The 60,948-nt window shown below is 49.0% G+C and overlaps 2 protein-coding genes across 2 annotated transcripts in view; both read right to left on the reverse strand.

The window, feature by feature from the left end:
* Positions 1-2,470, reverse strand: part of LOC144115705 (uncharacterized) — a 3,192-nt gene extending 722 nt beyond the window's left edge. Inside the window, exon 1 of the mRNA XM_077650179.1 lies at positions 2,150-2,470. Within this exon, the coding sequence (XP_077506305.1) occupies positions 2,150-2,470 (321 nt within the window). The remainder of the gene's footprint in view (positions 1-2,149) is intronic.
* Positions 2,471-53,901: 51,431 nt separating this feature from the next.
* Positions 53,902-57,966, reverse strand: LOC144115713 (uncharacterized). Its single transcript, XM_077650192.1, has 3 exons — positions 57,646-57,966; positions 54,858-55,067; positions 53,902-54,082 (listed from the first exon to the last, which is right to left on the reverse strand). The coding sequence occupies exons 1-3, from the start codon at positions 57,964-57,966 to the stop codon at positions 54,008-54,010; spliced, it is 606 nt and encodes a 201-aa protein (XP_077506318.1). The 3' UTR covers positions 53,902-54,007.
* Positions 57,967-60,948: the final 2,982 nt, after the last annotated feature.

A 60,948-nucleotide genomic window follows, 5' to 3' on the forward strand; every position in this document is an offset into this window, starting at 1 on the left:
AACGAGTGGTTCGGATGAATACGCATCGCTTGGCCCCCATCTCACTCTTCACATATCACATCTCATCTCACTCGCACTCTTGGCCCTCATCTGGTCCTGCAGTTGGCTCACCCAGAGGCGTGCTGCTCCATGGTTGTGAAAACACCAACAAACCGAATTCTCTCATTTCTACAATCATTGTGCTGAGCTGTGATTTCACAAGGCCTTTCCACCACGCACAGGCATGCATACCTTGAATCCGAGCGCAGTGCCATAAGAATCTACGTTGATTCAAAAGTGTGTCTACTGTCTAGGTTCTGCGCTATGCGCAGGCTCCCAAGCACTGAAGGGCCCCAGTTAGCCATCGCCACACGCCTAGTGGTTCACCGTTGCGGCGTACACTCAGTCTCCTCATGGAGAAGATCGGAGGGCCCAGAGAAATAGGGCTCTAATTTCAGAGATCAGATATTTATTGAGGTCGTCCCCATACGACACCTAATATTTACGAATCACCACGTCCTGGGACGAGATAGAAGAACATGTAGGCTTAGCTGCACACACAGGGTCGCACAGACAAATAGTGCTGTCAGCAAGGAGCTCCAGGGGTAAGGCAGTAATCTCTCGAGTAAGCCTGTGCGCATCCTGGAACGAGTTGATTCCTAAATATTAAATTTCGTTTGAGGATGACCTCAAGTAAGCGTCTTATGCCTCAAAATTCCAGCCATTCTTCTTTGCAGCCCTCCGCTCTTCTCCCTGCGGAGACTGAGTGCACGCCGCAACGGCGCACAAGTGTGCCCGTGGCGACGGCCCACCGGGGCCCTTCAGCTCGCGCAAAGCTGCAACCCACGGTGCTTGGCAGTCTACCCATAGCACAGAACCTAGGCAATAGACACACTTTTGGGGCAACGTAGAGTGTCGTGGCACTGCGCTCGGATTCAAGGCATGTCCTATGCGCCGTGGAAATGTCTTGTGAAATCACAACGCAGAAGAAAGATTGTGAAGATGGGAGAACTCGGCTTGCTGGTGTTTCCATAACCAAGGAGCAGCACGCCTCTGGTTTGAGCCAACTGACAGGACCAGATGTGGCCCAAAGAGTGCGAGTGAGATGAGATGTGATATGTGAATAGTGAGATGGCGGCCAAGCGATGCGTATTTCTCCAAACCATTCATTCCTTGCAGAAATACGAAGGTGTGCTGTAAGCTAAACAAAAGCGCACCGCGGAAACCACAGCATCTATTCGCATACAACGACAAGGCACACCACCCTAAATCTTAAGGGGAATCGTTTTACGTAAATACCAGCAGATTCAGGCTAAGGACTCGCAGCAGACGCTAGAGTGCCGTGTCTAATGCTTAGCTGCGCGGTGAGAAGCGGGGTGACGTGCTCAGAAGTGCGTGCAATCCTATGCCAGCATGATATTCGAGAAGTTCAAGTGAAATACTGAGGCATAGGCATGAGAGGTTGCTTTGAACGAACGTCGAAGGAGAATCAGATAAAATAATTAAAGTCATACTATAGTATGACTGCAGCATAGCACACATTACTCTACCTGTCGCTCGATGTGTTTGCATTGAAACTGCAGCATACCTGAAAATATTCGCTCTAAAAATTCAAGCGAGAGTGCACACCGAACTGTGCCGGGACGAAAACAGAGGGTCGGGTGCACGTAGTGTGATTCATGCTTACTGGCAATGAGTACGAATCGCAATCCACAAGATTTGGCCGGAGCTCCCTTCACAACGTAGAGCGAGCCCGGTGGTGTTTAAAGGTTGTGTACCGAGCTGCGGTTCCGAAAGGCGACGCGTTTGCAGCAATGCACTCTGAAGCACTTGGAAGTCCCGCAACGCGCAAACCGCAGAAAAGTCGCTTCCGGCGCGTTGCTAATTATACTGAGCGCAGCATATACATTCGCTTTGCACAAGAGCGGACGTACGGTATTATATAACCACTGGCTATACGTTGACGAATATTAAGCTTCGGCGCTGTATTTGTCCACGCCGACAATTTTTTTCTCAGTATTTCTAGCGGACAGCACCATGCAAGTAATTGACGCAAGAGATCTGCCGCGAGAATCTTCCCGAACCTTCTTGATCAAACTACTGCGAGCCGCAAGAAGGGCTGCGGTCTGTCCTTATCGTGGTCGTGGCGTACGCCCCTACTTTAAGTTACCTTGAAGATCTCGGCGTGGCTGGCCAAGTCGGTGCGTCCCATGAGGGCGCTCACGGAGGCGATGAGCTGGAAGCGGCAGTCGTCGCCGAACGGCCCCTCGTCGGAGCTCTGTGCCACCTCCTCCGGCTGGTGGGGACCCTGAACCTTGCCTGCGAAGCCAGCTGACTCCAACGGCGGCAGCGCCTGGATCTCCAAGGGTCTGAGCGAACGGAGGACACGCCGGCTGGAAAAGAACATCATTCCTGGAGGGCTGCGCATTCTGAAGTGCTCACGCGTCTGGATCTGCGCGAGCGCGCGGTGTCGCTGGGGCACGTCACGCATAGCGCGCCGCTGCTCTTCTTCGTCATCGTCCCCTGCCTCCCGCAGGTATCAGTCATAATTTGTGAGAGTGGGTAGTGTGAGCGCCCGAGCCGAGGCCACTGTCTATCTCGTATATATTTGGTTTAGGTGCTGTTCGGTGCCTTAGAGGCCAAACTTCTCTGATGCTTCCCTGCACACGTGCTACAGCGAAGAATTGGGATAGACTGACACCCTTTTAGTGTGTATAGACCTTGTGCCAATAAATACCTTTTTCCTCACATCGCATGCCCCATTGATGGCGACAGGCTACTTGCGCAACATCTAAAAGGTATTGCGCCTTAAGGAATGCCTGCATGCCGAGTCTTACTCAAGGTCCCGCATACGTTACAGGAGCTGAGAAGACACGAAAGAGCACAAATGTGTCGCCGCCTTAAGACTAGGAATGTCACTGTTGAATGCATCGTGTAGGTTGTGTATTGGGTAGTGCAGAGCACCTTTCGTTTCGTGGCTGCATGCTTAAGCAGTTCAGAGATGAAGCTTTTTCGTGGCTTGTGTGTTCCGCGAAAACGTCATGTGCGTACGCTGATCACTCGTTTCTACACAACCAGAATATGTGCTCAATTTGGCGCAGGAATTTGGCCTAAATTTTCGCGCTAGTTTGGCAGCAGTTTCTTGAATGTTTCTTGCCGAAAACAAAAGCGACGCCAACCGTGAATACGGACAGAGCACACTTTCTTTGAACGCAGCCGCCGCTTGCCCACAAGGCCCGCATCCTTAGACAGAAGACGTCATTTACGCGGAGCGAACGATCAAAAAGCACCGCCGCGCAAACAAGACTCCATGCATTAGCTGACCCCGTTGAATGGGTCTTTGGAATTTAACAGACCTTCAGATAATCGGTTACCAGGCCTCGGATGCCTAATGGCTTAAGAAAATAAAAGTTCTTTCTTGCCACATCTCGCCTCCTTTCCCTCCCAAAAGCAGCGACCCACTTCTATCAAGAACGTTTCATTAAGTACTGGAACCTGGTTTCAAAGCTCGTACCGGGGAAAAACGAAGAAGGGCTTGTTCTACATAAAAAGCTCACACGAGTGTCTTTCGAGATGAAATACGTGGAGCAGAGATTTTCGGCGGAAGTTATATGGAACGGAACAAGTCTATGTGGTACCCAGGTAAAGATGGTCACTAGGACGTTCTTGCGGGCTTGTTGGTTTATAGCTGCAGAAATGTTAAAACCGCGCAAAAGACGAGATAAAGCCTTGTAAAACTCTTTTTTCGAACTGTTCACTCTTCCAAGGATGGAACTGTTCATGAGTCATTGGCTGAGTTTGAACACTTTTTTTTTACTATGGTTTTCTGGTGCCTACACTCGCGCCCATTCTGCCTTCTATGCCACTTTTTCCATTTTTCCAATTCATGTCTTTAACTTCTTCATCGTCACCTTTACATTTGTTGACTGTTGGTTTTCAGCCTTTTGCTCTGGTTGTCGATTGCTTTGTTTTTAGCGTTCATGTTTTTATTCCCTCACTTTTCCCCCATACACCAGTTAAGTGTTGCATGACATATGCATTCATTCCACTTCGCTTTTACTCAGGTTAATTGTTGAATGACATATGCTTTCTTTTCTTCTTTGTCATGCTCACTTATTGTTGCTTTTCCTTAACTTTTGTTCTTTTTTTTTACACAGGTAGCTAGACGAGGCATGCATAAGGAGACGACGGGCTCATTAAGATTTCGAGCCACTGACACCAAGGAGACCTCTAAGATATGGTAATTTTTACTTTACGGTAGTGTTCCTTAGGTGAAGAACTTAACTGCGTCATCAATTCAGACGGCAGATAATTTTAAAATAAGCAGAATAAAAAGAAACATATGCCGTTGGGGAAGTGAACAAACAACCTCTGCCTTTGTGTACAGTGCTCTATCAAGTGAGCTATGGTTGATCTACTGCGTACGGAAGTACTCATCGTGTAGTTTCAAATTCAGAATGCTCACCCGCGCCACATATCACAATAACAGTGGACATGTGCTACATTGAGTGTGTGACGTAGAATGAGGTCAAGCGAGGATCTATACAGGTCCGGTGCCACTGTCAAACGTGGGCCCCCGCGTGCAGGGTTATCTCTTCTATTCTCAGTAAAATTATTTGCCTAAAATAAATACTCAACTTTCTCGTCCCAAAAACATCACTACAAAAAAAATTTCCTGATTTCTCCACTTGCTTCTACGGCTGTTAGCTTGTTTCGTATTTATAACCTAATCAACCCCTCATATCCTTATTCTTTGTCTGCTCAAAAAAGGAGGAGGCTCTCGGTTCAATAAGTAGTGATGCCATATAGGCAGCATTGGAGGGCTGTCGTAGAGCTGATGCTTTCCCTATTAGACCGCGCTCTACGTAACACTTGAGGTACAAGAGCGCAGAATACGTCCACAATTCTCACATCCAGTGGCGCAGGTGAACAATCTGAGCTTCAAGCTACGCGCAACCTGAAGGCTTTGGAAAGCAGGTGGCCACACAGCCACCGCCGTAGTTCACTTGGCTAGATTATTGCACGAGACATGCGGAAGACGTGCATTTTAGTCGCACCAGCGGTTGCCATCTATGGTTTCTGTAACAGACAGTGACGGGAAATGATTACAAAGCGCATACTGCCCCGTGCTCAGCACGAGTATGAAATAAAGTACATTCCCGTATGCTTTCTTCGATTTCAATGACTGTAGGCTCCTCTCCAGAATGTACGCTTGGCATTGGATAGCCTGAACATGAGGGACAATAAAGGTATTGCTGAACTGACATTCCCCTGAACTGTTAGTCAATTTTTCATATATTGTCGAATAAGTCTAAGAAACAAGATTCGAAAAACTGCAGTCAATCTATTCTGTAAGCAAGAGCAGGTGTGAGCATGTTATTCGGGGTGAGCAGCGAGTTCTCCTACCCTCGCTGCTTTCGCTGCCTGATGCGCCACAGCATTCGTCCCCCTTTTATTCCGTCTTTGTGCTGAGTTTGGTGGGCTTGGCAGTCAATACAGCCGTGCCCTTTCTGAGCTTCGGCGTCGAAACCACGTAGAATTACCCGTTTAGAAGACCCTTCCTACTGTCTACCCATGCGGCTTCATTCCAAGCCCGCAGCACAACCACTTACCAGTACGTGAATTAAACGCCGTAGAACTGACGCAAGACGAAAAGGATGTTCTGTGCCCTGCCCCTTTTTGTCAGTGCGGTAGTCGGCACCACCTGCAGTTGCACGCACCAACTACCAGCGCTCAGGCTATCGCTGCAAATTGAGTCACTTGCCTGCTGTTCACCAGCTACAGCACATGACAGAATTACGATTATTCACAAATCTTTATAAGTCACGTGAGTGCAGGCATTATTCCAACATGAAAGAAAAAATTGAAGAGCTAGGAAGATAGAAGGTCAAACACGATGACACAAACCTAGCTGCCACTCACTTCTTGCCCAGTAGTTTTCCGAGCGTTAAAGTACCAAGCGTGATCTAAGGGCAAACGAAACGTCGGAGGACAACTAAAATAATTGAAAATGGCTCTTTGTCCCATGCCCGAGCAGCACGAGGCACTGACCGCATACTGCTCGTGCATCGGGTGCTGCTTCCCGTGCTGCTTGCTGTGCTTCATGAAAAGGGTTGACAACACACTGCTAGAAGCAGCTGGCCGCTCCTTTCATGCATACGGCGCTAGCTAGCAGTGACTCTTCGAGGCCGAAGTCAGGTCGGACGCAGTTTTCGTCAAGCGCCGTCAATTTGTAACGGTGCACTCTTGAGCCAGACAGACAAAACAGCGACAATGCTGACAGGAAGCCATTCCCGAGACAAAGTGGGGGTGTTTCAATGTACCGAGTCTAGTGTCGAAAGCCACAAATCCACATTGCAGTGTACAACGAGGAGCTGCCGTGCTCAAAGCCACCTGGAGTGCCAAGATCAATGCAGAACACCATTGGTGTAGCTGAAGGGGCGGCTCTGCAGTGTGAAGAATCACGGCAGCGAAATTGGTCCTCTTGACGCCCGCTCACGTCCCGCTGAGGTTGGAGACAACATACGTATACCACGGTGAGACAGAACACCTCCCGGATATATGAGACACATCCGGTAGACTAGGGTAACTCGGATCGCAACCCTCTTAGCGTGCTTTCGTCCAAAATCCGGACCGGCAATCCACTGGATGCATACGTGGTGGGCAGCAGGACGAGCGAGGCCATCTCGGATGCCAGATGCTTGGCGGTCTGGCTCGTTGGGGCAGTATGGTCTGGCTATGTCCGTAATTTCTGGCCACGGGAAACACTGTGGGTGCAGTGAAGAAAACAGCGTCCATGGCCCCGGCCTAGTACAGGAATCGGCGCCTGGATGCGAGCTCTCGGAAAAGCAGGTCGATAATGCCGGCAGGAAGCGAGGTTGACGGCGCCAAATTTCGTAGCGACACACATAAAGTGAATGAAGTATTCAGCCAACGGGAAAATTCGGTCATTATGAGCGCCACAACCAACGTGTACACAACAGGCGGCAGCCAACACTGCCAGCAGTGTTGCCCATCACCAGCGACCCCTCCAAGCCGAAGGTATGGTAGACAAACTCGGCAGTTCGCCTAATACCCATCACGCCATCAGCTGGTTGAGGTCATTACAAATCAGTGACGGTCGCTGACGAGGCTCCATTCACTGACAGCGTTAGAGCCGCGAAGTCCCGGGTTATGGTCTGGGTCGGTGGAGGTCACGGCGCGGCCGTAAAGAACAGCCGGAACCGTGGGCTTGAGCGGCATACAGCGACTGTTCGAGCAGTCGCCTTCCAGCAGCAGGACCGGCCGTTTCCATTCGGCAGCATTCATGTTGGTGTGGGCTGCTGGCCAGTGGTCCATGAGTAGTGCGCTACCCTGCAATTACCAGATTAGCGACCTTCAAATGTGTATGGAATGTATGTGCTAGGTGGCGCTACGAATATGGGGCCCATAGAAAGGTCTTGCGAAATTAACACAAGGATCGTTCCTGCTGGCATAAAAGATAGTATGATGGATCAGCACTCCTTGGAACAAGTAGCACTCCTCGAACAGGTGGTAGTAGCTCGCGGTGTAAAAGATGTGGGCAATATGGATGGTCCAATCCTCGCACTGCTAGCGCCGCCAAAGAAAAAAACTATGTTTATTCAATAAAGAGGTACCTTTCGTTTATTCGTCTATCAAGCAGTGTCCCTAGACACACAATTGGCGGCTACAGGAAGAGGTAATATCTGCGAGGTAGGGAGTGATGTCCGCGTCCCGTGCGCTTCTGCCGATTTATAATTTCAATGGAATGCGAAGGCTGCAAATTATATGCGATCACCTGCTATAAAGTGAATCTCTAAAAGGTATTAACGACCATGGGGCTATTTGTGGCAGCGTGAAAATTTCGACAAGAAATCAGTTTCGCAGAGACAGCTTTAATAGATGACTACAGAAGTAGCGCAGAAAACAGGACGTACCAAAGAGAATAGAGAACACTACCGTTAGTGTTCCCTCTCCCCTTTCATGCATCCCGTTTATTTGGCTACTTCTCTAGTCATATATGCCAACAAGCCCAACTTCATGAGCTGACTGACAAGCTTTTAGATGTTCATTTTTTTATATTACTCTCAAAAAATAGTGACAGCGTTCGCAAAGCAACTATTGGTTATTTACCTGTAATATAGCCTGCTTCGCTATTAGGTTGTAGTCCCAGGCGATGCAGGGCACGACGCGACCGCAAGCAACAGCAACAGCAGGGGGCTCGCGCAGTGTACGGTGACTGCACGAACCGTCGCCTTGGAGCAGCACGGCCAGCCGTTTCCATTCGGTAGAGTTCATGTTGGCGTAGGCTGCTGGACAGTGGTCCATGAATAGTGCGCTACCCTCAAATGGTCAGATCGTGAGATGCAAATTCAAATGACCTGTATGCATCAATTGGCGCCAGGAACATGGGGGAACACGGCACAAATGTCCTGTGAAATTACACACTTGCAGTTGTCGACAATGACGTCTGGAAGCTAGAGCAGCGCTCCGTGTACTGCATAATTACTGGCGGCAACTGCCCACAATGTAAAAGAAGTGAGAATCTGCCTCTTGCGCAGTACTGTGCCTCACACTGCGAGCGCTGCTGACTCGAAGACCACGCAGATTAAATGAATCGGTCATCTATAGCTTAAATACTGGTAGCATTTTGATTAACACGTTCCTGTGATCTACGGCGGCTAGAGACTGCCTACACAAGGTACTGCGTCCTGTGACAGGCGGAGTGTCCGTTCATTGCCCGCACTCTCGCTACCCGACTGCGGTTACCTCTTGAGGTCACAACCTTACTCCTGCAGCGGTGCACTTTCCTTAAGCTTACCACACAGCTTGTCTCTCTGCAAGGAATGGGTGATTCTGATAAATACGCATCGCTTGGCCCCCATCTCACACTCTTTATATATCACATCTCATTTCACTCGCACTATTGGCCCTTCATCTGGTTGTGTCAGTTGGCTTACTCAGGGGCGTGCTGCTGCTGGGTTGTGAAAACACCAACAACTCGAGTTCTCCCATCTTTACAATCTTTATACTGAGCTGTGATTGCACAAAGCTTTTCTAAGGCGCTTAGCACATCCCCTGAATCCGAGTGCAGTGCCATGACACTCTACATTGCCCGAACAGTGTGTCTATTGTCTAGGTTCGGAGCTATGAGCAGGCTCCCAAGCGCCCCATGTTGAAGCTTCGCGCGAGCCGAAGGGCCCCGGTCAGCCATCGCCACACGCGCAATTGTGCGGCGTTGCGGCGTACACTCAGTCTCCGCATAGAGAAGTGCGGAGAGCCGCCGAGAATTATGGCTCTAATTTCAGGACTATGTCGTTCATTGATGTCGTCTTCATCCAATACTTAATATTTCCGAATCACCCCGTCCCGGGACGAGCCACAAGAGCACGACCTTTAGTGAAAACGGTTTTTCAACCGTCCCTGATTTATGAAGCACAGTTCAAACACTAAACCAGAGCTCAGTGAGATATCGTCTGGAAGCCGTCAATCGAGAGGTTATGAGAGCTTTCACTTGCCTTCCACGCATGACACCGATCGTGGCACTTCAAAAAAATGCTCAGCTGAATACCCTTGAAGGCTTGTGCAGCAGCGCCGTGATGCTCGTAGCCTTAAAGCCACCATTTTGCATTTTCCGCGATCACTCCGGACCTTTGCTTCATCGCACACCTTGCTGCTTGCCACCACCACCAGTTTTTCATGCATGGAACTTCGTGAACCTGAGAGACACCAAACGTACCGATCTATATCGCCGGACCTCACCTTATGCGGCATCATCCCTTCGCGAACGAATCGCGGAATAAGATAGTCACCTACCCCGCGGCTCTATTATTATATATGTTGATGCCAGTATCCAGAGGTGTGAAACAACGACTGCAGTTTACTGTCCCTGCAAGCCTACACTTAACAAGACGGCCAGGTTTCGATTCGCGGAACCCCCTTCTTCCTTCTGTGCTGAGCTGGTTGCTACACAAGACGCGCTTCGCTCTGTAGTCGCAGTTACCGTGCTCCCTACAGCCCACATTATCATCCGCACTGACGCCCTTCAAGCCTACTCAGACGCGCCAGCCCCAGCCCAGAAATCTGCCAGAATATACATCGCCTGGCGACTCGCATTCCGGAAGCCATTCGAATTGTGTGGGTTCCACGTGACTTGCTCAATTGGCAAAGCTCTGCAGATTCTGCAATCCGCGTGCCGACCCTACCCACTTCAATGCCTCAATTCCTCCGTATGGATGATGCTACCCTCTTTCTCACAAGAAAGGAGCACTTCAGGCGCCGCACACGTGCTTTCATCCCTCCATGTGCGATAACCCTTCCCCGCGGTCTTACCCGAGAAGAGGAGGTAGTGCTCCAGAGCATCCGGGTCGGGGTTACCCTCACTCCTGCTGTAACTACGACGTGGCCTCAATTTCGCCACTTATATCCCCGCCTAGGGTGTCCAGTCTGCAACTCGCAATACACTGAGGCTGGCATTTACATATGTTGTAGGTTTCCCCGGCGCTGAAACCAACCAGAATTCGTCACCTGGAAGCAGCGGGTCTCCAGCCAGACAACCCGTCCTCATATATTGCTTGGACGCAGAGGCCGCATCACCGCTCCCTCCTCGCCTTCACTAGATCGGCCAACCTTTTCTCCTCCATTCAATAGCCACCCACAAATTTCTTTAATTTCTTTTGTCTTCCCAACTCCCCTTATGCCCAGAGGCAATAAACAACGCTATAAAAAAACAGGCTTAGCTACACGCTCAGTGCGGCACAGAGAACTGGCGGTGTCAGCAACGACCTGCAGGAGTAAGGCTGTGATCTCTCGAGTAAGCCCGTGCGCATACTGGGACGGGGTGATTCCTGAATATTAAATGTCGTTAAGGACGACCTCAGTAGACGTCTTATTCCTGAAATTAGAGCAATGTTTCTTTGCAGCCCTCCGCTATTCTCCCTGCGGAGACTGAGTGCACGCCGCAATAGTGCACAATGTGCGCGTGGCGACGCCCGACCGGGGCCCTTCCGCTCGCACGAAGCTTCAACCCGTGGTGCTTGGCAGCCTGCGCATAGCACAGAACCTAGGCAATAGACACACTTTTGGGGCAACGTAGAGTGTCGTGGCACTGCGCACGGATTCAAGGTATGTCCTATGCGCCGTGGAAAGGCCTTGTGAAATCACAACGCAGCATAAAGATTATGAAGATGGGAGAACTCGGCTTGCTGGTTTTCCATAACTAAGGAGCAGGACGCCTCTGGTTGAGCAAACTAACAGCACCAAATGTGGGCCAACAGTGCAGGTGAGATGAGATGTGATACGTGAAGAGTGAGATGGGGGCCAAGCAATGCGTATTTATCCAAACTATTCATTCCTTGCAGAAAGACGAGGGGGTGCTGTAAACTCAACAAAAGCGCACCGCGGAAACCACAGAATCTATTCGCATACGACAGGGCACACCACCCTCATACTTTCAGGCGAATCGTTTTAAGCGAATACCAGCAGATTCAGCCTAAGGTCTGGCAGCATACGCGACTGTGCCGTGTCTAATGCCTCGCTGCGCGGTGAGCAGAGGGGTGACGTGCTTAGAAAGTGCGTGCAATCCTGCGCCTGCACAATCACCACGATATTTGAGAAATACAAGTGAAATACTGAGGCATAGACACGAGAGGCTGCTTTGAAGGAACGCCATAGGAGCTTCAGATAGAATAATTCGTCATACAATAGCAAGACTTCAGCATAGCGCACATTACTGTGCCTGTTGTGCGATGTGTTTGTATAGAAAATGCAGCATACCAGAAAATATACGCGCTAAAATATCCAATCGAAAGTGCGCACTGAACTGTTCCGGGACGAAAAGGGCGGAACGGGTATACGTAGTGTAACTCGTGCCTACTTGCAATAATTACGACTTGCAATCCACAAGACGTGGTCGGAGCTCCCTTCACAATGTAGTTCGATCTCGGTAGTGTTAAAAACTAGTGCACCAAGCTGCGATTCCGACATGCGACGCGTTTGCAGCAATGCACAGTGGTTCATTCAAGTCCCGTGACGCGCAAACCGAAGTAAAGGTCACTTTCGGCGTGTTTCTTGTTATACTGAGTGCGGCATACACATTCATATTGCACAATAGCCGGCGTATGGCATTATATGACTACCGGCTATACGTTCAAAAATATTAAGCTTTGACGTAGTATTTGTAACGGCCACAATTTTTTTCTCAGTAAATCTTGCGGAGAGCAGCATACAAGTAATTGACGCAAGAGATCTGCCGCGAGAATCTTCCCGAACCTTCTTGATCAAACTACTGCCAGCCGCAACAGAGGCTGCAGTCTCTGCTTATCGTGGGCCTGGCGTACGCCCCTACACTGCATTACCTTGATGCTCTCGGCGTGGCTGGCCAAGTCGGTGCGTGCGATGAGGGCTCTCGCGAGGGCGACGAGCTGGAAGCGGCGGTCGTCGCCGAACGGCCCCTCGTCGGAGCTCTGTGCCATGTCCTCCGGCTGGTGTGGACCCTGGTACTTGCCTGCGAAACCAGCTGACTCCAACGCTGGAAGCGCCTGGGTCTCCAAGGGTCTGAGCGAACGGAGGACACGCCTAATGGAAAAGAACATTCTTCCCGGAGGGCTGCGCATTCTGAAGTGCTCACGCGTCTGGATCTGCGCGAGCGCGCGGTGTCGCTGGGCCACGTCACGCTTATCCGGCCGCTGCTCTTCTTCGTCATCGTCCCCTACCTCCCGCAGGTATCGGTCATAATTTGTGAGAGCGGGTATTATGTGAGTGCCTGAGCCAGGGCCACTGTCTATCCGTGTTTATTTGGTTTAGATGCTTTTGTGTTCCTTAGACGCCAAACTTCTTTGATGCCTGCCCGCACACGCGCTAGTAAGGGAAATTGGCATAGACTGACACGCTTTCAGTGTGTTAGGACCTTGTGACAACAAACACCTTTTCACTCACATGGCATGCCCCATTGATCGCGGCAGCCTACTTGCACAATAGCAAAAAGGACTTGCGCCTTCAGGAATGCCTGTATGCCGTGTCTTAAGTTATCGGAGCCCAGAGAACACGAAAAACCTCATTTTTCTCTCCGCATGGCCACAAGACCTCTCACTAATGGATGCATCGTGCATGTTGCGTACTGGGAAGTGCAGAGCAACTTTCGCTTCGCGGCTGCATGTTTAAGCAGCGTAGAAATAAAGCTTTTTCGTGGCTTTCCTGTTCCGCGAAAACTTCATGTGCGTACACTGATCACTCGCTTCTACACAACAGGCCTTTGTGCTCAATTTGACGCAGGAATTTTTCCTAAATTTTCGCGATCATTTCGCCAGTAGTTTCTTGAAAGTTTCTTGGTGAAAAAAAATCTACGTCACTCGTGAATACCCGCGGAACACACTTTCGCAGAACACAGCCGTCGCTTCTCCGCAATGCCCGCATGATCAGGCAGAAAACGTCATTTACGCGGGGCGAACGATAAAAAAAAAAAACGCCGCGCAAATGGGCCTCCTTGCACTAGCTCCCCCGTTGAATAGGTGTTTGCAATTTAACTGACCTTCACATCATTGGTTCTCAGGCGTCGCGTGCCTAATGTCTTAAGAATAGAAAAAGGTATCCCTTGCCGCGTCTCGCATCCTTTCCGCCTCTAAAGTCGCAACCCAGTTATATGTAGAACGTTTCATGAAGTACTGGAACCGGGTTTCTAATACCTTACTGTTGAAAACAGAAGAACGGCGTGTTCCACATAAAAAAAGCTCACGCGAGTGCCTTTCCAGGTGAAATACGTCGAACGGAGACTTTAGCCGCAATTTATTTTGAACAAATTAGGTCGATGAGGTACCTAAGTTAAGACTGTTAATAGGACGTTCTTGCGGGCTAGTTGGTTCATACATGAGGTAAAATCTTGTGAAATGTTGTCTTTTTTCGAACTGTTCACTCTTCCAGGGATGAAACGGTTCCCGAGTGATTGGCTGAGTTTAAACACGTTTTTTTACCATGGTTAGTTGTTGCTTATACTCGCGCCCATTCTGCGCTTCCCTGCCAGTTTTTCCATTTTTGCAATTCACACCTTTAAATTCGTCATTGTCACCTTCACTTCACTTTGGTTGAGCGTTGGTTTTTAGCCGATTACTCTGGTTGTCCGTCGCTTTGTTTTTCGCGTTCATGTTTTTATTCCTCCACTTTACACTCTCACACCCGCAAATTGTTGATTTACATATGCATCTCTTCCACTTCGCTTTTACTCAGGTTAATTGTTGAATGACATTTGCATTCTTTGCTTCTTTCGCATGCTCACCTATTGTTGCCTTTTTCTTATTGTTTACCTTTTTAAATAGGCACAGTGTGCCTTTGACTGAAGTTCTTATGTTGTGTTTTTATATTGTTCTGTACTATACAGCAGTATTACACGCACTGTAAGTTGTGCTCTCACATCTTTTTTATCTGTACATGTGCGAATAACAAGGTGCCTCCGTGCTTCGATTTTCGCATGGTATAGACTGTGTTGCATTTTCATCAATAAACAGTTGACTGTCTGCGCCCGTGGTGTTTTGTGCATTCCTCGTTGCCTATGTCCTCCTCTTTTGCGCTGTTTTTACATTTCTTGAGTTAAGACTGTGTCACTGAGATTGTCGAAAGTATTCCGTCGCACATTATATTGTCACCGATAAACGGTCAAAGCACTCAAAACCAGGTTTAATTAGACGTGCTACGCGTCCAGGACAGCAGGGAGCTCGAGCGAGGAAGAAGACGAAAAACCTCTAGCCCCTCGACAGCGCAAGGCATGGCAAGTCCCATCTAAAACAGTTCGGCCGCGGCATGGCGCCACTGGATTGATTGGGACTCTGGCAATATCATATGCAAGAACTGCGTTATTGATGTTGAAATATACACTCATCAAAATTTGCAGAAATTATGCAGGAACACTTAGATAAGGTAGCGCACTGGTGTCGGTGGTTCAGCATGCGTTGCACCATAGACAACATGATAGAAATGTGATCATTCCAACTTCATATCGAACCGTCACGGCCAAAATAATGCACAGTGCGTTTCGGCGATCCAACACCACGCACTCAGTACCTGTAGAAAAAGAGGCGGTACTTAATTAGTATGCTGGAAAATACTGCAGGTGCGCTCGTGCATGAGCGGGAGAAAGCTAGTTCTTCAAGTGACGCATCAGAAGAGCTCGAACATCGCATCGTTCTCCGTATCATTCTCGCCTTGAGTGTGCATTTCAGAAAAGATAGGCATTAATATAAAATATTGAGGAGTACAACAGATTATGAAGCCGGCGTTTAGTTTTACCATTATGCTCCAAATGAAACACAGATATCGATTATACAATGTTCGTAGAAATATAATTTTTTATTTCCCAGGAAATTAAGGAAGCGCTTTCGTTTTTGCACACAAGATCAATGCTTGGTTTTGTGTCTGCAATTCGCGACCCTATCACGAATGATTTTTGAAAAGTTAGAGAAATTTCAAAATCTATTCAGCCATGTTCGTCGTTAACAACTACAATCCCTTTTCTAGTAGCACTGAAATAAAAAAATACATGCTAAGAGTGAGGGAGTTATTTTTTCATCGTATACATTGCAAGCAAACAGCCACCAGCCACCAACAAGCATCGGTATCTCTCGAGCCAAAACATTCGTCTGAACCGATTTCATTGCTCTTCAAAAAAGGAAAGACCATTTCTCAAGCATTTCTTCCCAGATAGGCTGAGCACCAGGGAAAAACTGGTTCCCACTGTATCACTGTTGAGTACCCGGCGGAATTGGGAATCGAATCCCGCAGCTCTCGCATACGAGGCAGGTGATCAAACCAATAGGCCAGTCGGATTTTCAAACACCATTATTATCGTACCTGGCTATCTCAGTAACTAGCTAGCTTCCGCGAAAAAGAATTCTCTTATTCTTCATTGTGTCTGTGATTGACTGAAGGTCTATCGCTTCATAGCTGTGCCGTTTCTTTTCATGATTTTTCTCGTCCTTGCGTAACGCAAGGTGGCGAAATGTTTCCTACTAATACTGTACTTTCCCTATTTACCATAATGCACTCAATGCGATGTACTATATTTAAAAAATGAAGTACCATAAAAGCGGTGATGACAGCACGTGGTCCGCCGTGCCCCCAAGATCAACAAGGACAGCCACACGTCGTCGGCCGCCCATTTTCTCCTTCCCCGCTGCTTATCCGGTAACTCCTTTATCCTGCTCTTCAACCCTACTCTCCATCTTGCTTCGTTAGTTAGCTCGAAGGCCATCGGTAGTTCGGAGAAGCCGGCAACACCGAAACAGCTCTGCGAATATTTCCGTGTAACGGAGCTTGGCTTTCGCGTGTCCGCGCATTCACTGCACCGTGGTGCATGTTCCTCGACCGCAGCGTTCCTTTAGAAGATCTGGAGAGATGGCTCGCTTTCTGACAACTCAGTCTGCGAACCGGAGGAGTAGAACCCAAAGGACGCGAGACGAAAACACTGTTACGCAGATTGTCGAGCGCTCGGTATAAGCTTCCAAGCGTGGTGCCTCCGTCTAACGCGCAGAATACCACTAGCGAGCATCGGCTGGAGGTTCAATTGCCCCGATTTTGATACCCGTTCGAAAGTGACTTCCTCCTTCGGTCTAACTGGCTGCGCGAGAGAGTTGACGGTGGTGAGTGTTGAGGCGTGGTTTTAAAATGCAATTGCTGCAGTGGTCGTGACACGCCGCAAGGACCCGGTTAGCACTCGATGCAGCAGCGTGCTCGCTCAGGACACGACAGACATTTGACAGTGCAACCTTCAAGCGGCAACCGTCTCTGGGAGAGTTGGTGCAAATCCAAATCAATGAGCTGGGATGTATACATTTGATACTAACAAAATATTGACGCGCGACTACGAGCCCTGGTCAACGAGAGAATGCTTCGGGAGGAATAGGAGGGCCCTTCGTGATTAAGAACAAAAGACAAAAGCATAGGAGCATGCGAATGGTACGTTTTCTAGACAGGATCGAATACAAATAGTTTAGCTAAAACCAAATTGAATATGAATATAATAGGGAGAGAACTGAATCGAATATTTTTGGGCACATTCGCTACTTAAGCGAATATTTAACGAGCAACCGTGCGAAACTAAGAAGCGCCACCGGCGACGCAGCGGTATGACGCTACTACTTATGCAGTTATCACTGCATGAGTAGTATGGAGCTATAACTGTTAAAGACGCAACACCGACCTCTATTCGGGATTCGCAACAACGCAGTTTATTAACTCTATCATCGTCAAGTTAACAAACAGCACAGGAAAAGTACCCCCTAGCTGTTGATGACGGAAGAGAATAAACTAACGCTATACCTAAGCAGGGTGCATGACATGGACGAGAGTTAGGTATCAGATAAGGCCTCCGAGATCGGCCGTCGAGCCTGGGTTTGCTGAACCTGTCTGGACCCTGCGCTGTCCAATCTCTGAGGCATGTGTAAGCATTACGAACGTCGCCACGTGAATGGAGCACGTCGCGGCGCTGAACCCTGCATCCCGCGCATACCTGCGGCAGCATGGCACGCGGCGAGTGTGGCCCCTGTTTCTGGAATAGTCGAGGAAGACAAATGGGCCTTATTCGAAATCCGGGGCAATTATTCTCTAGGTATTCGAAAGCTTAAGCACTTGTTCTATTCGCTTCGAATAATCTTCATGCTGCCCTTTTTCAGTCTTCCGAGGAATAGAAAAGGACATTCGATTGGCTGTTTCAAGTGTTCGAATATTCGCATTTACCTCGAAAGCCAGAAATTAATGAAATATGTAAAATATTCCCGTAAAACATTGCCGGATGCTCTCCGGGAACATTACGCGACACGAACCTGGGAAGGTGCTGGTAATTCGAGTCTGCATTCGCTCACAGAAACCGCTGGAAAACCACAGCTTCCACCGATGGCACCGCTTTTCTTAGGCTTATTTCTCTTTATCGAGACATCATATCACGACGTGAAGGGGAGCGTGTTCGATGAGTCATCAAATGCTGAAATATCAATTCACATCTAACGCTCTATTCTGCGTAGCTTTTCGGGTGACGCGAAATCATGAAAGATGATTCACTACAGAGAACTTGATCCGCGCCGCTATAATACAAATATTCAGGCGAAACGCACAAACGCCCGAGTGCTGTGCGATGTCAGTGCACGTTAAGGATCATCAGGTGGTCGAAATTATTCCGGAATCCTCCACTACGGCACCTCTCTTTTTTTTCTTCTTTTACTCCCACCTTGGCTCCTTCCCTTACGGCGCGGTTGAGGTGTGCGCCGATGTGTGAGACAGATACTGTGCCATTTCCTTTCCCCCCCAAAATATAATTCGTTTTTTGGGGGAAAGGAAATGGCGCAGTATCTATCTCACATATCGGCGGACACCTGAACCGCGCCGTAAGGGAAGGGATAAAGGAAAGAGTGAAAGAAGAGAGGAAGAAACATGTGCCGTAGTTGAGGGCTCCGGAATAATTTCGACCACCTGGGGACCTTTAACGTGCTCCGACATCGCACAGCACACGGGCGCCTTAGCGTTTTCCCTCCATAAAAACGTAGCCGCCGCGGTCGGGTTCGAACCCTGGAACTGCGGATCAGTAGCCGAGCGCGCTAACCACTGAGCCACCGCGGCGGGTGCCCCAAAAAGCCAATTTTCAATTTTTACTCCAAAGCCAATGTTCAATATTTACTCTAATACCATAATCTGCATCGTAGGTTGCGCCACCAGTGATCATTAAAATGGCATAACCGCGTTTCTCTTACACCACGATATATGATCACGTGATCATCTAATCTCCTACCGACACCAACCGTGTCCGCGCGCACTTACTGTTAACGGCCTAGAATATACGTGCTTTGTGTCTGGGTCTACCTCGATGGCGTTCATATTGGTGGACAAACTACTTGCTTGTAGGCAATCTGCTGCACCTTCTCTAGATATCAAGGTGTTGAAAAAGGAGACAGTAGATGAAAACGAATTCTCGCATATGAATGTGTAGATTATATGCTACCATATATTCGTTAACATTTCGATTCGCCGCATGTAATGGTGTCACTGGACGGTTCTTTTTTCCTTATTGCTGCACGCACCAGACTTTCGATACACCTTCTTTGGTTTCTTTTTTAATTTACATACCGAAACGCCCGCGCTATGCAGTGAGATTTTTCTTGCTTGAAACTGTCGCGTCAACATTCACATTACAATCGGCAGCTTCAAAACCCAGCTTGTAAAACGGGCGAAATCTGCGAGGCGTCGGACAAGGGCACATCAGCGGCACTAAATTGGGTCAGCCATTGCGTCCGTGCTCACAAGGTGTGGCAGGCACTGGCACTACAGAGGCAGTGCGATCTTCCTATGGAAAGCAGTACTTTTTTGAAACCGAATCAAAACACGAAGTGTCTAGCTTCGGTACCAGAACGAATGCGAATAGAATAAAGAAAGAACCGAATCTACTACGAATCGAACATTTGTATGATTATTCGCTACTTGTGTCAATATTCCTGCGAAGCAAATACTCCTGCGCGACTGCTAAAATACTGCGGGAACGCCATACTTCATGGACAAATCCAGCTTTCTTGAACGTCATTTTTAATTGTGAGGCAACTGCGAAATGCTGTAAGATACTGCTATGAACATATTTTGGGGGCGGTCTAATCTTTTGATACCTAGCAAGATCGAGCTTTTGAAGGTTTTCCTGCGCTTTTGGCAATGAATGGCAGAAAATTACAAGCGTCGAGAGGAGGAATATGAGGATATATTGGTACGGCCGTAGGCTTGGACTAAAAAGATGACGAGAAAGAGAGTGAAATAAGTTTCATTAGCACCAATCAAAAATGACAGAGTAGAAGGCATTGTCATCAACTCCCATTCATTGCCCTAACCGTCGGCCGGAATCCCTTTGTACTCAGCGGCGGTCACGGAGAGACCGATCACTTTGCGTTGCTCCTCTGCTTCGTGGTTGATTTACAAGGTCTCCCAGGATTATATTGCTTGTACGGTATGGAAGTAATGTGTTAGTGTCTGGGGGACGAAGAGGACAAAGTGTATTCAGGCGCTGGCCCTTATTGTATGGCTTTTTGGCTGTTTCAGGCTGTATACATCTCCAAATCTCCTTTGTAAATATATATTTCTACGCCTCACCATATTGACTGCTATGGTGGATGCTTATGATCTCCGAAAAATAGGCGTTCATAAATAACTTCCCGCTGAAGAAAGCACTTGTCCAGAATTTCTGGCTATATATTGCCATGTGGCGCTGAGGCATGAAGACGTTGACTGTGGTGGCACTCGGATTGAAGGACGTTAAAGTTTGCCGTCTCCACCACCGAAGGACGTGCTTCCGAGCCCTCTCGTGCCGGGTCCCTGCCTTGTCACCAACACCATGACAAATCTGGTGGAGGTGGGATCGATCTCATGTCCCGTACCCCAACGGTTAGCCGACGCTCCAGTCCTATACCCGTCAAGACTCCCGTCCACCGTGCTCGCCGCCGGATTCGTGGCTCACCACCCGAGCCTGCCCCATCGGGTATCTGCACAGAACAACTTGGCGCCGCCTCAATGCCTGGCGCAACCTCCCGAATGCCTGCCGCGACCACCCAATGCCTGGGGCGACCACAACCTTCTTCACGCCCCAGAACCCCCGCATGCCGAAGTCCTTCCACGGCGACATGTCTTTGAAGACGTGGAAGACTGGTTGCAGCACAACGAGCCAGTTGCTGTGTTAGACCATTGGGATGACGCCGCCCAGCTCAGGAACGTCTACTTCAGCTTAGACGACAGCACTCGGACATGGTTGGAGAACCGCGAAGACCAGTCGTCCTCTTGGAGTGAGTTCCGGCATCGTATCATAGAAACATACGGCAGCTCGGATTGTTGCGAACGGGAAGAATGCGCTCTGCAATCTCGCGTTCAGCTTCCAAATGAAAACGTTGCCGCGTATGTAGAGGACATGACGCGCCTCTTCAGGAGCGCGGACCCTGCAATGTCCGAGGACAAAAAGCTGCGCCATCTCATGCCTGGCGTCAAGCCTTCGTTCAGCTAACCTGACATTGAAGCCCCAAAAATGTTCTTCGGTTACCAGGAGCTGAAATTTCTCGGACATGTCGTCAGCGCCGCCGGCGGGAAGCCCGACCCCGACAAGCTTGCCGCGGTTGCGGAATTTCCACCCCCAGGTGAAAAGAAAGCTGTTCGGCGCTTTCTAGGGGTCTGCAGTCACTATTGGCGTTTTATCGAAAATTTCGCTGACCTCGCAGAACATCTGACTCGAATCACCCGCGACGCCACACCTTTTGTTTGGTCCCACGAACTAGACGTGGCTTTCGTCAAGCTCCGCCTGCGTCTTCGAACGCCGCCCGCTCTTGGCCATTTTGATGAGCGTGGTGACACTGAAATACACACCGATGCCAGCAAAATCGCCCTCGGCGCGCTTCTCGTGCAACGCCAGGATGGCGTTGAACGAGTCATGGCTTATGCAAGCCGCGCTCAGTCGCGCGCAGAGACTAACTATTCCACGACAGTAAAAGAATGCCTCGCCATTATTTGGGCCGCTGTGAAATTTCGCCCTTATCTTTACGGTCGCAATTTCAAAGTGGTCACTGACTACCACTCTAACCCGTCTGGACGGGTCCGTTACCCGTCTGGACACCTGGCGCGATGGAGCCTTCGCCTGCAGGACTTTGACATCACCATTGTCTATAAGTCCGGACATAAACATGAAGACGCCGACACCGTCTCTCGTGCACCTGTCGAACTGCACCTGTCAACCCAGACGCACGTCGATCCACCGTTACAACCCCTCGTCGATTATTTGGACGGTCAGCGAGCCCCTGTTCCTAAATGTTTTTCTCGACACCTGTCGTCATTTTTTCTGAAACGACGCGTGCTCTATAAGAAGAACCCTGGTTCTAGTCCGCGAGCGTACCTCCTCGTCGTGCCGACAACACATCAAGGGGAAATACTTTCTACGTGCCACGACGAACCAGCCTCGGGCCATTTGGGACACTCTCGCACGCTTTCCAGAATACTCCAGTTGTTCTACGGGCACAAGCTTGTCACTGTTGTCAAACGCTATGTGCAGAGCTGTTGGTAATGTCAGCGCCGTAAGGTCACGGCCGCTATGCCCGCGGAGCTCATCCACTATTGCACCCCCACGTGCCCCGTTCGATCAGGTCGGCATGGACCTTCTCGGCTCTTTTTCTTTGTCCTCGGGTGGGCCATCGGCCATACCATGCTGAATACGCCGGTTCTCGTCCTCGGGTGGCAACCGGTACATCATCATTGCAACAGGCTGCCTCAATCGATACGCCGAGGCCAAAGCCTTATCTCGTCGCACAGCGTCCGAGGTGGCGGATATCTTCATGAATGTGATCGTACTTCCGCAGGGCGCCCCGACCTACGTCATTACCGACCGAGGGACCTCCTTCACTTCCCAGATGATGGCCTAAATTTTTCAGCTACGCGGTACGACCCACCGTAAAACTACTGCTTTCCACCCGCAGGCAAATGGGCTGACAGAGCCGCTTAATAAGACAATGGCGGACATGCTGGCGATGTACGTCGATGTGCAACACAGGACTTGGGACATGATCATACCAACGTGACATTCGCCTATAACACAGCAGTTCAAGAGGCGACCCGTTTCACACCATTCCGCCTCCTCTACAGCAGGGAGGTTCAGACGATGCTTGAAGCAATGCTCCCTTGCGCAACCGATGACCAACTTTCTGCTGACGCTGAGGAGTTTGCCCACGAAGCCGAGCAGGCTCGTCAGCTAGCACGTATTCACATCACACAGCAACGAGATGAAGACTCGCGCCAATACGACATCCGGCACAGACAAGTCTTCTACAATCCCGGCGACAAGGCTTGGGTATGGATACCTGTTCGATGGCGAGGCTTCTCCGAAAAACTCATTTGCCGCTACTTCCGTCCTTATAAACTCTTGCGGCGCGTCAGCGACGTTAATTACAAGGTACTACCGGACGCGGCACTTCCCCAGCAGAGAACCCATCGACTACCCCGTTCAGAGATCGTCCAAGTTTTATGCATGAAGCCGTATTTTGCACGGAGACCCCCTAGATTCTTCGAACCTTCCTTGTGTGCTTGAGTGTGGTTGCGTGCGCTTGTGTTCGCGCGCTCTCCTGCGCGCGTTTTTTAAGAGGGGAGGAATGCCAGGTGGCGCTCAGGCAAAAAAGACGTAGACGCTGGCGGCGCCAGCATTGAAGAACGTTAAAATTCGCTGTCTACCCCACTGAAGGACGTGCTGCCGAGACCTCTCTTGCCGGGTCTCTGTCTTGTCACTTACACATTGACAATATAGTTACAGCTTTAGCTTTCGAAATGCTGCACAGACATGTTTTCTCTTTATCTGACGCACGCAGCACTGAGACAGTATTTTCACTCTGTGGCCGTCATTTTATGCGCCTCGGAAAACTGCCGGTTGCTACTGACGACGACGGCGAACAAACTAGCGTCACATCTAGGCCGAGGAGAGGGACGAGAGTTAGGAGCAGTGGCCACCGATATCAGGCACGAATGCTCGGTTTACTGAACCTGGCTGAACGCTGTCGAGTCGACCACTTTTGGAAGCCGTACGTTTTGGTCGCCATGCACGCCACCGCATGAATTGACGCGTCGCGGCGATGGATGCGCGGATCAATCCTGGCTTCATGCTGTGCAACGCCGGAGTGGGCCCTGTCTTTGAAACAGCTGCACAAGTAAACTGCAGCATGCCCGATTGTGTTCTTGTGTCTGTTTTTCTAGAACTGTCCGAAAATTTGAGATCGCATTCGATTCTTTTCGAATAATTTTAAAAGTGCACTATTTGATTCGTTCAACGAATCGAATAGATGAATATTAGATTGGATATCTGAAAATTTCAAATATTCGCACACACCTGCTCTTTAGAAAAGTCATTCCTGAAGGCGTCACCGACCAGTTTACATAGTTGAGTGTCTAACACCGGTCAGTTAAGAACGGAGTACATCCGGTACACAAAGGACGGGAGCACAACTCACTCGCACACACCAGTCAGAAGCAACGCAAGGCCCTGAGTAAAAAAGGCATGGATAAGGAGATGAGGAGCTCATTAAGATTCCAGGCCACTGAAACCAAGGAGGCCATAAAGGAATGTTAATTTCTACTTTAGGGGGTGTTGATTGGGCAAGTAAATTAACTGTGTAATCATTGCAGACGGCAGACAACGTTACATGAAGTAGAATGAAAAGCAACCACAAGCCGTTGGGAGGATTTCATCCCAAAGCCTCCGCCTCTGTGTACTGTGCTCTCCCAAGTGAGCTACGGTGACTGCCGGGCTATACCGCTTTCGGAGGTATTCATCGTGTAGTCTTCTGTCTAGAATGCTCACCAGCGCCAGGTCCGTCAATAACGGTGGACATGCGTTACACTGCGAGTGCCACGTAGAATGTGGTCAAGCGGGGACCCACACAGGTCGGGTGGCATTGTCAAACATGATCCCCCGGCCAGCAGGGTTCCCCCTTCTTCTATTGTCTGTAAAATATTTGTCTAAAATAAGTGCTCAAAAATCTTGTCCTATCAACGTCACTACAAAAAAAAAAGATTCCCACATGCCTCCATTCGCTTTTATGGATTCTAGATTGATTCGCATTTATAACCTAATCAACCCCTCATTTCCTTACCCTTGTCTGCTCAAAAGAAGGGGGCTCTCGGCTCAGTAAGTATTGATGCCATATAAGCAACAGTGATGGGATCTCGTACAGCTGACGTCTTCCCGAGTAGATCACACTCTACGTGGCACCTGAGCAGGAACGGACGAAATACGTCCACAATTCTCACCTGGAGCGGCGCTGCTGAACAATCTTAACTTCAAGCTACACGTAACATGAAGAATTTCGAAAGGAGGTGGCTACACATCCGCGAATTTTAGTAGCACTAGCGATTACCTTTTATGCTTTCTGTAACACACACCGACAAAGAATGATTACTCAGTGTATTCTGTCCTGTAGTCAACAAGAGTATAAAAAAAAAGTACGTTCCCGTATGCTTTTTTCAGTTTGAATGACTGTTGGCTCCTTTCGTGAATATACGTTCGAAATAGGATAGCCTGAACAAGAGGCACAATAAAGCTATAGCTGAACTCGATTCGGAAAGCTGCAGTCTTTCTTCTCTGTAGGCAAGTGCAAGCGTGATAACGTTATTCGTGCTGAGCAGCGCGTTCTCTTACCCTGGCTGCTTTCGCTGCCTGATGCGCCAACGCATTCACCTTTTCATCCGCTTTTGCGCAGAGTTTGGTGGGTTTGGTATGTCTTCTATATAGAAGTGCCCTTTTCATCTCCGGCGTAGAACCCACGTTGAATTTCCCGGTTAGAAGATCCTTCCTGGCTCTGCCCATAAGGCTCTATTCAAAGGGCGACGCACAACCACTTACGAGTACGTGAACTAAATGCGGTAGAACTAAGCTATGATGAAAATACGTGCCCTTCCCTTTTGTCATTGCGGTAGACAGCACCACTTGTAGTTGTTCGCATCAACTACCAGCGCGCAGGCAATCGCTGCGCAAATCGAGCCATTTGCCATCTGTTCACCAGCTACGGCACATGGCAGCATTAACATTATTCACAAATCTTTATAAGTCCCGTGAGTACAGGCATTATTGCAAGAGGACAGAAAAAGTGAGAGCGCAAGGAAGATCAAAGGACAAACACAATGGCAGAAACGAAACTGCAACTCAGTTCTTGCCCAGCAGTTTCGCGAGTGTAAAATTTCCAAGCGTGTTCTACGGGCAAGCTAAACGCCGAAGGACGAACGAAATAATTGAAAATGCCTCTTTGCCCCATGCTCGAGCAGCACGAGGCACTGACCACATACTTCTCGGGCATCGTTTGTTGCTCCCGGTGCTGCTCGCTGTGCTAAATGAGGGGGGTCGACAACGCACTCCTAGAAGCAGCTCCCGCATCACCTCACCGCCCCTTTCATGCATACGGCGCAAGCTACCAGTGGCTCTTAGAGGCCGAAGTCAAGGATGACGCAGTTTTCTTCAAGCGTCGTCAATATGTGACGGGCAGCAGGACGAGCGAGGCCATCTCGAGGGCCAGATGCTTAACGGTCTGGCTCACTGCGTATGGTCTGGCTCTGTCTGTAACTTCTGAACACCGAAAACACTGTGGGTGCACTGAAGGAAACAGCGTCCATGCCCCAGCCTAGAACCACAATCGCCGCCTGGATGCGAGCACTCGGAAAAGCAGGTCGAACATGCCGGAAGGAAGCGAGGTTGACGGCGTGGTGTTTCGTATCGACATAAAGAAGGCGAATGAAGCATTCCACCCGCCGGCTGATTCAGTAATTATGAGCACCACAACCGGCATGTACACAACAGGCGACAGCCAACACTGCCAACAGTGTTGCCCGTCCCCGGTGACCCCACCAAGCTGACGGTGTGTGGAAGGCAAGCTCGGCAGTTCGCCTACTACGCATCACGCCAGCAGCTGGTGGAGGTCATTACAAATCGGTGACGGTCCCAGACGAGGCTCCATTCACTGACGCCGCTTGTGCCGCGAATTGCCGGGTTATTGTCTGGCTCGGTGGAGGTCACGGCGCGGCCGTAAGGAACAGCTGGAACCGTGGGCTTGAGCGGCATACAGTGACTGTTCGAGCAGTCGCCTTCCAGCAGCAGGACCGGCCGTTTCCATTCGGCAGCATTCATGTTGGCGTAGGCTGCTGGCCAGTGGTCCATGAATAGTGCGCTACCCTGCAATTAGCAGATTGGCGAGCTTAAAATTTGGATGCAATGTATGCGCAAGTTAGCGCAACGAATACGGGGCGCACAGATAGGCCTTGCGAAATTAACGCAACGATCGTTCCTGCTGGTATAAAAGATGTTATGCTGGATTAGCAATCCTTGAACCAAGTACCGCTCCCCGAACAGGTGGTAGTAGCTCGCGGTGTAAAAGATGTAGGCATTATGAATGGTCCAATCCTCGCACTGCGAGCGCCGCTAAAGAAAAAAACTATGTTTATTCAATAAAGAGATAATTTTCGCTTTTTCGTCTATCACGCAGTGCCCCTAGACACACAGTTGGCGGCTGCAGGAAGAGGTAATGTCTGCCAGGTAGGGAGTGAATCTGCGTTTGGTGCGCTTCCGCCGATTTATAATTTCTATGGAACGCGAAGGCTACAAATTATAAACGATCACCGACTATAAAGTGTACCGCTAAAAGGCATTAACGAGCATGGGGCTGTTTGTGGCAGTGCGAAAATTTCGACAAGAAATTAGTTTCGCAGAGACAACTTTTAGAGATGACTGCAGAATTAGCGAAGAAAACAGGAAGTACTAAAGAGAAGAGACAACACGAGCGTTCGTGTTTTCGCTCCTCTTCAATGCGTCCCATTTTTTGAGCAAATTGTGTAGTCATAGATGATAACTAGCCGTACTTCATGGGCTGAGGAGTTCTTAGATGATCTTTTTTTTCTATTACTTTCAGAGAATGGTGACATCCTTTGGTTAGCAACTATTGGCTATTTACCTGTAATATAGCCTGTTTAGGTAGTAGGTTGTAGTCCCAGGCGGTGCAGGGCACGACGCGACCGCAAGCAACAGCAGGAGCAGGGGGCTCGCGCAGTGTACGGTGACCGCACGAACCGTCGCCTTCGAGCAGCACGGCCAGCCGTTTCCATTCGGTAGAGTTCATGTTGCCGTAGGCTGCTGGCCAGTGGTCCATGAATAGTGCGCTACCCTGCAATGACCAGATCGTGAGATGCAAATGCAGCTGACCTGTATGCACAATTTGGCGCCAGAAACATGGCGAAGACGGCAAAAATGTCCTGTGAAGTTACACACTGGCTGTTTGCGACAAAGATGTCTGAAAGCTAGAGCAGCGCTATGTGTACTGCATAATCACCGGCGGTAACTGCTTTCAATGTAAAAGAAGTGGAAATCTACCTCTTGCGCAGTACAGTGCTTCACTCTATAAGCGCTACTGAGAAGGACACAACGATTAAATGAATAGGTCATCTATACCTTAAATACTGATAGCATTTTGTTAAGAGGTTCCTGTGATCTACGGCGGCTAGAGACTGCCTACACAGGGTACTGCGTCCTGTGACAGGCGGAGCGTCCGTTCATTGCCCGCACTCTCGCGACCCGACTGTGGTTACCTCAAGAGGCCACAGCCTTACTACTGCAGCAGTGCGGTTTTCTTAAGCTTACCGCACAACTTTTCTCTCTACAAGAAACGAGTGGTTCGGTTAAATACGCATCGCTTGGCCCCCATCTCACTCTTCACATATCACATCTCATCTTACTTGCACTCTTGGCCCTCATCTGGTCCTGCAGTTGGCTCACCCAGAGGCGTGCTGCTCCTCGGTTGTGAAAACACCAACAAGCCGAATTCTCTCATTTTTACAATCATTGTGCTGAGCTGTGATTTCACAAGGCCTTTCCACCACGCTTAGACCATACCTTGAATGCGAGCGCAGTGCCATAACAATCTACGTTGCCTCAAAAGTGTGTCTACTGTCTAGGTTCTGCGCTATGCGCAGGCTTCCAAGCACCGAATGGCCCCAGTCAGCCATAGCCAAACGCCTAGTGGTTCACCGTTGCGGCGTACACTCAGTCTCCTCATGGAGAAGATCGGAGGGCCCAGAGAAATAGGGCTCTAATTTCAGAGATCAGATATTTATTGAGGTCGTCCCCATACGACACCTAATATTTACGAATCACCACGTCCTGGGACGAGATAGAAGAACATGTAGGCTTAGCTGCACACACAGGGTCGCACAGACAAATAGTGCTGTCAGCAAGGAGCTCCAGGGGTAAGGCAGTAATCTCTCGAGTAAGCCTGTGCGCATCCTGGAACGAGTTGATTCCTAAATATTAAATTTCGTTTGAGGATGACCTCAAGTAAGCGTCTTATCCCTCAAAATTCCAGCCATGTTTCTTTGCGGCCCTCCGCTCTTCTCCCTGCGGAGACTGAGTGCACGCCACAACGGCACACAAGTGTGCGCGTGGCGACGGCCCACCGGGGCCCTTCGGCTCGCGCAAAGCTTCAACCCGCGGTGCTTGGCAGTCTACCAATAGCGCAGAAGCTTGGCAATAGACACACTTTTGGGGCAACGTAGAGTGTCGTGGCACTGTGCAAGGATTCAAGGTATGTCCTATGCGCCGTGGAAAGGCCTTGTGAAATCACAACGCAGAAGAAAGATTGTGAAGATGGGAGAACTCGGCTTGCTGGTGTTTCCATAACCAAGGAGCAGCACGCCTCTGGTTAAGCCAACTGACAGGACCAGATGTGGTCCAAAGAGTGCGAGTGAGATGAGATGTGATATGTGAATAGTGAGATGGCGGCCAAGCGATGCGTATTTCTCCAAACCATTCATTCCTTGCAGAAATACGAAGGTGTGCTGTAAGCTCAACAAAAGCGCACCGCGGAAACCACAGCATCTATTCGCATACAACGACAAGGCACACCACCCTAAATCTTAAGGGGAATCGTTTTACGTAAATACCAGCAGATTCAGGCTAAGGACTGGCAGCAGACGCTAGAGTGCCGTGTCTAATGCTTAGCTGCGCGGTGAGAAGCGGGGTGACGTGCTTAGAAGTGCGTGCAATCCTATGCCAGCATGATATTCGAGAAGTTCAAGTGAAATACTGAGGCATAGGCATGAGAGGTTGCTTTGAACGAACGTCGAAGGAGAATCAGATAAAATAATTAAAGTCATACTATAGTATGACTGCAGCATAGCACACATTACTCTACCTGTCGCTCGATGTGTTTGCATTGAAACTGCAGCATACCTGAAAATATTCGCTCTAAAAATTCAAGCGAGAGTGCACACCGAACTGTGCCGGGACGAAAACAGAGGGTCGGGTGCACGTAGTGTGATTCATGCTTACTTGCAATGAGTACGAATCGCAATCCACAAGATTTGGCCGGAGCTCCCTTCACAACGTAGAGCGAGCCCGGTGGTGTTTAAAGGTTGTGTACCGAGCTGCGGTTCCGAAAGGCGACGCGTTTGCAGCAATGCACTCTGAAGCACTTGGAAGTCCCGCAACGCGCAAACCGCAGAAAAGTCGCTTCCGGCGCGTTGCTAATTATACTGAGCGCAGCATATACATTCGCTTTGCACAAGAGCCGACGTACGGTATTATATAACCACTGGCTATACGTTGACGAATATTAAGCTTCGGCGCTGTATTTGTCCACGCCGACAATTTTTTTCTCAGTATTTCTAGCGGACAGCACCATGCAAGTAATTGACGCAAGAGATCTGCCGCGAGAATCTTCCCGAACCTTCTTGATCAAACTACTGCGAGCCGCAAGAAGGGCTGCGGTCTGTCCTTATCGTGGTCGTGGCGTACGCCCCTACTTTAAGTTACCTTGAAGATCTCGGCGTGGCTGGCCAAGTCGGTGCGTCCCATGAGGGCGCTCACGGAGGCGATGAGCTGGAAGCGGCAGTCGTCGCCGAACGGCCCCTCGTCGGAGCTCTGTGCCACCTCCTCCGGCTGGTGGGGACCCTGAACCTTGCCTGCGAAGCCAGCTGACTCCAACGGCGGCAGCGCCTGGATCTCCAAGGGTCTGAGCGAACGGAGGACACGCCGGCTGGAAAAGAACATCATTCCTGGAGGGCTGCGCATTCTGAAGTGCTCACGCGTCTGGATCTGCGCGAGCGCGCGGTGTCGCTGGGGCACGTCACGCATAGCGCGCCGCTGCTCTTCTTCGTCATCGTCCCCTGCCTCCCGCAGGTATCAGTCATAATTTGTGAGAGTGGGTAGTGTGAGCGCCCGAGCCGAGGCCACTGTCTATCTCGTATATATTTGGTTTAGGTGCTGTTCGGTGCCTTAGAGGCCAAACTTCTCTGATGCTTCCCTGCACACGTGCTACAGCGAAGAATTGGGATAGACTGACACCCTTTTAGTGTGTATAGACCTTGTGCCAATAAATACCTTTTTCCTCACATCGCATGCCCCATTGATGGCGACAGGCTACTTGCGCAACATCTAAAAGGTATTGCGCCTTAAGGAATGCCTGCATGCCGAGTCTTACTCAAGGTCCCGCATACGTTACAGGAGCTGAGAAGACACGAAAGAGCACAAATGTGTCGCCGCCTTAAGACTAGGAATGTCACTGTTGAATGCATCGTGTAGGTTGTGTATTGGGTAGTGCAGAGCACCTTTCGTTTCGTGGCTGCATGCTTAAGCAGTGCAGAGATGAAGCTTTTTCGTGGCTTGTGTGTTCCGCGAAAACGTCATGTGCGTACGCTGATCACTCGTTTCTACACAACCAGAATATGTGCTCAATTTGGCGCATGAATTTGGCCTAAATTTTCGCGCTAGTTTGGCAGCAGTTTCTTGAATGTTTCTTGCCGAAAACAAAAGCGACGCCAACTGTGAATACGGACAGAGCACACTTTCTTTGAACGCAGCCGCCGCTTGCCCACAAGGCCCGCATCCTTAGACAGAAGACGTCATTTACGCGGAGCGAACGATCAAAAAGCACCGCCGCGCAAACAAGACTCCATGCATTAGCTGACCCCGTTGAATCGGTCTTTGGAATTTAACAGACCTTCAGATAATCGGTTACCAGGCCTCGGATGCCTAATGGCTTAAGAAAATAAAAGTTCTTTCTTGCCACATCTCGCCTCCTTTCCCTCCCAAAAGCAGCGACCCACTTCTATCAAGAACGTTTCATTAAGTACTGGAACCTGGTTTCAAAGATCGTACCGGGGAAAAACGAAGAAGGGCTTGTTCTACATAAAAAGCTCACACGAGTGTCTTTCGAGATGAAATACGTGGAGCAGAGATTTTCGGCGGAAGTTATATGGAACGGAACAAGTCTATGTGGTACCCAGGTAAAGATGGTCACTAGGACGTTCTTGCGGGCTTGTTGGTTTATAGCTGCAGAAATGTTAAAACCGCGCAAAAGACGAGATAAAGCCTTGTAAAACTCTTTTTTCGAACTGTTCTCTCTTCCAAGGATGGAACTGTTCATGAGTCATTGGCTGAGTTTGAACACTTTTTTTTTTACTATGGTTTTCTGGTGCCTACACTCGCGCCCATTCTGCCTTCTATGCCACTTTTTCCATTTTTCCAATTCATGTCTTTAACTTCTTCATCGTCACCTTTACATTTGTTGACTGTTGGTTTTCAGCCTTTTGCTCTGGTTGTCGATTGCTTTGTTTTTAGCGTTCATGTTTTTATTCCCTCACTTTTCCCCCATACACCAGTTAAGTGTTGCATGACATATGCATCCATTCCACTTCGCTTTTACTCAGGTTAATTGTTGAATGACATATGCTTTCTTTTCTTCTTTGTCATGCTCACTTATTGTTGCTTTTCCTTAACTTTTGTACTTTTTTTTTAAACAGGTAGCTAGACGAGGCATGCATAAGGAGACGACGGGCTCATTAAGATTTCGAGCCACTGACACCAAGGAGACCTCTAATATATGGTAATTTTTACTTTACGGTAGTGTTCCTTAGGTGAAGAACTTAACTGCGTCATCAATTCAGACGGCAGATAATTTTAAAATAAGCAGAATAAAAAGAAACATATGCCGTTGGGGAAGTGAACAAACAACCTCTGCCTTTGTGTACAGTGCTCTACCAAGTGAGCTATGGTTGATCTACTGCGTACGGAAGTACTCATCGTGTAGTTTAAAATTTAGAATGCTCACCCGCGCCACATATCATAATAATAGTGGACATGTGCTACATTGAATGTGTGACGTAGAATGAGGTCAAGCGGGGATCCTTACAGGTCCGGTGCCACTGTCAAACGTGGGCCCCCGCGTGTAGGGTTATCTCTTCTATTCTCAGTAAAATTATTTGCCTAAAATCAATACTCAACTTTCTCGTCCCAAAAACATCACTAGAAAAAAAAATTTCCTGATTTCTCCACTTGCTTCTACGGCTCTTTAGCTTGTTTCGTATTTATAACCTAATCAACCCCTCATATCATTACTCTTTGTCTGCTCAAAAAAGGAGGAGGCTCTCGGTTCAATAAGTAGTGATGCCATATAGGCAGCATTGGAGGGCTGTCGTAGAGCTGATGCTTTCCCTATTAGACCGCGCTCTACGTAACACTTGAGGTACAAGAGCGCAGAATACGTCCACAATTCTCACATCCAGTGGCGCATGTGAACAATCTGAGCTTCAAGCTACGCGCAACCTGAAGGCTTTGGAAAGCAGGTGGCCACACAGCCACCGCCGTAGTTTACTTGGCTAGATTATTGCACGAGACATGCGGAAGACGTGCATTTTAGTCGCACCAGCGGTTGCCATCTATGGTTTCTGTAACAGACAGTGACGGGAAATGATTACAAAGCGCATAATGCCCCGTGCTCAGCACGAGTATGAAATAAAGTACATTCCCGTATGCTTTCTTCGATTTCAATGACTGTAGGCTCCTCTCCAGAATGTACGCTTGGCATTAGATAGCCTGAGCATGAGGGACAATAAAGGTATTGCTGAACTGACATTCCCCTGAACTGTTAGTCAATTTTTCATATATTGTCGAATAAGTCTAAGAAACAAGAGATTCGAAAAACTGCAGTCAATCTGTTCTGTAAGCAAGAGCAGGTGTGAGCATGTTATTCGGGGTGAGCAGCGAGTTCTCCTACCCTCGCTGCTTTCGTTGCCTGATGCGCCACAGCATTCGTCCCCCTTTTCTTCCGTCTTTGTGCTGAGTTTGGCGGGCTTGGCAGTCATCAATACAGCCGTGCCCTTTTTGAGCTTCGGCGTCGAAACCACGTAGAATTACCCGTTTACAAGTCCCTTCCTACTGTCTACCCATGCGGCTTCATTCCAAGCCCGCAGCACAACCACTTACCAGTACGTGAATTAAACGCCGTAGAACTGACGCAAGACGAAAAGGATGTTCTGTGTCCTGCCCCTTTTTGTCAGTGCGGTAGTCGGCACCACCTGCAGTTGCACGCACCAACTACCAGCGCTCAGGCTATCGCTGCAAATTGAGTCACTTGCCTGCTGTTCACCAGCTACAGTACATGACAGAATTACCATTATACACAAATCTTTATAAGTCACGTGAGTGCAGGCATTATTCCAACATGAAAGAAAAAATTGGAGAGCTAGGAAGATAAAAGGTCAAACACAATGACACAAACCTAGCTGCCACTCACTTCTTGCCCAGTAGTTTTCCGAGTGTCAAAGTACCAAGCGTGATCTAAGGGCAAACGAAACGTCGGAGGACAACTAAAATAATTGAAAATGGCTCTTTGTCCCATGCCCGAGCAGCACGAGGCACTGACCGCATACTGCGCGTGCATCGGGTGCTGCTTCCGGTGCTGCTCGCTGTGCTTCATGAGGAGGGTTGACAACGCACTGCTAGAAGCAGCTGGCCGCTCCTTTCATGCATACGGCGCTAGCTAGCAGTGACTCTTCGAGGCCGAATTCAGGTCGGGCGCCGTTTTCGTCAAGCGCCGTCAATTTGTAAAGGTGCACTCTTGAGCCAGACAGAAAAAACAGCGACAATGCTGACAGGAAGCCATTCCCGAGACAAAGTGGGGGTGTTTCAATGTACCAAGTCTAGTGTCGAAAGCCCCAAATCCACACCGCAGTGTACAACGAGGAGCCGCCGTGCTCACCGCCACCTGGAGTGCCAAGATCAAGGCAGAACACCATTGGTGTAGCTGAAGGGGCGGCTCTGCAGTGTGAAGAATCACGGCAGCGACATTGGTCCTCTTGACGCCCGCTCACGTCCCGCTGAGGTAGGAGACAACATACGTATACCACGGTGAGACAGAACACCTCCCGGATATATGAGACACATCCGGTAGACGAGGGTAACTCGGATCGCAACCCTCTTAGCGTGCTTTCGTCCAAAATCCGGACCGGCGATCCACTGGATGCATACGTGGTGGGCAGCAGGACGAGCGAGGCCATCTCGGATGCCAGATGCTTGGCGGTCTGGCTCGTTGAGGCAGTATGGTCTGGCTATGTCCGTAATTTCTGGCCACGGGAAACACTGTGGGTGCAGTGAAGAAAACAGCGTCCATGGCCCCGGCCTAGTACAGGAATCGGCGCCTGGATGCGAGCTCTCGGAAAAGCAGGTCGATAATGCCGGCAGGAAGCGAGGTTGACGGCGCCAAATTTCGTAGCGACACACATAAAGTGAATGAAGTATTCAGCCAACGGGAAAATTCGGTCATTATGAGCGCCACAACCAACGTGTACACAACAGGCGGCAGCCAACACTGCCAGCAGTGTTGCCCATCACCAGCGACCCCTCCAAGCCGAAGGTATGGTAGACAAACTCGGCAGTTCGCCTAATACCCATCACGCCATCAGCTGGTTGAGGTCATTACAAATCAGTGACGGTCGCTGACGAGGCTCCATTCACTGACAGCGTTAGAGCCGCGAAGTCCCGGGTTATGGTCTGGGTCGGTGGAGGTCACGGCGCGGCCGTAAAGAACAGCCGGAACCGTGGGCTTGAGCGGCATACAGCGACTGTTCGAGCAGTCGCCTTCCAGCAGCAGGACCGGCCGTTTCCATTCGGCAGCATTCATGTTGGTGTGGGCTGCTGGCCAGTGGTCCATGAGTAGTGCGCTACCCTGCAATTACCAGATTAGCGACCTTCAAATGTGTATGGAATGTATGTGCTAGGTGGCGCTACGAATATGGGGCGCATAGTAAGGTCTTGCGAAATTAACACAAGGATCGTTCCTGCTGGCATAAAAGATAGTATGATGGATCAGCACTCCTTGGAACAAGTAGCACACCTCGAACAGGTGGTAGTAGCTCGCGGTGTAAAAGATGTGGGCAATATGGATGGTCCAATCCTCGCACTGCGAGCGCCGCCAAAGAAAAAAAACTATGTTTATTCAATAAAGAGGTACTTTTCGCTTATTCGTCTATCAAGCAGTGTCCCTAGACACACAATTGGCGGCTACAGGAAGAGGTAATATCTGCGAGGTAGGGAGTGATGTCCGCGTCCCGTGCGCTTCTGCCGATTTATAATTTCAATGGAATGCGAAGGCTGCAAATTATATGCGATCACCTGATATAAAGTGAATCTCTAAAAGGTATTAACGAACATGGGGCTATTTGTGGCAGCGTGAAAATTTCGACAAGAAATCAGTTTCGCAGAGACAGCTTTAATAGATGACTACAGAATTAGCGCACAAAACAGGACGTACCAAAGAGAAGAGAGAACATGCGTGCCGTTTATTTGGCTAATTCTGTAGTCATATATGCCAACAAGCCCAACTTCATGAGCTGACTGACGAGCTTTTTGATGTTCATTTTTTTATATTACTCTCAAAGAATAGTGACAGCGTTCGCAAAGCAACTATTGGTTATTTACCTGTAATATAGCCTGCTTCGCTATCAGGTTGTAGTCGCAGGCGATGCAGGGCACGACGCGACCGCAAGCAACAGCAGGGGGTTCGCGCAGTGTACGGTGACTGCACGAACCGTCGCCATGGAGCAGCACGGCCAGCCGTTTCCATTCGGTAGAGTTCATGTTGGCGTAGGCTGCTGACCAGTGGTCCATGAATAGTGCGCTACCCTGAAATGGTCAGATCATGAGATGCAAATTCAAATGACCTGTATGCACCAATTGGCGCCAGGAACATGAGGGAACACGGCACAAATGTCCTGTGAAATTACACACTTCCAGTTGTCGACAATGACGTCTGGAAGCTAGAGCAGCGCTCCGTGTACTGCATAATTACTGGCGGCAACTGCCCACAATGCAAAAGAAGTGGGAATCTACCTCTTGCGCAGTACTGTACCTCACACTGCGAGCGCTGCTGACCCGAAGACCACGCAGATTAAATGAATCGGTCATCTATAGCTTAAATACTGGTAGCATTTTGATTAACACGTTCCTGCGATCTACGGCGGATAGAGACTGCCTACACAAGGTACTGCGTCCTGTGACAGGCGGAGCGTCCGTTCATTGCCCGCACTCTCGCGACCCGACTGCGGTTACCTCGAGAGGTCACAACCTTACTCCCGCAGCGGTGCACTTTCCTTAAGCTTACCGCACAGCTTACCGCACGCATCGCTTGGCCCCCATCTCTCACTCTTTATATATCACATCTCAGTTCACTCGCACTATTGGCCCTTCATCTGGTTGTGTCAGTTGGCTTACTCAGGGGCGTGCTGCTGCTGGGTTGTGAAAACACCAACTCGAGTTCACCCATCTTTACAATCTTTATAGTGAGCTGTGATTGCACAAAGCCTTTCTAAGGCGCTTAGCACATCCCCTGAATCCGAGTGCAGTGCCATGACACTCTACATTGAACGAAAAGTGTGTCTATTGTCTAGGTTCGGAGTTATGAGCAGGGTCCAAACGCCCCATGTTGAAGCTTCGCGCGAGCCGAAGGGCCCCGGTCAGCCATCGTGACACGCGCACTTGTGCGCCGTTGCGGCGTACACTCAGTCTCCGCATGGAGAAGTGCGGAGGGCCGCAGAGAATTATGGCTCGAATTTCAGGAATAAGTCGTTCATTGATGTAGTCTTCATGCGACACTTAATATTTCCGAATCACCCCGTCGCGGGACGAGCCAGAAGAGCACGACCTTTTGTGGAAACGGTTTTTCAGCCGTCCCTGATTTATCAAGCACAGTTCCAACACTAAACCAGAGCTCAATGGGATATCGTCTGGAAGCCGTCAATCGAGAGGTTATGAGAGCTTTCACTTGCCTTCCACACATGACACCGATCGTGGCACTTCAAAAAAATGCTCAGCTAAATACCCTTGAAGGCTTGTGCAGCAGCGCCGTGATGCTCGTAGCCTTAAAGCCACCATTTTGCATTCTCCGCGATCACTCCGGACCTTTGCTTCATCGCACACCTTGCTGCTTGCCACCACCACCAGTTTTTCCTGCATGGAACTTCGTGAAGCTGAGCGACACCAATCGTACCGATCTACATCGCCGGACCTCACCTTATGCGGCATCATCCCTTCGCGAACGAATCGCGGAATAAGATAGCCACCTACCCCGCGGCTCAATTATTATATATGTTGATGCCAGTATCCAGAGGTGTGAAACAACGACTGCATTTTACTGTCCCTGCAAGCCTACACTTAACAACCCCCTTCTTCCTTCTGTGCCGAGCTGGTTGCTATACAAGACGCGCTTCGCTCTGTAGTCGCATTTACCGTCTCCCTACAGCCCACATTATCATCCGCACTGACGCCCTTCAAGCCTATTCCGACGCGCCAGCCCCAGCCCAGAAATCTGCCAGAATATACATCGCCTGGCGAATCGCATTCCGGAAGCCATTCGAATTGAGTGGGTTCCACGTGACTTGCTCAATTGGCAAAGCTCTGCAGATTCTGCAATCCGCGTGCCGACCCTACCCACTTCAATGCCTCAATTCCTCCGTATGGATGATGCTACCCTCCTTTTCACAAGAAAGGAGCACTTCAGGCGCCGCACACGTGCTTTCATCCCTCCATGTGCGATAACCCTTCCCCGCGGTCTTACCCGTGAAGAGGAGGTAGTGCTCCAGAGCATCCGGGTTGGGGTTACCCTCACTCCTGCTGTAACTCGGACGTGGCCTGAATTTCGCCACTTATATCCCCGCCTAGGGTGTCCAGTCTGCAACTCGCAATACACTGAGGCTGGCATTTACATATGTTGTAGGCTTCCCCGGCGCTGAAACCAACCAGAATTCGTCACCTGAAAGCAGCGGGTCTCCAGCCAGACAACCCGTCCTCATATATTGCTTGGACGCAGAGGCCGCATCACCAATCCCTCCTCGCCTTCACTAAATCGGCCAACCTTTTCTCCTCCATTCAATAGCCACCCACAAATTTCTTTAATTTCTTTTGTCTTCCCAACTCCCCTTATGCCCAGAGGCAATAAACAACGCTATAAAAAAAACAGGCTTAGCTACACGCTCAGTGCGGCACACCGCAATAGTGCACAATGTGCGCGTGGCGTCGCCCGACCGGGGCCCTTCCGCTCGCACGAAGCTTCAACCCGTGGTGCTTGGCAGCCTGCGCATAGCACAGAACCTAGGCAATAGACACACTTTTGGGGCAACGTAGAGTGTCGTGGCACTGCGCACGGATTCAAGGTATGTCCTATGCGCCGTGGAAAGGCCTTGTGAAATCACAACGCAGCATAAAGATTATGAAGATGGGAGAACTCGGCTTGCTGGTTTTCCATAACTAAGGAGCAGGACGCCTCTGGTTGAGCAAACTAACAGCACCAGATGTGGGCCAACAGTGCAGGTGAGATGAGATGTGATACGTGAAGAGTGAGATGGGGGCCAAGCAATGCGTATTTATCCAAACTATTCATTCCTTGCAGAAAGACGAGGGGGTGCTGTAAACTCAACAAAAGCGCACCGCGGAACCCACAGAATCTATTCGCATTCAACGACAGGGCACACCACCCTCATACTTTCAGGCGAATGGTTTTAAGCGAATACCAGCAGATTCAGGCTAAGGTCTGGCAGCATACGCGACTGTGCCGTGTCTAATGCCTCGCTGCGCGGTGAGCAGAGGGGTGACGTGCTTAGAAAGTGCGTGCAATCCTGCGCCTGCACAATCACCACGATATTTGAGAAATTCAAGTGAAATACTGAGGCATAGACACGAGAGGCTGCATTGAAGGAACGCCATAGGAGCTTCAGATAGAATAATTCGTGAGACAATAGCAAGACTTCAGCATAGCGCACATTACTGTGCCTGTTGTGCGATGTGTTTGTATAGAAAATGCAGCATACCAGAAAATATTCGCGCTAAATTATCCAATCGGAAGTGCGCACTGAACTGTTCCGGGACGAAAAGGGCGGAACGGGTGTACGTAGTGTAACTCGTGCCTACTTGCAATAATTACGACTTGCAATCCACAAGACGTGGTCGGAGCTCCCTTCACAATATAGTGCGAGTCCGGTGTTGAAAAGTAGTGCAGCAAGCTGCGATTCCGACATGCGACGCGTTTGCAGCAATGCACAGTGGTTCATTCAAGTCCCGTGACGCGCAAACCGAAGTAAAGGTCACTTTCGGCGTGTTTCTTGTTATACTCAGAGCGGCATACACATTCATATTGCACAATAGCCGGCGTATGGCATTATATGACTACCGGCTATACGTTCAAAAATATTAAGCTTTGACGCAGTATTTGTAACGGCGACAATTTTTTTCTCAGTAAATCTTGCGGAGAGCAGCATACAAGTAATTGACGCAAGAGATCTCCCGCGAGAATCTTCCCGAACCTTCTTGATCAAACTACTGCCAGCCGCAACAGAGGCTGCAGTCTCTGCTTATCGTGGGCCTGGCGTACGCCCCTACACTGCGTTACCTTGATGCTCTCGGCGTGGCTGGCCAAGTCGGTGCGTGCCATGAGGGCTCTCGCGAGGGCGACGAGCTGGAAGCGGCGGTCGTCGCCGAACGGCCCCTCGTCGGAGCTCTGTGCCATGTCCTCCGGCTGGTGTGGACCCTGGTCCTTGCCTGCGAAACCAGCTGACTCCAACGCTGGAAGCGCCTGGGTCTCCAAGGGTCTGAGCGAACGGAGGACACGCCTAATGGAAAAGAACATTCTTCCCGGAGGGCTGCGCATTCTGAAGTGCTCACGCGTCTGGATCTGCGCGAACGCGCGGTGTCGCTGGGCCACGTCACGCTTAGCGCCCCACTGCTCTTCTTCGTCATCGTCCCCTGCCTTCCGCAGGTATCGGTCATAATTTGTGAGAGCGGGTATTATGTGAGCGCCTGAGCCAGGGCCACTGTGTTTATTTGGTTTAGATGCTTTTGTGTGCCTTAGACGCCAAACTTCTTTGATGCCTGCCCGCACACGCGCTAGTAAGGAAAATTGGCATAGACTGACACACTTTCAGTGTGTTAGGACCTTGTGACAACAAACACCTTTTCACTCACATGGCATGCCCCATTGATCGCGGCAGCCTACTTGCACAATAGCAAAAAGGACTTGCGCCTTCAGGAATGCCTGTATGCCGTGTCTTAAGTTATCGGAGCCCAGAGAACACGAAAAACCTCATTTTTCTCTCCGCATGGCCACAAGACCTCTCACTAATGGATGCATCGTGCATGTTGCGTACTGGGAAGTGCAGAGCAACTTTCGCTTCGCGGCTGCATGTTTAAGCAGCGTAGAAATAAAGCTTTTTCGTGGCTTTCCTGTTCCGCGAAAACTTCATGTGCGTACACTGATCACTCGCTTCTACACAACAGGCCTTTGTGCTCAATTTGACGCAGGAATTTTTCCTAAATTTTCGCGATCATTTCGCCAGTAGTTTCTTGAAAGTTTCTTGGTGAAAAAAAATCTACGTCACTCGTGAATACCCGCGGAACACACTTTCGCAGAACACAGCCGTCGCTTCTCCGCAATGCCCGCATGATCAGGCAGAAAACGTCATTTACGCGGGGCGAACGATAAAAAAAAAAAACGCCGCGCAAATGGGCCTCCTTGCACTAGCTCCCCCGTTGAATAGGTGTTTGCAATTTAACTGACCTTCACATCATTGGTTCTCAGGCGTCGCGTGCCTAATGTCTTAAGAATAGAAAAAGGTATCCCTTGCCGCGTCTCGCATCCTTTCCGCCTCTAAAGTCGCAACCCAGTTATATGTAGAACGTTTCATGAAGTACTGGAACCGGGTTTCTAATACCTTACTGTTGAAAACAGAAGAACGGCGTGTTCCACATAAAAAAAGCTCACGCGAGTGCCTTTCCAGGTGAAATACGTCGAACGGAGACTTTAGCCGCAATTTATTTTGAACAAATTAGGTCGATGAGGTACCTAAGTTATGACTGTTAATAGGACGTTCTTGCGGGCTAGTTGGTTCATACATGAGGTAAAATCTTGTGAAATGTTGTCTTTTTTCGAACTGTTCACTCTTCCAGGGATGAAACGGTTCCCGAGTGATTGGCTGAGTTTAAACACGTTTTTTTACCATGGTTAGTTGTTGCTTATACTCGCGCCCATTCTGCGCTTCCCTGCCAGTTTTTCCATTTTTGCAATTCACACCTTTAAATTCGTCATTGTCAACTTCACTTCACTTTGGTTGAGCGTTGGTTTTTAGCCGATCACTCTGGTTGTCCGTCGCTTTGTTTTTCGCGTTCATGTTTTTATTCCTCCACTTTAAACTCTCACCCCCGCAAATTGTTGATATACATATGCATCGCTTCCACTTCGCTTTTACTCAGGTTAATTGTTGAATGACATTTGCATTCTTTGCTTCTTTCGCATGCTCACTTATTGTTGCCTTTTTCTTCTTTTTTACCTTTTTAAATAAGCACAGTGTGCCTTTGACTGAAGTTCTTATGTTGTGTTTTTATATTGTTCTGTACTATACAGCAGTATTACACGCACTGTAAGTTGTGCTCTCACATCTTTTTTATCTTTACATGTGCGAATAACAAGGTGCCTCCGTGCTTCGATTTTCGCATGGTATAGACTGTGTTGCATTTTCATCAATAAACAGTTGACTGTCTGCACCCGTGGTGTTTTGTGTATTCCTCGTGTCCTATGTCCTCGTCTTTTGCGCTGTTTTTACATTTCTTGAGTTAAGACTGTGTCACTGAGATTGTCGAAAGTATTCCGTCGCACATTATATTGCCACCGATAAACGGTCAAAGCACTCAAAACCAGGTTTAATTAGACGTGCTACGCGCCCAGGACAGCAGGGAGTTCGAGCGAGGAAGAAGACGAAAAACCTCTAGCCCCTCGACAGCGCAAGGCATGGTAAGTCCCATCTAAAACAGTTCGGCCGCGGCATGGCGCCACTGGATTGATTGGGGCTCTGGCAATATCATATGCAAGAACTGCGTTATTGATGTTGAAATATACACTCATCTAAATTTGCAGAAATTATGCAGGAACACTTAGATAAGGTAGCGCAGTGGTGTCGGTGGTTCAGCATGCGTTGCACCACAGACAACATGATAGAAATGTGATCATTCCAACTTCATATCGAACCGTCACGGCCAAAATAATGCAGAGTGCGTTTCGGCGATCCAACACCACGCACTCAGTACCTGTAGAAAAATAGGCGGTACTTAATTAGTATGCTGGAAAATACTGCAGGTGCGCTCGTGCATGAGCGGGAGAAAGCTAGTTCTTCAAGTGACGCATCAGAAGAGCTCGAACATCGCATCGTTCTCCGTATCATTGTCGCCTTCAGTGTGCATTTCAGAAAAGATAGGCATTAATATAAAATATTGAGGAGTACAACAGATTATGAAGCCGGCGTTTAGTTTTACCATTATGCTCCAAATGAAACACAGATATCGATTATACAATGTTCGTAGAATTTAATTATTTATTTCCCAGGAAATTAAGGAAGCGCTTTCGTTTTTGCATGCTTGGTTTTGTGTCTGCAATTCGCGACCCTATCACGAATGATTTTTGAAAAGTTAGAGAAATTTCAAAATCTATTCAGCCATGTTCGTCGTTAACAACTACAATCCCTTTTCTAGTAGCACTGAAATAAAAAAATACATTCTAAAAGTGAGGGAGCTATTTTTTCATCGTATACATTGCGAGCAAACAGCCACCAACAAGCATCGGTATCGTTCGAGCCAAAACATTCGTCTGAACCGATTTCATTGCTCTTCAAAAAAGGAAAGACCATTTCTCAAGCATTTCGCACCAGATAGGCTGAGCACCAGGGAAAAACTGGTTCCCACTGTATTACTGTTGAGTACCCGGCGGAAGTGGGAATCGAATCCCGCCGCTCTCGCATACGAGGCAGGTGATCAAACCAATAGGCCAATAGGATTTTCAAGCACCATTATTATCGTACCTGGCTGTCTCAGTAACTAGTTAGCTTCTGCGAAAAAGAATTGTCTTATTCTTCACTGTGTCTGTGATTGAGTGGAGGTCTATCGCTTCGTAGATGTGCCGTTTCTTTTCTAGATTTTTCTCGTCCTTGCGTAACGCAAGGTGGTGATATGTTTTCCACTAATACTGTACTTTCCCTATTTACCATAATGCACTCAATGCGATTTACTATATTTAAAAAATGAAGTACCATAAAGGCGGTGATTATTGCACGTGGTCCGCCGTGCCGCCAAGATCAACAAGGACAGCCACACGTCGTCGGCCGCCCATTTTCTCCTTCCCCGCTGCTTATCCGGTAACTCCTTTATCCTGCTCTTCAACCCTACTCTCCATCTTGCTTCGTTAGTTAGCTCGAAGGCCATCGGTAGTTCGGAGAAGCCGGCAACAGCGAAACCGCCCAGCGAATAGTTCCTTGAAACGGAGCTTGGCTTTCGCGTGTCCGCGAATTCACTGCACCGTGGTGCGTGTTCCGCGAGCGCAGCGTTGCTCTAGAAGAGGTGGAGAGATGGCTCGCTTTCTGACAACTCAGTCTGCGAACCGGTGGGGAAGAACCTAAAGGACGCAAGACGAACGCACTGTTACGCAGACTGTCGAGCGCTCGGTATAAGCTTCCAAGCGTGGTGCCTCCGCCTAACGCGCAGAATACCGCTAGCGAGCATCGGCTGGAGCTTCAATTGCCCCGATTTTGATACCCGTTCGAAAGTGACTTCCTCCTTCGGTCTAACTGGCTGCGCAAGAGAGCTGACGGTGGTGCTTGTTTAGGCGTCGTTTTGGAATGCAACTGCTGCAGCGGTCGTGACGCGCCGCAACGACCCGGTTTGCACTCGATGCAGCAGTGTGCTCGCTCAGGACACGACAGACATTTCACAGTGCAACCTTCAAGCGGCAACAGTCTCTGGGAGAGCTGGTGCAATGCCAAATGAATGAGCTGGGATGTATACATTTGATACTAACAAAATATTGACGCGCTACCACGAGCCCTGGTCAACGAGCAAATGCTTCGGGAGGATTAGGAGGGTCCTTCGTGATTAAGAACAAAAGAGAAAAGCATAGGAGCATGCGAATGGTACTTTTTCTAAACCGGATGGAATACAAATAGTTTAGCTAAAACCAAATTGAATATGAATATAATAAGGAGAGAACTGAATCGAATATTTTTGGGCACATTCGCTACTTAAGCGAATATTTAACGAGCAATCGTGCGAAACTAAGAAGCGCCACCTCTATTTGGGATTCGCAACAACGCAGTTTAAGAACTCTATCATCGTCAAGTTAACAGCACAGGAAAAGTACCTCTTGCTGTTGATGACGGAAAAGAATAAATTAACGCGATACCTAAGTAGGGTACATGACATGGATGAGAGTTAGGTATGAGATATGGCCTCCGAGATCGGCCGTCGAGGCTGGGTTTGCTGAACCTGCCTGGACCCTGCGCTGTCCAATCTCTGAGGCATGTGTAAGCATTACGAACGTCGCCACGTGAATGGAGCACGTCGCGGCGCTGAACCCTGCATCTCGCGCATACCTGCAGCAGCACGCCACGCGGCGAGTGTGGCTCTAGTTTGTGGAATTGTCTTGGAAGACAAATGGGCCTTATTCGAAATCCGGGGCAATTATTCTTAATGTATTCGAAAGCTTAAGCAATTGTTCGATTCGCTTCGAATAATTTTCAAGCTGCCCTTTTTCAGTCCTCTGAAGAATAGAATTGAAGGTTATTCGATTCTATGTTTCAAATGTTTGTATGTACATACATGCCGTCACAAAATGAATATATACAGTGCAGTTGTGATATGTGTTTATTGTGGCTGTGTAGTGCGTATTACAAGTGTAATATGTTTGTACTTGTGTAAATTCTGTATTTTTGCCTTTTACATGTATTTCCTTCTTTTATCACTGCTGTCGAAACTGTCTGCTGTAGGGGGCTGGAACCTTTCGTCAGGTCATTGGTAGCTTTAGTCCCAGTCTCCACTCGTTTGACGTGGAAGTAAACTTCATTCAAAGGTAAAAAAAAGCTCGAATATTTGAATTCACCTTGAAAGCCAGAAAAGAAATGAAACATGTAAAATATTCCCCTAAAACATTGCCGGATGTTCTCCGGGAACATTACGCGACACGAACCTGAGAAGGTGCTGGTAATTCGAGTCTGCATTCGCTCACAGAAACCGCTGGCAAACCACAGCTGCCACCGATGGCACCGCTTTTCTTAGGCTTATTTCTCTTTATCGCGACATCATATCTCGACCTGAAGGAGAGCGAGTTGGATGAGTCATCAAATGCTGAAATATCAATTCACCTCTAACGCTCTAATCTGCGTAGCTTTTCGGGTGACGCGAAATCATGAAAGATGATTCACTACAGAGAACTTGATCCGCGCCGCTATAATACAAATATTCAGGCGAAACGCATAAACGCCCGAGTGCTGTGCGATGTCAGTGCACGTTAAAGATCACCAGGTGGTCAAAATTATTCCGGAGCCCTCCACTACGACACCTCTCTTTTCCTTTCTTCTTTCACTCCCTCCTTGACTCATTCAATTACGGCGCGGTTGAGGTGTGCGCCGATGTGTGAGGCAGATACTGTGCCATTTCCTTTCCCACCCAAAAATAATTCGTTTTGGGGGGGAAAGGAAATGGCGCAGTATCTATCATATATCGGCGACACCTGAACCGCGCCGTAGGGAAGGGATAAAGGAGAGAGTGAAAGAAGATAGGAAGAAACAGGTGCCGTAGTGGATGGCTCCGGAATAATTTCGACCACCTGGGGATCCTTAACGTGCACCGACATCGCACAGCACACGGGCGCCTTTGCGTTTTGCCTCCATAAAAACGTAGCCGCCGCGGTCGGATTCGAACCCGGCAACTGCGGATCAGTAGCCGAGCGCCCTAATTACTGAGCCACCGCGGCGGGTCCCCCAAAAAGCCAATTTTCAATTTTTACTCCAAAGCCAATTTTCAATTTTTACTCGTATACCATAATCTCCATCGTAGGTTGCGCCACCAGTGATCATTAAAATGGCATAACCGCGTTTCTCTTACACCACGATATATCATCACGTGATAATCTAATCTCCTACCGACACCAACCGTGTCCGCGCGCACTTACTGTTAACGGCCTAGAATATACGTGCTTTGTGTCTGGGGCTACCTCGATGGCGTTCATAGCGGTGGACAAACTACTTGTAGGCAATCTGCTGCCCCTTCTCTAGATATCAAGGCGTTGAAAAAGGAGACAGTAGATGAAAACGAATTCCCGCATATGAATGTATAGATTATATGCTAGCATATATTCGTTAACATTTCGATTCGTCGTATGTAATGGTGTCACTGGACGGTTCTTTTTTCCTCATTGCTGCACGCACCAGAATTTCGATACACCTTCTTTGGGTTTTTTTTTAAATTTTACATACCAAAAAGCCCGAGCTATGCAGTGAAGTTTTTCTTGCGTGAAACTGTCGCGTCAGCATTCACATTACAAGCGGCCGCCTCGAAACCCAGCTAGTAAAACGGGCGGAATCGTCGAGGCGTCGGACAAGGGCACATCAGCGGCACTAAACTGGCTCAGCCATTGTGTCCGTGCTTACAAGGTGTGGCAGGCACTGGCACTACGGAGGCAGTGCGATCGTCCTATGGAAAGCAGTACTTTTGCGAAACCAAATAAAAACACGAAGTGTCTAGCTTCGGTGCCAGAACGAATGCGAATAGAATAAAGAAAGAACCGAATCTACTACGAATCGAACATTTGTATGATTATTCGCTACTTGTGTCAATATTCCTACGAAGCGAATATTCATGCGCGAATGCGAAAATATTGCGGAAAAGTCATACTTAATGGACAAATCCAGCTTTCTTGAACATCATTTTTAATTGTGAGGCAACTGCGAAATACGGTAAGATACTGCTATGACATATTTTGGGGGTGGTCTAATCTTTTGATACCTAGCAAGATCCAGCTTTTGAGGTTTTCCTGAGCTTTTGACAATGAATGGCAGAAGACTACAAGCGTCCAGAGGAGGAATATGAGGATCTATTGTTACGGCTGTAGGCTTGAACAAAAAAGATGACGAGAAAGAGAGCGAAATAAGTTTCATTCGCACCAGTCAAAAATGACGGGGGAGAAGGCTTTAGCCTCAACTCCCATTCATTCCCTTAACCGTCGGCCGGAATCCATTTGTACTCAGCGGCAGTCACGGCGAGACCGATCACTCTGCGTTCCTCCTCTGCTTCGTGGTTGAGTTATAAGGTCTCCCAGGATTATGGTGCTTGCACGGTATGGAGGTATTGTTTTAGTGTGTGGAGGACGAAGAGAACAAATTGTACTATTCAGGCGCTGGACCTTAATATATGGCTTTTTAGCTGTTTCAGGCTGTATACATCTCCAAATCTCCTTTGTAAATATATATTTCTAACCCTTACAATATTGGCTGCTATGGTGGCTGCTTATGATCTCCAAAAAAAAGGCGTTCATAAATAACTTCCCGCTGAAGAAAGCACTTATCCAGAATTTCTGGCTATATATTGCCATGTGGCGCTGAGGCATAAAGACGTTGACTCTGGTGGCGCTCGGATTGGAGGACGTTAAAGATCGCCGTCTCCACCACCGAAGGACGTGCTTCCGAGCCCTTTCGTGCCGGGTCCCTGTCTTGTCACCAACACCATGACAAATCTGGTGGAGGTGGGATCGATCTCATGTCTCGTACTCCAACGGTTAGCCGACGCTCAAGTCTTATACCCGTCAAGACTCCCGTCCACCGTGCTCGCCGCCGGATTCGTGGCTCACCACCCGAGCCTGCCCCATCGGGTATCTCCACAGAACAACTTGGCGCCGCCTCAATGCCTGGCCCGACCTCCTCAATTCCTGCCGCGACCACCCAATGCCTGGGGCGACCACACCCTTCTTCACGCTCCAGAACCTCCGCATGCCGAAGTCCTTCCACGGCGACATATCTTTGAAGACGTGGAAGACTGGTTGCAGCACTACGAGCCAGTTGCTGCGTTCAACCATTGGGATGACGCCGCCCAGCTCAGGAACGTCTAGTTCAGCTTAGTCGACGGCACACGGACATGGTTGGAGAACCGCGGAGACCCGTTGTCCTCTTGGAGTGAGTTCCGGCGTCGTATCACAGAAACATACGGCAGCTCGGATCGTCGCGAACGGGAAGATTGCGCTCTGCAATCTCGCGTTCAGCATCCAAATGAAAACGTTGCCGCGTATGTAGAGGACATGACGCGCCTCTTCAGGAGCGCGGACCCTGCAATGTCCGAGGACAAAAAGGTGCTTCATCTCATGCCTGGCGTCAAGCCTTCGTTCAGCTAACCTGACATTGAAGCCCCAGAAATGTTCTTCGGTTACCAGGAGCTGAAATTTCTCTGACATGTCGTCAGCGCCGCCTGCGTGGAGGCCGACTCCGACAAGCTTGCCGCGGTTGCGGAATTTCCACCCCCCCTCCCCCCCCATGAAAAGAAAGCTGTTCGGCGCTTTCTAGGGCTCTGCAGTCACTATCGGCGTTTTATCGAAAATTTCGCTGACCTCGCAGAACATCTGACTCGAATCACCCGCGACGCCACCCCTTTTGTTTGGTCCCACGAACAAGACGTGGCTTTCGTCAAGCTCCGCCTGCGTCTTCCAACGCCGCCCGCTCTTGGCCATTTTGATGAGTGTGGTGACACTGAAATACACACCGATGCCAGCAAAATCGGCCTCGGCGCGTTCAACGCCAGGATGGCGTTGAACGAGTCATGGCTTATGCAAGCCGCGCTCAGTCACGCGCAGAGACTAACTATTCCACGACAGCAAAAGGATGCCTCGCCATTATTTGGGCCGCTGCGAAATTTCGCTATGTATTTATGGTCGCAATTTCAAAGTGGTCACTGACCACCAATCTTTGTGTTGGTTGGCCAACCTGCGTAACCCGCTTGGACGCCTGGCGCGATGGAGCCTTCGCCTGCAGGACTTTGACATCACCATTGTCTATAAGTCCGGACATAAGCATGAAGACGACGACATCAGTTTCCTTGGGGCTATCCATTCTTCTGAATTGTCAACCCAGCAGCCCGCCGATCTATTGTTACAACCCCTCGTCGATTATTTGGACGGTCAGCGAGCCACCGTTCCTAAATGTTTTTCTCGACACCTGTCGTCATTTTTTCTGAAACGACGCGTGCTCTATAAGAAGAACCCTGGTTCTAGTCCGCGAGCGTACCTCCTCGTCGTGCCGACAACACATCAAGAGGAAATACTTTCTACGTGCCACGACGAACCAGCCTCGGGCCATTTGGGACACTCTCGCACGCTTTCCAGAATACTCCAGCTGTTCTACTGGCCAAAGCTTGTCACTGTTGTAAAACGCTATGTGCAGAGCTGTTGGTAATGTCTGCGCCGTAAGGTCCCGGCCGCTATGCCTGCGGCGCTCCTCCAACCTATTGCACCCCCACGTGCCCCGTTCGATCAGGTCGGCATGGACCTTCTCGGCTCTTTTTCTTTGTCCTCGGGTGGCAACCGGTACATCATCATTGCAACAGGCTGCCTCAATCGATACGCCGAGGCCAAAGCCTTATCTCGTGACACAGCGTCCGAGGTGGCGGATATCTTCATGAATGTGATCGTACTTCCGCAGGGCGCCCCGACCTACGTCATTACCGACCGAGGGACCTCCTTCACTTCCCAGATGATGGCCGAAATTTTTCAACTAAGCGGTACGACCCACCGTAAAACTACTGCTTACCACCCGCAGGCAAATGGCTGACAGAGCCGCTTAATAAGATGACCGATGACCAACTTTCTGCTGACGCTGAGGAGTTTGCCCACGAAGCCGAGCAGGCTCGTCAGCTAGCACGTATTCACATCACACAGCAACGAGATGAAGACTCGCGCCAAAACAACATCCGGCACAGACAAGTCTTCTAAAATCCCGGCGACCAGGCTTCGGTATGGATGCCTGTTCGATGGCGAGCCTTGTCCGAAAAACTCATTTGCCGCTACTTCCGTCCTTATAAACTCTTGCGGCGCGTCAGCGACGTTAATTACAAGGTACTATCGGACGCGGCACTTCCACAGCAGAGAACCCGTCGACTACCCCGTCCAGAGATCGTCCATGTTTTACGCATGAAGCCTTATTTTGCACGGAGACCCCCTAGATTCTTCGAGCCTTCCTTGTGTGCTTGAGTGTGGTTGCGTGTGCTTGTGTTCGTGCGCTCTCCTGCGCGCGTTTTTTTTTAAAAGGGGAGGAATGCCAGGTGGCGCTGAAGCAAAAAAGACGTTGACGCTGGTGGCACCAGCATTGAAGAACGTTAAAGTTCGCCGTCTACTCCATCGAAGGACGTGCTGCCGAGACCTCTCTTGCCGGGTCTCTGTCTTGTCACTTACACAGTGACAATATAGTTACAGCTTTAGCTTTCGAAATACTGCACAGACATGTTTTCTCTTTATCTGACGCACGCAGCACTGAGACAGTATTTTCACTCTGTGGCCGTCATTTTATGCGCCTCGGAAAACTGCCGGTTGCTACTGACGACGACGGCGAACAAACTTAGCGTTACATCTAGGCTGAGGAGAGGGACGAGAGTTAGGAGCAGTGGCCACCGATATCAGGCACGAATGCTCGGTTTACTGAAGCTGGCTGAACGCTGTCGAGTCGACCACTTTTGGAAGCCGTACGTTTTGGTCGCCATGCACGCCACCGCATGAATTGACGCGTCGCGGCGATGGATGCGCGGATCAATCCTGGCTTCATGCTGTGCAACGCCGGAGTGGGCCCTGTCTTTGAAACAGCTGCAGAAGTAAACTGCAGCATGCCCGATTGTGTTCTTGTGTCTGTTTTTCTAGAACTGTCCGAAAATTTGAGATCGCGTTCGATTCTTTTCGAATAATTTTAAAAGTACACTATTTGATTCGTTAAACGAATCGAATAGATGAATATTAGATTGAATATCTGAAAATTTCAAATATTCGCACACACCTACTCTTTAGAAAAGTCATTCCTGAAGGCGTCACCGACCAGTTTACATAGTTGAGTGTCTAACACCGGTCAGTTAAGAACGGAGTACATCCGGTACACAAAGAACGGGAGCACAACTCACTCGCACACACCAGTCAGAAGCAACGCAAGGCCCTGAGTAAAAAAGGCATGGATAATGAGATGACGAGCTCATTAAGATTCCAGGCCACTGAAACCAAGGAGGCCATAAATGAATGTTAATTTCTACTTTAGGGGGTGTTGATTAGGCAAAGAATTTAACTGTGTAATCATTGCAGACGGCAGACAACGTTACATGAAGTAGAATGAACAGCATCCACAAGCCGTTGGGAGGATTTCATCCCACAGCCTCCGCCTCTGTGTACCGTGCTCTAGCAAATGAGCTACCGTGACTGCCTGGCTATACCGCTTTCGGAGGTATTCATCGTGTAGTGTTCTGTCTAGAATGCTCACCAGCGCCAGGTCCGTCAATAACGGTGGACATGCGTTACACTGCGAGTGCCACGTAGAATGTGGTCAAGCGGGGACCCACACAGATCGGGTGGCATTGTCAAACATGATCCCCCGGCCAGCAGGGTTCCCCCTTCTTCTATTCTCTGTAAAATTATTTGTCCAAAATAAGTGCTCAAAAATCTTGTCCCATCAACGTCACTACAAAAAAAAAAGATTCCCACATGCCTCCATTCGCTTTTATGGCTTCTAGATTGATTCGTATTTATAACCTAATCAACCCCTCATTTCCTTACCCTTGTCTGCTCAAAAGAAGGGGGCTCTCGGCTAAGTAAGTATTGATGCCATATAAGCAACATTGATGGGCTCTCGTACAGCTGACGTCTTCCCGAGTAGATCACGCTCTACGTGGCACCTGAGCAGGAACGGACGAAATACGTCCACAATTCTCACCTGGAGCGGCGCTGGTGAACAATCTTTACTTCAAGCTACACGTAACATGAAGACTTTCGAAAGGAGGTGGCTACACAGCCGCGAATTTTAGTAGCTCTAGCGATTACCTTTTATGCTTTCTGTAACACACACCGACAAAGAATGATTACTCAGTGTATTCTGTCCTTTAGTCAACACGAGTATAAAAAAAAGTACTTTTCCGTATGCTTTTTTCAGTATGAATGACTGTTGGCTCCTTTCGTGAATATACGTTCGAAATAGGATAGCCTGAACAAGAGGCACAATGAAGCTATAGCTGAACTGACTATCCCCTTAAATATCGGTAAGTTTTCCATACATTGGCTAATAAGCCTAAGAAACAAGCGATTCGGAAAGCTGCAGTCTCTTTTCTGTAGGCAAGTGCAAGCGTGACAATGTTATTCGTGCTGAGCAGCGCATTCTCTTACCCTGGCTGCTTTCGCTGCCTGATGCGCCAACGCATTCACCTTTTCATCAGCTTTTGCGCAGAGTTTGGTGGGCTTGGTAGTATTTTATATAGGTGTGCCCTTTTCAGCTCCGGTGTAGAACCCACGTTGAATTTCCCGATTAGAAGATCCTTCCTGGCTCTACCCATAACGCTCGTTCTAAGGGCGCAGCACAAACACTTACGAGTACGTGAACTAAATGCGGTAGAACTAAGCTAAGATGAAAATAATGATACGTGCCCTTCCCTTTTGTCATTGCGGTAGACAGCACCACTTGTAGTTGTTCGCATCAACTACCAGCGCGCAGGCAATCGCTGCGCAAATCTAACCACTTGCCATCTGTTCACCAGCTACAGCACATGGCAGCATTAAAATTATTCACAAATTTATAAGTCCCGTGAGTACAGGCATTATTGCAATAGGACAGAAAAAATGAGAGTGCAAGGAAAATCAAAGGACAAACACAAGTGCACCGACGAAACTGCAACTCAGTTCTTGCCCAGCAGTTTCCCGAGTGTAAAATTTCCAAGCGTGTTCTACAGGCAAGCAAAACGCCGAAGGACAAACGAAATAATTGAAAATGGCTCTTTGCCCCATGCTCGAGCAGCACGAGGCACTGACCACATACTTCTCGGGCATCGTCTGTTGCTCCCGGCGCTGGTCGCTGTGCTAAATGAGGAGGGTCGACAACGCACTCCTAGAAGCAGCTCCCGCATCACCTCGCCGCCCCTTTCATGCATACGGCGCAAGCTACCAATGGCTCTTAGAGGCCGAAGTCAAGGATGACGCAGTTTTAATTTTTTTTTTAATCGAAATAAAGTTTATTTCGTATTTACAGTACATGGTTTATGGGGTATATACATCAGGAGGCCCAAAAGTCGAGACTGCAAATAGGGCCTTCAAGCGCCGTCAATATGTGACGGGCAGCAGGACGAGCGAGGCCATCTCGAGGGCCAGATGCTTAACGGTCTGGCTCACTGCCGTTTCCATTCGGCAGCATTCATGTTGGCGTAGGCTGCTGGCCAGTGGTCCATGAATAGTGCGCTACCCTGCAATTACCAGATTGGCGAGCTTAAAATTTGGATGCAATGTATGCGCAAGTTAGCGCAACGAATACGGGGCGCACAGATAGGCCTTGCGAAATTAACGCAACGATCGTTCCTGCTGGTATAAAAGATGTTATGCTGGATTAGCAATCCTTGAACCATGTACCGCTCCCCGAACAGGTGGTAGTAGCTCGCCGTGTAAAAGATGTAGGCATTATGAATGGTCCAATCCTCGCACTGCGAGCGCTGCTAAAGAAAAAAACTATGTTTATTCAATAAAGAGATAATTTTCGCTTTTTCATCTATCACGCAGTGCCCCTAGACACACAGTTGGCGGCTGCGGGAAGAGGTAATGTCTGCCAGGTAGGGAGTGATGTCTGCGTTTGGTGCGCTTCCGCCGATTTATAATTTCAATGGAACGCGAAGGCTACAAATTATAAACGATCGCCAACTATAAAGTGAACCGCTAAAAGGCATTAAAGCGCATGGGGCTGTTTGTGGCAGTGCGAAAATTTTGACAAGAAATTAGCTTCGCAGAGACAACGTTTAGAGATGACTGCAGAATTAGCGAAGAAAACAGGAAGTACTAAAGAGAAGAGACAACACGAGCGTTCGTGTTTTCGCTCCTCTTCAATGCGTCCTATTTTTTGAGCAAATTGTGTAGTCATAGATGATAACTAGCCCTACTTCATGGGCTGAGGAGCTTTTAGATGATCTTTTTTTTCTATTACTTCAGAGAATGGTGACATCCTTTGGTAAACAACTATTGGCTATTTACCTGTAATATAGCCTGTTTAGGTAGTAGGTTGTAGTCCCAGGCGGTGCAGGGCACGGCGCGGCCGCAAGCAACTGCAGGATCAGGGAGCTCGCGCAGTGTACGGTGACTGCACGAACCATCGGCTTCGAGCAGCATGGTCAGCCGTTTCCATTCAGTAGAGGTCACGTTGGCGTAGGCTCCTGGCCAGTGGTTCATGAATAGTGCGCTGCCCTGATATGGCAAGATCGTGAGATGCAAATGCAGCTGACCTGGATGCACAATTTGGCGCCAGAAACATGGCGAACACGGCAAAAATGTCCTGTGAAATTACACACTGGCTGTTTGCGACAAAGATGTCTGAAAGCTAGAGCAGCACTATGTGTACTGCATAATCACCGGCGGTAACTGCTTCCAATGTAAAAGAAGTGGAAATCTACCTCTTGCGCAGTACAGTGCTTCACTCTATAAGCGCTACTGAGAAGGACACAACGATTAAATGAATAGGTCATCTATACCTTAAATACTGATAGCATTTTGTTAACAGGTTCCTGTGATCTACGCCGGCTAGAGACTGCCTACACAGGGTACAGCGTCCTGTGACAGGCGGAGCGTCCGTTCATTGCCCGCACTCTCGCGACCCGACTGTGGTTACCTCAAGAGGCCACAGCCTTACTACTGCAGCAGTGCGCTTTTCTTAAGCTTACCGCACAACTTTTCTCTCTACAAGAAACGAGTGGTTCGGATGAATACGCATCGCTTGGCCCCCATCTCATTCTTCACATATCACATCTCATCTCACTCGCACTCTTGGCCCTCATCTGGTCCTGCAGTTGGCTCACCCAGAGGCGTGCTGCTCCTCGGTTGTGAAAACACCAACAAGCCGAATTCTCTCATTTCTACAATCATTGTGCTGAGCTGTGATTTCACAAGGCCTTTCCACCACGCACAGACATGCATACCTTGAATCCGAGCGCAGTGCCATAAGAATCTACGTTGCCTCAAAAGTGTGTCTACTGTCTAGGTTCTGCGCTATGCGCAGGCTTCCAAGCACCGAAGGGCCCCAGTCAGCCATAGCCACACGCCTAGTGGTTCACCGTTGCGGCGTACACTCAGTCTCCTCATGGAGAAGATCGGAGGGCCCAGAGAAATAGGGCTCTAAATTCAGAGATCAGATATTTATTGAGGTCGTCCTCATACGACACCTAATATTTCCGAATCACCACGTCCTGGGACGAGCCAGAAGAACATGTAGGCTTAGCTGCACACACAGGGTCGCACAGACAAATAGTGCCGCCAGCAAGAAGCTGCAGGGGTAAGGCAGTAATCTCTCGAGTAAGCCTGTGCGCATCCTGAAACGAGTTGATTCCTAAATATTAAATTTCGTTTGAGGACGACCTCAAGTAAGCGTCTTATCCCTCAAAATTCCAGCCATGTTTTTTTTGTGGCCCTCCGCTCTTCTCCCTGCGGAGACTGAGTGCACGCCACACCGGCGCACAAGTGTGTGGTGTGGCGACGGCCCACGGGGCCCTTCAGCTCGCGCAATGCTTCAACCCGCGGTGCTTGGCAGTCTACCAATAGCGCAGAAGCTTGGCAATAGACACACTTTTGGGGCAACGTAGAGTGTCGTGGCACTGTGCAAGGATTCAAGGTATGTCCTATGCGCCGTGGAAAGGCCTTGTGAAATCACAACGCAGAAGAAAGATTGTGAAGATGGGAGAACTCGGCTTGCTGGTGTTTCCATAACCAAGGAGCAGCACGCCTCTGGTTAAGCCAACTGACAGGACCAGATGTAGCCCAAAGAGTGCGGGTGAGATGAGTTGTGATATGTGAATAGTGAGATGGCGGCCAAGCGATGCCGCGGAAACCACCGCATCTATTCGCATACAAGGACTGGGCACACAATCCTCACATCTTAAGGGGAATCGTTTTACGTAAATACCAGCAGATTCAGGCTAAGGACTGGCAGCAGACGCTACAGTGCCGTGTCTAATGCTTAGCTGCGCGGTGAGAAGCGGGGTGACTTGCTTAGAAGTGCGTGCCCTCCTATGCCAGCATGATATTCGAGAAATTCAAGTGAAATACTGAGGCATAGGCATGAGAGGTTGCTTTGAATGAACGTCGAAGGAGAATCAGATAAAATAATAGAAGTCATACTATAGTATGACTGCAGCATAGCACACATTACTCTTCCTGTCGCTCGATGTGTTTGCATCGAAACTGCAGCATACCTGAAAATATTCGCTCTAAAAATTCAAGCGAGAGTGCGCACCGAACTGTGCCGGGACGAAAACAGAGGCTCGGGTGCACGTAGTGTGATTCATGCCTACTTGCAATGAGTACGAATCGCAATGCACAATTTTGACCGGAGCTCCCTTCACAACGTAGAGCGAGCCCGGTGGTGTTTAAAAGTTGTGTACCGAGCTGCGATTCCGAAAGGCGACGCGTTTGCAGCAATGCACTATAAAACACTTGGAAGTCCCGTAACTCGCAAACCGCAGTAAAGTCGCTTCCGGCCCGTTGCTAGTTATACTGAGCGCTGCATATACATTCGCTTTGCACAAGAGCAGACGTACGGTATTATATAACCACTGGCTATACGTTGACGAATATTAAGCTTGGGCGCAGTATTTGTCCACGCCAACAATTTTTTTCTCAGTATTTCTAGCGGACAGCACCATGCAAGTAATTGACGCAAGAGATCTGCCGCGAGAATCTTCCCGAACCTTCTTGATCAAACTACTGCGAGCCGCAAGAAGGGCTGCGGTCTCTCCTTATCGTGGTCGTGGCGTACGCCCCTACATTAAGTTACCTTGAAGATCTCGGCGTGGCTGGCCAAGTCGGTGCGTCCCATGAGGGCGCTCACGGGGGCGACGAGCTGGAAGCGGCAATCGTCGCCGAACGGCCCCTCGTCGGAGCTCTGTGCCACCTCCTCCGGCTGGTGGGGACCCTGAACCTTGCCTGCGAAGCCAGCTGACTCCAACGGCGGCAGCGCCTGGGTCTCCAAGGGTCTGAGTGAACGGAGGACACGCCGGCTGGAAAAGAACATCATTGCTGGAGGGCTGCGCATTCTGAAGTGCTCACGCGTCTGGATCTGCGTGAGCGCGCGGTGTCGCTGGGCCACGTCACGCATAGCGCGCCGCTGCTCCTCTTCGTCATCGTCCCCTGCCTCCCGCCGGTATCGGTCATAATTTGTGAGAGCGGGTATTATGTGAGCGCCCGAGCCGAGGCCACTGTCTATCTCGTATATATTTGGTTTAGGCGCTGTGCGGTGTCTTAGAGGCCAAACTTCTCTGATGCTACGCCGCACACGCGCTACTGCGAAGAATTGGCATCGACTGACACCCTTTCAGTGTGTATCGATCTTGTGCCAATAAATACCTTTTCCCTCACATCGCATGCCCCATTGATGGCGGCAGGCTACTTGCGCAACATCGAAAAGGTATTGCGCCTTCAGGAATGCCTGCATGCCGAGTCTTACTCAAGTACCCGCATACGTTACAGGAGCTGAGAGGACACGAAAGAGCTCATTTGTGTCGCCGCCTTAAGACAAGGCATGTCACTGTTGAATGCATCGTGCAGGTTGCGTATTGGGAAGTGCAGAGCACCTTTCGTTTCGTGGCTGCATGCTTAAGCAGCGCAGAGATGAAGCTTTTTCGTGGCTTGTGTGTTCCGCGAAAACGTCATGTGCGTACTCTGATCACTCGTTTCTACACAACCAGAATATGTGCTCAATTTGGCGCAGGAATTTGGCCTAAATTTTCGCGCTCGTTTGTCAGTAGTTTCTTGAATGTTTCTTGCCGAAAACAAAAGCGATGCCAACCGTGAATACGCACAGAGCACACTTTCTTTGAACGCAGCCGCCGCTTGCCCACAAGGCCCGCATCCATAGACAGAAGACGTCATTTACTCGGAGCGAACGATCAAAAAGCACCGCCGCGCAAACAAGACTCCATGCATTAGCTGACCCCGTTGAATCGGTCTTTGGAATTTAACAGACCTTCAGATAATCGGTTCCCAGGCCTCGCATGCCTAATGGCTTAAGAAAATAAAAGTTCTTTCTTGCCACGTCTCGCCTCCTTTCCCTCCCAAATACAGCGACCCACTTCTATCAAGAACGTTTCATTAAGTACTGGAACCTGGTTTCAAAGATCGTACCGGGGAAAAACGAAGAAGGGCTTGTTCTACATAAAAAGCTCACACGAGTGTCTTTCGAGATGAAATACGTAGAGCAGAGATTTTCGGCGGAAGTTATATGGAACGGAACAAGTCTATGTGGTACCCAGGTAAAGATGGTCACTAGGACGTTCTTGCGGGCTTGTTGGTTTATAGCTCCAGAAATGTTAAAACCGCGCAAAAGACGAGATAAAACCTTGTAAAACTCTTTTTTCGAACTGTTCACTCTTCCAAGGATGAAACTGTTCATGAGTCATTGGCTGAGTTTAAACACTTTTTTTTTTACTATGGTTGTCTAATGCCTACACTCGCGCCCATTCTGCCTTCTATGCCACTTTTTCCATTTTTCCAATTCATGTCTTTAACTTCTTCATCGTCACCTTTACATTCGTTGACTGTTGGTTTTCAGCCTTTTGCTCTGCTTGTCCATTGCTTTGTTTTTAGCGTTCATGTTTTTATTCCCTCACATTTCCCCCATACACCAGTTAATTGTTGAATGACATATCCATCCATTCCACTTCGCCTTTACTCAGGTTAATTGTTGAATGACATATGCTTTCTTTTCTTCTTTGTCATGCTCACTTATTGTTGCTTTTCCTTAACTTTTGTTCTTTTTTTTTCTTCTTAAACAGGTAGCTAGACCAGGCATGGATAAGGAGACGATGGGCTCATTAAGATTTCGAGCCACTGACACCAAGGAGACCTCTAAGATATGGTAATTTTTACTTTACGGTAGTGTTGCTTAGGTGAAGAACTTAACTGCGTCATCAGTTCAGACGGCAGATAATTTTAAAATAAGCAGAATAAAAAGCAACATATGCCGTTGGGGGAAGTGAACCCATAACCACTGCCTTTGTGTACAGTGCTCTACCAAGTGAGCTACGGTAGATCTACTGCGTTCGGAAGTACTCATCGTGTAGTTTCATGTTTAGAATACTCACCCGCGCCCCATATCACAAGAACAGTGGACATGTGCTACATTGAGTGTGTGACGTAGAATGAGGTTAAGCGGGGATCCATACAGGTCCGGTGCCACTGTCAAACGTGGGCCCCCGCGTGCAGGGTTACCTCTTCTATTCTCAGTAAAATTATTTGCCTAAAATAAATACTCAACTTTCTCGTCCCAACAACATCACTAGAAAAAAAATTTCCTGATTTCTCCACTTGCTTCTACGGCTGTTAGCTTGTTTCGTATTTATAACCTAATCAACCCCTCATATCCTTACTCTTTGTCTGCTCAAAAAAGGAAGAGGCTCTCGGTTCAATAAGTAGTGATGCCATATAGCCAGCATTGGAGGGCTGTCGTAGAGCTGATTCTTTCCCTATTAGACCGCGCTCTACGTAACACTTGAGGTACAAGAGCGCAGAATACGTCCACAATTCTCACATCCAGTGACGCAGGTGAACAATCTGAGCTTCAAGCTACACGCAACTTGAATGCTTTGGAAAGCAGGTGGCCACACAGTCGCCGCCGTAGTTCACTTGGCTAGATTATTGCACGAGACATGCGGAAGACGTGCAATTTAGTCGCACCAGCGGTTGCCATCTATGGTTTCTGTAACAGTGACGGGGAATGATTACAAAGCGCATACTGCCCCGTGCTCAGCAGGAGTATGAAATAAAGTACATTCCCGTATGCTTTCTTCGGTTTCAATGACTGTCGGCTCCTCTCCAGAATGTACGCTCTGCATTGGATAGCCTGAACATGAGGGACAATAAAGGTATTGCTGAACTGACATTCCCCTGAACTGTCAGTCAATTTTCCATATATTGTCGAATAAGCCTAAGAAACAAGAGATTCGAAAAACTGCAGTCAATCTGTTCTGTAAGCAAGAGCAGGTGTGAGCATGTTATTCGGGGTGAGCAGCGAGTTCTCCTACCCTCGCTGCTTTCGCTGCCTGATGCGCCACAGCATTCGTCCCCCTTTTCTTGCGTCTTT

The sequence above is a fragment of the Amblyomma americanum genome, chromosome 1 (assembly GCF_052857255.1).
Source record: "Amblyomma americanum isolate KBUSLIRL-KWMA chromosome 1, ASM5285725v1, whole genome shotgun sequence".
NCBI lineage: Eukaryota > Metazoa > Arthropoda > Arachnida > Ixodida > Ixodidae > Amblyomma > Amblyomma americanum.

What these genes read in the sequence shown, in the direction of transcription:
- LOC144115713 (XM_077650192.1), bottom strand. Translation starts at nt 57,966, where the DNA reads ATGCGTGACGTGGCCCAGCGACACCGCGCGCTCACGCAGATCCAGACG. An exon ending in GCCACGCCGAGATCTTCAAG is followed by an intron (nt 55,068 to 57,645) that starts GTAACTTAATGT and finishes TTGCCATATCAG; the next exon opens with GGCAGCGCACTATTCATGAA. An exon ending in CTAAACAGGCTATATTACAG is followed by an intron (nt 54,083 to 54,857) that starts GTAAATAGCCAA and finishes TGGTAATTGCAG; the next exon opens with GGTAGCGCACTATTCATGGA.